Source organism: Zonotrichia leucophrys, chromosome 20 (genome assembly GCF_028769735.1).
Source record: "Zonotrichia leucophrys gambelii isolate GWCS_2022_RI chromosome 20, RI_Zleu_2.0, whole genome shotgun sequence".
Lineage (NCBI taxonomy): Eukaryota > Metazoa > Chordata > Aves > Passeriformes > Passerellidae > Zonotrichia > Zonotrichia leucophrys.
The window spans coordinates 15,038,314-15,106,561 of NC_088189.1; the positions used below are offsets into that span (position 1 = coordinate 15,038,314).

Consider the following 68,248-nt stretch of genomic DNA (forward strand, 5'->3'; position numbering starts at 1 on the left):
TTTTTTGGGGTATTTTGGGGTTTTTTTCTGCATTTGGTATAATAAAAATTTGTCTTTAAAAATACAGAAGAGAAACCTGCCTTGTCATCAAATGTAGGGTGCAAGATTGACCAAATCTAAGTGTCCTGTAGCAAATTGTGAAAGAGAAATCAACACTACAGTTAAAAGTGAAACTCAGAATCTGGGACTGTATTTGCAGTCTGGTGTGACGGTGTTCACGGGAGTTTTTGGATGAGGGAAGAGATGGGGATTTGACTCCACATTTCAGAAGGCAGATTTATTATTTTATTATATATATTACATTAAAACTATAGTAAATGAATAGAAGAAAAGGTTTCACCTCAGAAGGCTAGTTAAGAATAGAAAGGGAAAATGATAACAAAGGCAGCTGCCTCAGACTCTCTGTCCGAGTCAGCTCTGCTGTGATTGGCCATTAATTATGAGCATCCAAGATGGGCCAATCACAGATGCACCTGTTGCATTCCACAGCAGCAGATAATCAATGTTTACATTTTGTTCCTGAGGCCTCTCAGCTTCTCAGGAGGAAAAAATCCTAAAGAAAGGATTTTCATGAAAAGATGTCTGCGGCACTCTGGTCCTGGCCTTTTCCTATATTTGAAAAGGCATCCTTCCATGTGTTTTGTTTTTTGACATAAATGCATGTTTTGTCCTTAAATCAGAATCCCAGACTGGTTTGGGCTGGAGGGACCTTAAAGCCATCCAGTGCCACCCCCTGCCATGGGCAGGGACACCTGCCACCAGACCAGGGTGCTCCAAGCCTGGCCTTGGACACTTACAGGGATGGGACAGCCACAACCTCTGTTTGATTCTCTTTTTATTTGAGTCTATGTCAGGAAGAGCTATGTTGCTGTAAGGAAGGGCACAACTTCTTTGTCTGATGTACACTAAAATAAGTCTCTCACCCTGCAATATCACTGCTTGGAGCAGTGCTGAGGGGCCTGAGTAAGTGACCCTCCTTTTTTCTGCTATAACATTTCTGCCTCTCCATTCTGTGGTTGCAGATTTTGTTTATAATTGAGAGATGACTCTGTCCCAATGCTGATTGGAACCACATTTAGATGAGCAATGGGGAGGAGCATTTAAAACAATTCTTGGATTTCTTCTTCACACACTTGAACTATTTCCAATTCCTACTGGTCTAGTTTAGGTTGGCACTGTAACATCCACAGAGCAATTTCATACATCAAAGAGCAAAAGTCGTGAAAGTAGGAACTTGCCTGAGGAGCCTGGAAATCCCAACAAATAGCTGAGGTGCTGGGAATGTCTTTGAGAGGTGATGCAAACCCTGGGATCATTTGAAACATTCATCATTTGGATGTGGTTGGTGATAAAGTTTTTCCTTTGAGTAAGAACTGAGTACAGTGATTTTGGTCCAAAAAACCAAAAACAGTGCAGGGAAAGCTGCAGGTGACACAAGGGCTGGAAGTGACAGCCTGTGCTGGCATGTGGATTGAGTGGGGGGTTGTAGATTTATTACTGGTGTGTGCAGCTCCTGGAACAGGCTCATCCTGCAAATGGGAATAAGAAGTTAGTGCTGTTAAGCCTTAGCAGCTCTGCTGTGTCCTGGCTTTGTCAGGGCTCTTTAAAGCAAACAGGAACATGTTAGTTTAAAAGATAAGAAGCACAACTAACACAAATAATGCTCTGTGTAGTGACAGAAGTTCAGGAATTTTATCTGTGTGTCCTTAGGACCATAATAGTCACTTTTACACCATGATCAGCCCTTTCCTTCCCCCCCCCTTTTTTGTGGTTAGGCGAAAATTATGAAATAGCAGAATATGGGCTCAACTCTCCCAGCTCCCTCACACTTTATTAGTTTGCAAAATGTGTGTGTAGGTGTCAGAGGGGAAGTTTCCGCTGTTTCATAATCCAGTAAAGATTTGCAATAAACAAACTGCTCTGGAGTGGCTCATAAACTTGCACCCTTTTAGCAACATCTGTCTTTACCAGGCTGGGCTGGAAGCACATGGGTGTGTTCTGTGGGAGAAGGAATGGCAGAGCTGTTGGTATCATCCACACCACAGAAAAAAGCGCTGACCACAGGAGATGTCTGCAGCTCATGCATGACTCAGTGCAGTTCACACCAGCTCCTACTAGGACTCAACTTTTGGGCATGATTCTGGGTGATTCTCTGACTCAAGGGCAACTTGATTCTAGTTCATAGAAAGAGGCTTTGACAGGGTTGTCTACTTTAGAGTATCTTAAATACTCTTTTTATTCATTTTAAAAGCAGACACTTAAGTCTTTCTCCAGTGTTTTTCCTTTGGGAAAGAAGTAAGTACAGTGATTTCAGTCCAAAATACCAAAAACAATGGAGGGAAAGCTGCAGGTGGCACAAGGGTTGGAAGTGACAGCCTGTGCTGGCATGTGGATGGAGTGGGGAGGGTGGGGAGGTGGTAGATTTATTACTGGTGTGTGCAGCTCCTGGAACAGGCTCATCCTGCCAATGGGAATAAGAAGTTAGTGCTGTTAAGCCAGGAGGCGTTCAGTGGGTCACAGCTCATGGTGTGACCTGTGTGACCACAGTGCACAACTGCACCCAGGGAGCTGCTGGGGCAGGATGGGCTAAGGTGCAAAGTGCTTTCACAGCTCTTGTGCTCCTTGTTCTGCTCAGCATCAGCACGAGAGGAAAACAGCAGAGTCTCTTGAGATCACAATGGTGACAGGGATGCTGTACAATTCACCTGGGGGTGCCACAGCAGCTTCTGTTCTGCTCAGCTCTGGTTCCAGCATGGAGCACGTGCTGACAGTAACGGGAGACACAAGAAAAGTGTTTCTGAAAGAGCCTCTCCAATTACCTTATCTGAGTCTATCTGCTGACAATTAAAACCAGTTGTTCTGTGACACTGAAAGTGTAATCCACCACTTGCCATAATTCAGGTGTCAGCTGTGTACATGTGGCAGCCCAGACCACAATTGCTTCTTCACACACAACACCCTCCTAGAAAGCATGAAACTGATACACAGCATTGCAGCGACCTTCCCAGTGGGAATGAGAGCTGTGGATGGCAGCAGCTTCCTGGTGCTTCATGTTTTAGGCTTTGGGAGATGACTGGGCGAGGACAGGAGCGACAGGCACTACTCCATGTGTGCTGCCATCCTGTGAATAGCAGGATGTTGTGGGGATGAATGCCAGCAAAACAAGTCCCAGAGCAGCACAGCCCTACACACATTGGGTCTTGTGGGACTAATGGACAAGCAGAGTTGAAAAATCTCCAGATCAGAATAAATTAAGTCATAAAAGCATTACAAAGAGATAGGTTTAAGTAAACAAAAGTTCACAAAAACCCAGAATAGCTCCAGCTGGAGGGGAACTATAGGGATCATTGAGTCCAAAACCCCAGTCCTGGCAGGAGCACCTACAATGAAACCATAGGGACTGAGTGTTGTCCACACACTCCCTGAACTTGGTGCTTCCCTGGGAGCCTCTTCCAGGCACTGAGCAGCCTCGGGGTGAGGAACCTTTTCCTAATGTCCCACCTGAACCTGCCCTGAGGCAGCTTTGCTCCATTTCCTCGGGTCATTGCTGGTCCCAGAAGGGGGAGATCAGCCCCTGCCCAGGAGGAAGGTGCAGACAGCAATGGGGTCACCCCTCAGCTTCTCCCCTTCCAGCTGGACGGGCCAGGTGGCCTCAGCTGCTCCTGCCAAGTCCTGCCCTTGCACCTTTCACCATCCTGGTCCCCTCCTCTGGACACAGCTCCAGCCTTCATCTGTCCTTGGTGTGTTGAGGGGCCCAAACTGTCCCCAGGAGTGCAGGTGAGGCTGCCCCTGAGCAGGACAGTCACCCCCTGATGTCCTCTGGGGCAGGGCTGGCCCTTGGGGCTGCCAGGGCTCCTCTTCCGCTTGCCCTCAGCCCAAAGCCCCTGAGCCCCTTCCCCAGGAGAGCTCCCCAGGCTGTCAGTTCAGTTCCCTTCCAACAGAGGTCACAGAAGTGGAAGTTGAGGCACAGAGAGGGACAGATGTTACATCAGCCAGAGGGCTCACTGGGAAACCAAAGCTGTTTCCTCTTTTTTACCTAATGTAGCTGTTCCCTAGGAATTCATCATTCTGAATTCCTGATTTTGCAGCAAGCTTACCCAGGAACAGGGAACTGATGGGTTGCTTTTCAAGTAACTGAGTTTCATTCTGCTCCTGATTCAAATCTGTTTGACCTTCCCTCTGCAGCATAAAAGGATTGATATGGGAAAATCTTTTTCTACACTGTACCACTGGAGTTTGATTTGAAAATGGGAAAGACAGTAACAGCAAAGAAATATATTGTTACTTCCCTCCTGATTTGCAGGATCTGTTGCTTTATCAGAGTCTGACTTAATATTTTTAATGTGGTAAAATTTTGGAGCACAAAACTCAAGGTGGCAAGGAACTTGCAGATACACTGAAGCTGTGGGGTTGTTCCTACAGTCTCCAAAGTGAGCAGGAACACTCTGTGCCTGGGTTTGGGCAGCCAGAGCTGGCTGCCAGCGTGAGCAGGCAGACACCTCTCCCCAGTCCGTCCAAAACACAGCGAGGGCTCCTCTCAGAAGCTTTTTGTACATCTGGCCCTTATGCTTCCAGCCTTGGTTCCTTCCACTCCTGCTTTGTGCAGGTAAGTGGGACAGACCTTGTGTGTCTGAACACACTCCTTGTGTGGCCACAGAATACTGAAGGGTGGCCAGGTGAGCAGCCCTGGGTTTGGGCAGAGTTGTTTGTTTGGAAGTGCTGCTGGAGTGTGTCCATCCTGCATTTCCACCTCAGGACCAGTCAGAGAGATCCTTTCACTTCCCAGGGATCTTGGGGATGTCACCTTAACATCCCCAGGTCCCTCTCTGGGGCTGGGGAAGGGATTCTGCCCTGGCACCAGAGCCAGACAAGGCCTGGGGAGCTGCTATGGTCTTCTTGGCTGCTGTGGAGGACACATCCCCTCTGGTTTTGTCTGATTCCTTTCAGAGGGGTGTTTGGTTAATCACACAGTCTTAGAATTGTTTGGACTGGAAGAGACCTTAAAGCTCATCTCATCCCACCCCCTGCCATGGCAGGGACACCTTCCACTGTCCCAGGCTGCTCTGAGTCCCATCCAGCCTGGCTTTGGGCACTGCCAGGGACGCAGGGGCAGTCACAGCTGCTCTGGGCACCCTGTGCCAGGGCCTGCCCACCCTCATTCCTTGCCAGTATCCCATCGGCAGTGGGAGCCATTCCCTGTGTCCTGTCCCTCCATCCCGTGTCCCCAGTCCCTCTCCATCTCTCCTGGAGCCCCTGTAGGCCCTGGCAGGGCTCTGAGCTCTCCCTGGAGGCCTCTCCTCTCCAGCTGAGCACTCCCAGCCTGTCCCAGAGCAGAGGGCTCCAGCCCACTCACAGCCCCGGTGCCTCAGCGAAGCATCACCCCGTGGCTCCGCGCTCCCCGTCCCGTCACACCGCGGCCCCGGTGCTGCCCGGCCGGTCGGGGGGGCCCCGCTTGTTGCCATGACGACGCCCCCCTTTCCCGCATCCCCCCGAAAAGCTGCGGCGGGGCTGAGCGCGGCCCTGCGGATGCGGCCCCGCGCGTTTCCACGGCGACGCCGCGGCTGAGCCGCCCCCTCCCCGCGCTCCCCGCGCACACTCGGACCGGCCCCGCGCCCCTCCCGCTCCGCGCCCCCCGCACCCCGGGCCGGGCCGGGCCGGGCCGGGCAGCGCCGCCGGGGCTCGCAGCAGCGCCCGCCCGGGTGCAGGTAAGGAGCGCGGCCGGGCAGAGCCGGCCCGGGCTCGCCGCGTCCCCGCCCGGCCCCGCCGCAGCCCCGTGCCCGCACGGGCGAGGCCCCGGCCGGGCCAGCGGGGCCGGGCCCGGCGCCGGGGGGGAAAGCGCGACATCCCCCGAGCTGGAGCCGCGCCGAGGGGCTGGAGGGGCCGGGGCTGCCCCGGAGGGGGGCGGCGGGGCCGGGACGGCAGGAGCGGCTCTCTGGCTCCGGCCGGGCCGCCGCCGTGCCCCGGACACCGCCGCGCTGAGGGCGCGGGCCGGGCTGCGAGGTGTGAGGTGTGAGGCGCTGCCCAGCCCAGCCCTGCCCTGCCCTGCCCGCGGGGACCGCGCTGCCCCGGGGGAGCCTCGCCGGGCCGGGCCGGGCTGGGAGCGCCTCGCACGGGGCACGCCCGGCCGCGCTCCTTCGGGTGTTTGTGGAACAGCGGGCAAGCAGCGCTGTCCCGGAGCCCGCAGTGACAGCACTGCAGCCCTGGACAGGGCCCTGCGGCGCGCACGGCTTTGGTCCAGCCTAGCAGTGCACCAACAGCCCAGTGCACAGCTCTTGGATTGATTTTATTAGTTTTAACCTGGATTTTTTTACTAGTTATAAAAGAAAATAAAACACGGGACAGTTAAAAATATTTTGAGGTCAGGTATCCATCCTGTTTAGATGTTTCCATCTGTGTGTGGAAAAACATCCAGACTGTGCAGGTGTGGGTGGTGAGCGGGGCTGGTGCCCTCAGGGGCAGTGGGAGGTGGTGGTGACAGTTCCCGTTGTGCCCCTCAGAAGTGCCCGGGCTTCAGGCTGCCTGCTGGCCTTGGATGGTGTCACCTCGACCCCTTTGGAGTGGCACATGGGATTGCTGGTGATTGCTGATCCTCCCCACCTGTGGGTCTGAGCAGATCCACAAGCCTGAAAGCTGATCCTGGTGCCAGCAAAACTCCTGGGGACAGCAAGTGACAGCCAGCCTGAGTGTCTCTGCTTTGTCGCCCATGTCTGAACCTAAAGCTTGCTGCTTTTTTGCACTTCTCCCTCTGATCTCTATTTCCACAGAATCTGTTTTCTCTTTTGAAATGTGTAACATGAACAGCCTCTTACTGCACAGAAGGACATTTCATCTGGTTTTGAGATGTTGATAAATACCGTGGCCCACTCCAAACCTCACCATGCTGCTCAAGAACCCAGGAGCAGAACTTTGTGGCCCCTGGTTTGTTCCACAGCAGGCATTTGCTCCTGGCTTTGGAGCAGCAGTCAAATTTCGAAGGGAAGAAGTGTTTGATTGTCTTTCTCCACTGGGCCACCTGCCTGTGCCAAGGGTGTTCCTGAGTGCTCCTGTGTGTATACAAAGCAAATATTTTCTGCAGTGCCATTAGTCTCCTAAACACTGCCCTGGGCAATGCCAGAAGTCAGGGGAAGGTCCAAGTGAGCAGCTCTCAGCCCTGCAGGTCTCTGTAGTGCTCTGGTGTGCCACTTGCAGTTTTAGCATGATCCCAGCTGGTGGTCTTTCTTAAAGGCTGAATTTTGCCACTGGAGGTAAATAAAAATCCATATCTCAGCTGATGGCAAGGATGGGGAAGTTCTCTGTTATGGCTGAGGAAATTCCTGAAAAAAGTAATGTACAGAATCTCAGGCTGGGGGAGGCTGGAGGCACCTCTGGAGGTCACCTTGCCCAGCCCCTGCTCCACCAGGGCCAGCCAGAGCCGGCTGCCCAGGATGTGTCCAGGTGGCTTTTGAGTCTCTGCAGGGATGGAGACTCCCCCAGCTCCCCGGGCACCTGCGGCAGTGCTCGGCCACCCTCCCAGTGCAGCAGTGTCTCCTGAGCTCGGAGGGCCCCTCCTCTGGGTCACTTTGTGCCCGAGGCCCCCGGGCTGTCCCTGGCCCTGTCCCCTCTGCAGCCTCCCCCTGGCTTTTCATGCCCAGGGATGAGATGCCCTGAGCCTGCTCTGCTCCAGGCTGGGCAGTGCCAGCTCTCTCAGCCTCTCCTCATGGCAGAGACGCTGCAGTCCCTCCATCAGCTTCATGGCCCTGTGCTGGACTCTGTCCAGTCTGTCCCTGTGTCCCGTCCTGGGCAGCCCAGCTCTGGGCCCAGCACTCCAGGGCTGCCTCACTGCTGTGGAGCAGAGGGAAAGGATCCCCTCCCTCTGCCAGCTGTGGCACAGCTCCCAGTGCAGCCCAGGACGCTGTTCTGCATTGCTGCAGGAGCACATTGCTGCCCTATGGGCATCCTGGTGTCCAGCAGGACCTTTCCTCCCAGCTGAGCAGCCCCCAGCACGTACCAGTGCAGGTTCTAGGAATATTTAAAATTCTGAGAAGCCAGTAAGTGAATACCTGTCAATATTGTTTGAATTAGAGTACTTCAAGCCAATTTTGTGATGAACAGGAGCACCTCTCTCGAGCAGATCCTGCTTTATAAGCACTGTCAGGGCTGTGCAGCAGCTCCGTGCCGGGAGCTGCTCTCTCCATGCTCCTCCGCGCCCTGTTGCACACAGCATGTCCCTCCTCTTCCCAAGGAATGGATCACTCCCTGGTTCTGCTGTGCTTTGGTGAGAGGGTGAGGCTGTGGCAGGGCTGCAGACTCCTGTGTGCAGCAGCCTTGGAGATGCTCTGCCAGCCCCAGGGTCACTGCTCTGGAGCGTGGCTGTGCCAACACCCAGCGATCCCTGCTGGATGAGCTAAACCTCTGTGAGCAGCAGGGCCAGGGATCCTGGTTGCCTTTAAGTGTGTGTTTTGTGACCTGTGTCCCTGTCTGTGTGGCTGTGTGCACAGGCTGGTGTCCCCAGCTCTCTCAGGGTGGTCAGACTCAGGGGCCCTGTGCTGATGCCCTTCCCTGCTGGGCAATGCAGGGACCCATTCTCTGTGCTGGTGCTTTGTTTCCTGAACCTGAGGGTTTGTGTCTGACAGAGACAAACTGTTCAGAGGCACTGGTCCTGCTGTCAGAACTGGTTGGAGTAGGCTGGTGGGGTCTGGCTGCAGACAGGCTCCATGTGCACAGCCCTACCCTTACACAGGGCACAGGATTCCAGGAGCAAAGCAGGAGGGAGCAAAGCACTCCCATGAGAATTGTCTTGAAAAATTCCACCCTCCAGCAGCACATTGGGGTGTTCTCTGGAGGGACCATGTGTCTGTGTGTGGGGGTTTCTTGGGGTGGCTTTCCTCCTCCCTGGCTTTTCCAGCCAGGGATCCTTGGCTGTCCCTCAGCAGAAGGCAGAAGTGAGGAGTGGATGTGAGGAGTCCTTGTGTCTTGGATGGGCAGCTGGCTGAGGAGTGGGGCTCACCTGCACCTTCTGTAAGATGTGGAGTTACACCCAATACCAGGAAAAATGGAGAGAGCTCAGGGCCTCACTGTTTGGGCCAAAACAGCTGCAGCTCCACTGTTGCTCTTTTAAAAGCTGGTTTGGGGAGTGGGGGGTTTCAAGGCTGCTGAGCAGCCTGATTCTGGTTTGTCTGGGTGGGCACAGCTTTATCAGATGCCACTGGGACATGTGTAAGCCAGAAGCTTTTTAAGACAACAGCTAAAAAAAAAAAGATAAAGCTTTTGTTCAATACCTAGGGCAATCAGCAGAACAAATCATAGAATATCCTGAGCACAAGGATCCTGGTCCAACTCCTGGCCCTGCACAGACACCCCAGCAATCCCCTCCCGTGCCTGAGAGCTTTGTGCAAATGCTCCTGGAGCTCTCCTGGGGAGCCTGTTCAATGCCTGACCACCCTCTGGGGTTAAAACCCTTTCCTAACACCCAAGGAAAAGTGTGAGTTTGGTTTGCTCATTGTTGTGCTAATTTACAGATTTGCATCCTGGTAGGCTGAGTAAAGACCAGGCTGGGTAAAGCCCTGAGCAGCCTGGTGTGATCCCACCCTGCTGGGAGCAGAAGGTTGAATTACAGACCCTGGGGGTTTCTGAATTACCCTGTGATGATCTGGGTCGCTCCAGAGCTTGCAGGATCCCCTGAAGGCATCTCTGGGGCAGTGGTGCCTGCCTGGACTCTGGCACCAGAGCTGTCTGAGCTCTGGGTCCCCCTCCATGGCCTTTTCTCTGCCCCCAGAAGGAACAAGGTTATCAAAGTGCCTTTGTCCTGCTGTGGCAGTGGTGCTGGGGCAGGTCCTTGCTGTGGCTGAGCCCCTTTTCCTTGTGTAGCACTCCTGACCTGGGATACTTCACAGCAGGTTGTTTTTATTACAAAAATTCGTGAATTTACATTATATAATTGATATATTAGTAGTAAGTGTTTGAAGGGGTTAATATTTTTTAAACATTTTTGTAATATTAACAACAGTTACTATTTATTGGTATTACTTATAGAAAGCAGAAACAATAGATGTTATGAATTTATTACTAACAATTTCTAAAACTTTGAATCATTGGGGAATCAGCTGATGACTTTGTAGATAAAATTTGATCGACTTTTTTAAATGTTTTGTTTCTAGAGAGATTTTTGGTAGTTGAATTATTACTAGTATCTTTATATGGTGATTTCATTCCTTGGGAAACACTTTTTACAGTAAAAGATTTGTGTTTATATTTGGGATAGTACTGATTTGTATAGTGTCCTTCCAGAATATATATTTATACCAGAATTTAAAAAACTGTGAGCTGCAAACAACTGTGAGCTCCAATCCTGATTCTCTCTCAGTCCTCCAGGGGATGGAGCTCTGCAGCCCAGGTATTGTGCCATGCCCACACATGTGGGGTTACCCCAGGAATGCTGAGTTACAAGTTTACCAGTGTGTGCTATGGCTGATGGGAGCAGTGTTGGTGGGAAATTCTTGTCTGACACCATGGAAGCCCCTGACAAGAGGTGGGAGAGCCCTGGGAGCTGCTGAGTTTCAGCTGTGGCAAGAGCGTGCTTGCAAGTTCACACCAACTGTGTTCTTGCTGCTCATGTGTGGCCTTGGAACAGTTTTGGGCTTGGAATAGAATTTGTGCTCCATGTGTGCTCAGAGGGCAGGAGTTGGGACAAGGAGTTAGGGAGAGGTTTCCACCAGCAGCACAGAAGTTGCTCCAGCCAGGGGTGCTGGGGAAAGCACTCACACTGCTGCTGAGGGACAGGTGAGGGGAACAGGAGGCTCAGTTGGTGGGAGAATGGTGGCATTGCTCAGATTGTAGAGGACCTGTAAGATCACTGAGTCCAACAGCAGGGCAGGGCCGTGGGCTGGATGGGCTCCTCTGCCTCTTGGGTGGCTCCCAGCCCTCTGAGCTGGGCTCCCTCAGTGCTGGGATGTGCCCTTGGCTGCAGAGAGGCCTTTCCCAGGAGGCTGCTGGAGGAGGGCTTGTCTGGAGTTAAGGTCTAAATCTCAGTTGTTTAGCTTTTCCAGTTTGAAGAGCAGCACCACAGTCTGTAATCCAAATTCATTCTGTTCACCCTGAGCTCACAGTGTCCACAGCATCAGCCTAGACCTGTAAGGATTTGGAGAGTGACCCACAATCACAGAATATGTCAAGCTAGAAGGGACACCTAAGGACCATCAAGTCCAACTCCCCGCTCCTGGCACCCAAAATGAAACCATAATGTTGACTACTGCTTCACATTTCCTGTGCAAATATTTGCTTTTGTGTTCACATCAGAGACTGTGAGAAAATCAGGTGGAGCATCATAAACCTGAGCGCTGGGCCTCGTTATTTCTCTTCATTTCTAGGCATTTCCAGTCCCAAGTTTGGTTTGAATTTTTAAAAAGGGCAAAAGTTCCCACAAAATGAAGAGTTGTCCTTGAAATATTCAACCCAATGATGAATCAAGGATTGACTGGATTTAAGTGCCAAAAAAAGCAGATAGATTCCTACTGGGTATTAGAAAGCACTGAAACAGGCTGGCTGCTAAATCCATTTTGACTTTCACTTGGAGTCTGTTGTCCAGATTAGTTTTTCAGTTCCTTCAGCTGTTTTGACACTTAACAGTGCTTTTCTGCACCTTGAGAGCCAGACAGATCTGTGCTGTTTGCCAGTTGAGCATCAGGTGTTTCTGGTCACAAACCTGACAGAACCAGGAGAAGTAGATCCTCCCCTCAATGTGATTGCACCTTCCCACTCTGTGCCCTCTGATTGTAACACCTTTATCTGAATGTCTCAGGTTTTAAAATTCCAGACTTTGTCCTTTGTAGCCCAATTCTTAGCTAACCCTGCTTCACTGAAATGAGTATGCTCTTTTCCACATGGATGTCTTTCCTTTCAAATTCAAATTGCATCAGGAGGGGCCAGGCCATGGCTGTGGTCCTCTGTGTGGCCCTGCCTCCATGCTGGCAGCAGGTGCTGTGGAGAGGGTGCTGCTGACACTGGAGCCCCTGGGCCCATGGCTGGGGGCTGCTCACAGCCAGCCAGGGCCAGTGGTGCCCTCGAGGCCCTGACACTTTGCTTCCTCCTTGACATTCATGGCTAGACAGTCTTGGTTTGGAAAGACAGGTGCCTGCTGAGGAAGGCAGGAGCCTCCCCTGAAGTGAAGAATGTGAATCCCCCCCCACCATCTCTGAATTGTTGTCACTTTTAAATTCAGGGGCTCTCGGGCAAAAAATACGGGAGCAGGAAATAACAGTTCGTTAATAGAGAAGAAAATAAAAGGATAAAATAAACAATGCAGTACACTAGAACAACACTGACGGAGTCAGAACTAAACCTGACAACCTGTTGGTCAGGGTGTTGGTGGCAGTCCAACTGGAAATGTGGCTGCAGCCCTCCTGCAGTGTCAGGTGTAGTTCTGCTGGAGCAGGGATCCTGTGGAGAAGGATGGATTCTTCCTCTGAAGATCCAGTGGGAGAGGCAGCTGCTCTTCCTCTGGGGAATCCAATGGAGATGCCGTGCTGGTATTCCAGAATCTCCAGATTGTATCTGGGTAGCAATGCTTGGCTCCTCCCTCTGGGTAGGGCATCTCCCAGTGGGATGCTGTAGTTCTTATCAGCATGCAGTGACATTCAGTAGCTGTTATCAGCAGATGTTCCCCCCCCAGGGTGGAGTGGGTGTGGAAGAGATAAGGAAAACTAAAACTGCCCAGTTAATAGAAGACAACTGCCATCCAGATGGCAAATAGAATACATCTTGCCTTGCAGTCTGGGACAGACAGGTTGAGCATCACCAGTCCTGTGAGAAACTCAGGTGGAGTACAGGGACATCAAGTTCCCCCCAGTAACTCACACCCCCAGTAACTGCTGTCACTTGTGAAATTCTCTTGCAGCTGCTTGGAAGATCAAGGGTGACACTCGGACGGGAGAACGGGAAGGGGCCTGCAGGGAGCTCTGCCTGCTCCAGGGTGGGATTTGGCAGCCCTCAGTCACAATCTGTCATTGTGGGCCCCCGTGGGAGCCAGCAGCAGCTTGTGGTGGACCTGTGCTCGTGCCATCTTATGGTGGTGCCAGGTGAGAAAAAACCCTCAGCATTTGCAGGCTCCAAGCTGGCACCTCACAACAAGGGTTGCATGGGGCATGCTGTGACATTCATGTGGGTTCAGTGGACCTTGAATGCATCTTGCAGGGGTTTCTGCTGGGAAAGACCATCCTGTGCAGTCACTTTCTCCTTCCTTTGTTGTGTTTATACTGGTACCTAACTTATCTTCTCCCTGCTGCCCTGCAGGGCCTTGCTGTGTGCCCAGGCAAGGTGATGGAGAGCAGGGGGGAGATGGAGGTGGTGAGGAGCTCCAAGGGCAGTGCTGCTGGGGAGGTCAGTGTCCACGTGGTCACCACCGAGAGCACGGTGCAGAGCACCCACCTGCCCACCACTGCCTTCATCATTCCAGGTATGTGGAGCAGCCCCCTCCACCTGCTGCCTCCCCAGCCTGGACAGCCCACACTCCTTGTGGAGCTGTGCTCCTCCCAAACCTTGGGAGGCAAAGCCAAGCTGCTGTTGCCATCTTGGATGTTTTCTGTGGCTATCCCACATCACTTGGACTGTTTGTGGTCAATCAGATCTTCCTGAGCTTTAAACTGAGGCCCTGATGGGAGGGGCCCTGAGCCAGGGCAGCACAGTGTGCTGGTGCCTGCTCTGTAGGGCTGTGGGCTCCTGGGCTGCTGCATTAGCAGGGAATCCCAGAATAGCTCAAGCTGGAGAGGATCCATAGGGATCATTGAGTCCAAAACCCCAGTCCTGGCAGGAGCACCTACAATGAAACCATAGGGACTGAGTGTTGTTCACACACTCCCTGAACTTGGTGCTTCCCTGGGAGCCTCTTCCAGGCACTGAGCAGCCTCGGGGTGAGGAACCTTTTCCTAATGTCCCACCTGAACCTGCCCTGAGGCAGCTTTGCTCCATTTCCTCGGGTCATTGCTGGTCCCAGAAGGGGGAGATCAGCCCCTGCCCAGGAGGAAGGTGCAGACAGCAATGGGGTCACCCCTCAGCTTCTCCCCTCCCAGCTGGACGGGCCAGGTGGCCTCAGCTGCTCCTGCCAAGTCCTGCCCTTGCACCTTTCACCATCCTGGTCCCCTCCTCTGGGCACAGCTCCAGCCCTCATCTGTCCTTGGTGTGCTGAGGGGCCCAAACTGTCCCCAGGACTGCAGGTGAGGCTGTCCCAGAGCAGAGCAGGACAGTCATCCCCCTGATGTCTCCCTTCGATTGGCCAGGGCACTGCTGGCTCCTGTCCCACTTGCCCTCAGCCCAAAGCCCCTGAGCCCCTTCTCCAGGTAGCTCCCCAGTCTTGCTCCCCAAGTCATACAATTTTCAGGATTATCCCATCCTAGGAGCAGAATCCAGGTGTTACTCTGGTTTCATGCACATGGTGATTGCATTGCCCAGCTGTCTGGTCTATCCAGATCTCTGTGTAAGGCCTCTCTACCCTCAAGGGTGTCCACAGCTTCTCCTAATTTAGTGTCATTGATAAAATTACTTAATGGACATTCTGCATCCAGATAATTTATAAAAAGAAAATATAAAAAAATTAGGAGCACTGGCCCTAAACCCTGGGGAACCCCACTGGTGATGGCCACCAGCCTGATGTGCACCCAGTTCCTATAAGGCTTTGAGCCCAGCTGCAGGAGAGCCATCATCCTGTTGTTCACCCAATGGACAGCGGACTGGATGAGCTCTGCACTGGACTCTTTGTCCAGAAGGCCACTGTGAGAGGCAGCATCAAGGCTTTGCTAAAATCCTAAAAACCACATCTATTGCCTTTGCTTAGTGGGATGACCTTTCCATAAAGGGAAACTCAGTTGGTTAACCAGGACTTCCCCTTGTGAACCTGTGTTGGCTGTGACCAAGGACTGCCTTGCCTCTCCAGTGTTTTTCAGTAACTCCCAGAAAAACCCTCTCCCTAATTTTACCAAGCATTGTAGTGAGACTGACAGGCCTGTAATTATCAGTCATCCTTCTTACCTTTCTTGAAAACTGGGACAATTTTGAGTGCAGCTGACCAGTGTCTTTTAGGAGGTGTTTGAGCAAAGCATGGTTGTGTGTTAGGTGAGATCAGGGGTGTTCTCTAGAAGCAGATCTCCCAGTTTTTCCAGGTGCCTCAGTTCTCATTGCAGAGAGGTCCTGGGTTGCACAGTATATTCCTTTGAAACATAACTAAACTGAAAATTGCAGTCCAGGAGCAAACTCCAGTCACATCAGGGCACTCTGTCACATCAGGCACAGAGACAGTGTGAGATCAGGCTGAAGTGGAAACCCCTGAATGTGGACAGTGTTGGTGCCACCCCACAGCATGAGCCATTACTGGCTGCAGATTTTTTTGCGTCACTCTGCTTCCTTTGTGCTTTGGCCCACAGCAGAGCCCTCACCTGGGAGGCCATGTCCTCTGGGATCCTGGGCTGCCTTTGAGCCTTGTTTGCATCAGTGAATTGTTCTGTGTATGCCTCTGGTTGTTTGTCTCCTTTCTTCCCCTCTCAAGCAAACGCCACTGCCATCAACCTTCCCACGAGCACCTTAGAAATCCAGCGATTCCCCCGGGAGCCCCAGAGGAGCACAGGGGCCGAGAGGCCAGACAGGGGAGCAGGGAATGAGCCTATCACTGCTGCTGTCATTCCCCAGATCAGTGGGGTGCAGACCTGCAGCACAGTCCGTGTGCTGGAGTGGAAAGATGGGGTGGCAACTTTGCCTGGGAGTAACCTGCGGGTAAGTGTAGCCCTGGGCCGCTGGGTTTGAGCCCTCTGCCTCTCCCCACAGCTGCTTGTGCTTTTAAATCCCTCAGGATGTGCCCTGGCCCCCCTGCACCCCAGCTGGAGGATCCCTCAGCTGCCCCAGCTCTTCTCCTTCCCCATCCCTGTGGCCCTGCCATCCTGGGGGCTTAGCACAGAGCTCACAGAGGTGCCTGGGGGGCTGCAGCAGTTCTGCCCTGAACAAGGAGGCACAGGGGTGCTACGTGCTGTGCAGGACATCTTTCCTTCCAAGCTGTGCTGTGCCCCAGCTCCTGCCCTCACGCTGGGAGCAGCAGCCTTGTGCTCATCTGGCATTGGGTGCCTTAGGGGTACCCTCAAGTGCATGATAGCTTGCAGAAAATGCACCCATTTCTCAGCTGTGGCTCAGCCTCAGGACACCTCATCCTGCAGCCCCCCACCTGCCAGCTCCAGCTGAGTGCCCAGCATGGCAGGGCACCTTCACAGGGCCTGGGGTGCTGTGCTCAGAAGAGTTGTCCTCTTGTCAGACACACCGATGACCATCCCTGTCCCTCATTTGCAGAACAACCACCAGTTGTATGTCTGTCCTGCTGAACTCTTTCCTTGCTTTTGGTTCACTGCCAGTTCCGGATCAATGAGTATGGCACGCTGAAGGTGGTGAGTGCTGATAAGCTGCCTCCTGTGGAAGCTGTGAAGGAGGCTCACACAGACAAAGATGGGGACTCCGAGGTGGCACCCCCCAGCAGAGACAATCCTACTGTGGCTCAGGGTAAGGGCACCGTGGTGGCACTTGCGGGGTAGGTACCAGCATCCAGCAGATGCTGCCTGGTGTCTGTCTGTCTGTCTGTGTCCCTCGGCGTGGCTCAGTGCTGCTCCTGCTGTCGCAGACGTGCCGGAGCAGCCCGCGGCAGAGGGGCTGTGCCACTGCGATACCTGCGGCCGCAGACACGTGTGGGACGGCGCCCGCGAGGGCAGGGGCTTCTGCAGCGAGCACTGCCACCAGCAGTTCAAAGAGAGGTAAAGGAAGGGGCTCTGGGCCCTGCCCATCCCTCTGCCCTGCCCCACGTGCTCCAGGGAGGGATGGGAGCACCTCTGGTAGGTGCTGGGGGTCCTGTGTGTTCTGCTTGTTCCTGGAGCCAGGCTGGGGGAGGAAAACTTCCCAAGGAAGCCACATTTTCTCCTGCTGCATGTGTGGCCTTGTAAACACATATCTGCTGCAGCAGGAGGTTGCTGCAGTGTCTTCCAGGCTGAGCAGCAGTGGAAGGCCACAGGTCATGGGGGCATTTCCAGCCCTACTCCTGACCAGTGTGTGACTCTCAGGATTTGTTTTCCAGCATCTCTGGTGCAGCTTAGAGCCCTAATACTAAACTAGATTCCTTTTGATTCATCCCTGGGTTCAGGATTCTAACACCCAAGTGTGTGAGGGTGACTCTGGCCTGTTCCTGGCTCTAACTCTTGGCAACTGGTGTGCATACATCCCTTCACAGGAGGGTAGGGTCATGTGTGAGTAAGAAATGGGGGCAGAGTGATTGTCCAGCAGCCCCTCCCTTGCTGACACCCCAGGCAGTGTCACTGTGCTGCACTGGCTGCAGTGCTTGGCCCTCCCTCCCTCTGTGCAGGTCTGTCATTGTGGAAAACTCTGCCAGCAGCACCAATGCCACTGAAATCCTCAAGCCTGTGAAGAAACGAAAGAGGAAGGACTATCAGAGCCCCTCGGAGGAAGAATATGAGTCTGAGCAAATGGTAGGACAAAGACAGGGAGGGGGTGGGTGCAGCCAGTGTCCAGGGGGATGGAGGCCAGCCCTGTGTGCACAGATCTCATCATCCTGCTCAGGGCTCTGGCAGCTGCAGGTCAAAAGGGAAACAGGTTGGCCAAAATGCCAAAAAGACTTGAATGTGTGGAGATGAGGGCTGGTTGTTTGGCATGTGGAGCACTGAGGCCTGGGCAGTGCCACATTCTCCAGGCCAGGCTGTAGGCACTGACCCCTCTCAGGTGCTCTCTTGAGTCCAGGCCACCACAGTAAGGGTTGCAGTAGGAGGGTGTCTGTCTGTGTGCTGAGTGTCCTGGGGAGGGGAGGGACTTTGACAAGGTAAGGAAGCTCTGCTTGCCAGCCCTGCCTGGAGCAGGTCCAGTCCAGGTGTGATTGCTGCCAGTGAGCCCTGAAGTCCCTGCAGGCTCCCACCACCAGATTCTCTGGCACTCTGTCTCTGGGCCAGGCATTGGTCACATTGTGGACCTTGTGGGGATGCACTATGGCCCTGGGCACCAGTGTGAGGATACAACACACAGCCAAAAACCTCTGGGTTCTGTTCTGTCTGTTCTCATGTCAGGAGGAAAAGCAGGAAGAGAGGAAAAGCTCTGTGGAAGACTCTGCCATGAGCAATGTGGAGGCCGAGGCGTGGAACGGGAGCCAGCACGGTACGGAGGGCAGGGTGGCTGTGGGGTGAGCACTGCTGCTGGGGCTGGGGTCCCCCTGCAGGGCTGGGCCCTTCTGGTGCTCCTGCAGGGTCACACACCCACTGCAATGCGCTGGCACGTGGTCCTGAAGGCTTGTGAGCTCCTCTGCTTGCTTGATCCTGCTCTCTCTGTCTCTTTCCGTTTCTCTCCTTTCCTTTCTCTCTCTCCATGGGAAGGGGGCACCCCACGGACACGGCACTGGCCCCTGCTGGACAGAGCTTCCTGTCCCTCCCCTCGGGCGCTCAGTTTGTTACTGGCTCCTGGGCACTGTGTTTGCTCCCAGAGATGCTGTCCTGAGCACAAACAGGACTGCACCACGTGTGGCTTTGCCCTCCTTTGGGATGGGCTCACAGGGAGCTTCCCTCCTGGCATCAGGAGCTCACAAGTTTGGGAGCTGCTCATGTAGGTGCAGTGCTGCTGAGGCCATGTGATTTGGGGTTGTCTCATCCTGTGGGATCTATTCTGTATCAGAGATCTCAAAAGCAGAGCTGTCAGCATGGAAGGAAAGGAGACAAGCTGAGGGATGCAGTGTGTGCTTGGCTGGTTTTTTTCCCTGTAGTGTCAAGGAAAACTTTGGGAAACATGAAAATAAACATTTATGGAAAATAGACATTTATTTGTCTTTGAGTACTGAAAATCATGGTCAAAATAATTTTAAAATTAAACTGCTCCAACTTCATACTCTTCTCCATAACCAAGTGCAGGGACAGTGGCAGGGGCCAGGTGTCATTTACCCCTGATGTTACAGTCAAAAAGGAATCTCAGATATCATACCTGCTTCTCACTGAGTCCTGAGCATGTAACCTTCCCTGCCTGCATACAAGTAAGCAGTGATGAGCTTTGTTACTTCAGCATTTTATTTTCTCTTATTTTAGAAGTACTTCAGCAAACAAAATACACACCTGGATGCCTCAGTGCAGCAGTCAGTGTATGCTCTGACTCTTGGTGTATTTGTCATTCCCCAGAAGTGCAGAGCTTGTACTCATGGATTCCTCAGCCATGCCTGGCACATTTTTTATGTCCTAAGGAATAGTAAAAGTATTTTTCACTCTGAACATGTCAGCAAAGCAAGGTCAGTCACCTTGCTCACTGAAGTCCACCTTTAATTTCTTCCCTAAGTTTCTGGGTTTTTTCCATCTCCTCTTCCCCTAAGCCCAAAGGAGGGAGGAGTTGGTCTGTTTTTCCCCTGCATTTCTAGCCAGCCTGCCCTACCTGAGGCCGGCTGCCATGGCTAATCTGTGTCTGAAAATTCCTCAGCATTGGAGTAGGCACAGCACCCCTGGAGTCCCTTCAGCTGCTGCAAATTAGGGAGACAAAGAAGCTGGAGAGCAAGAGACTTGGGTCGTGTTTCACAGGTCTTGGGCAAGCCTTTGTGGCCTTCCCAAAGGCATGAAGGGTCACCTCCCTGCCTGTGAAGAGACAATGCTGTCTTCTCTGTTACATGGGCAGGCACGTCTCTAGGGCATCAGAGTGGCCTTGCTGTGCCATGGGGCTCAGGTGGCTGTCTCAGAGCAGGGGATGGCAGAGCTGGGATGTGAACCTGCTGCTGCTTTGACTGTCTAGGAGCCCCTTGCAGCTTGGAATGATTCCCAGACCTGTGCATGGATCTTGCTGGCTGCCACAAATCCATCCTGTGTGGGCATAGCAGAAGTTCTGGCTGGAAGAGAGTGTGGTCAGGTCTGGTGTTCTGCTAGCTCGTCCCTCACGCTCCCTGGAGTCCCAGACTCGTTGGAAGGGACCTTAAAGCCCATCTGGTCCCACCCCCTGTCATGGGCAGGGACACCTTCCAGCAGCCCAGGTGCCTGCCTAGGACATGGTGAGGACATTTGGGTCACGGGGGGCTCCTGGCTCTGCCCCTCGTGGTGCAGCCAGTCAGGTTTGCTGCAGAAGGGGCTCTGGCAGGATGGTGCTGAGCTGAGCAGGGATGCAGGACCCTGTGTGAGAGTGGGGCAGGGCTGGAGCAGCCCCTCAGCAGCGTTTGTGTGCGTTTGTGCTGCGCTCAGGTGCCAGTGAGGAGAAGAAAGAAGGCTGGTCTTGGGCGTCCTACTTGGAGGAGCAGAAAGCTGTCGCTGCCCCTTTAGATCTCTTCCAGGATGTGAGTTGGGATTTTCCTGTCTTTTTCCCTCTTTCATCTTCTCTTTTCTTTCCCTTTTTTTCCCCACACCTCCTCCTTCTCCTCTCTTCCTTGCTTCCCTGTTTTGTGGGGACTCTGAGCAATAGCCAAGCTCCCGTTGTCAGCTGGAAGTGCCAGGGCAGCCTCCAGTTTTGATTTGCCCAGAGTCCCTCTCCCCAGCAGGTGCTGGCCCCATCCCAATCACCCCACCTTTGCCTAGGACACTGCTGTGACTCTGGCAGGGTGATGGAGCCTTTCCAGCCCTTCCTGGAGCCAGGTGGGCTCTCCTGAGGCTGTGCTGCAAACAAGTCAGGCCTGTGTCCTGCTCCCCCTGCTGCAGCTTTTACCCCAGGGACACCTTGCCCTGTCAATAGTAAGAGATGTAAATCCATAAGGAGGTGTAACACTGGGGTTTTTTTGCTATGGGAAAAAATAAAATTTGGATGCCAACATAACCTGTGGCCCACAGTCTCTTGGTCCCAGCAGCTCCCATTGCCTGGTGGTTGCTCCCCAGGTGGGTTCTAGACCCAACTCCCTGTGTTGGTTTTACATTGTAGTTTAATTTTTGTTTCCAGTACCAAGTAGCTTCCCAGCACAAGAATGGCTTTAAAGTGGGGATGAAGCTGGAGGGGATCGACCCACAGCACCCATCCATGTACTTCATCCTGACAGTGGCTGAGGTAAGGAGCCTCCAGTGCCCCTGTTCCTTGGTTCCTCCTGGCTCAGACACAGGCTCTGGGGCAGGGGAGGTGCTGCCAGCTGGCCCCTGGAGGAGACAGGCCCTGTCACTACAGGAGATGAGCTGCTGCTGCAGCAGCTCAGGCAAACAAGCAGGGAGTTCCCTGCCAGCTTGGAGGGACTGGACACAGCACTGTGGAGCTGTGTTGGTCTCTGTCACGCTGACACAGCACAGTGGGAGGGATTGTGGTGATGGCAGCAGCTTGTGTCCCTAAGACAGGTGCTCAGGCACTTGAGATGCAGGGTGTGGAGGCATCCCACTGCTCTTCTTGTGTCCATGCAGATCCACTTTCCGCTCAGCCTTGTGGCAGCTGGACCAGCCTTGCCTTGCAGAGCTCCCCGGGCAGCCAGTGTGGCATTTAGCCAAAATCCCTGCACCAGCAGCTTCACAGGCTGCAGAAAAGGGAGTCTTTGCACTTGCTGGATCCAGCAAGGTGCTCCACCATGGCATATAAAGCACCAGCCTGATCATCTCTCCTTTAGGCTGGCTTGTGGTGCCTTTGGGCTTATGGTGCCTTTGCACTGACCTTGTTCCGTGCTGGTCACCCTTTGAGTCTGGTTTGTGCCTCCCAGTTTGGGCACCGGTCTGTGGTTGACTTTTGGCTTCCCAAAGTGGCCCATGCCGAGCTGGTGTGTGGGAGGGGGTGTGATGCTCAGCCAGGGACAGCAGCAGGTCTCCATGGCCCTTTCCTTCTCCTCCCTCCCTGCTGGCAGGTCTGTGGCTACCGGATGCGTCTCCACTTCGATGGCTACTCCGAGTGCCACGACTTCTGGCTGAATGCTGACTCCCCTGACATCCACCCTGCTGGCTGGTTTGAGGAGACAGGGCACAAACTCCAGCCCCCCAAAGGTAAGGAGTTCATTCAGCTCGGGTGCTGGGTCCTGCTGAAGGAGGGGGATGAAGAGTGGGCCAGATGTAGAGCTTGAGGTGGGGACAGGGTGGCTCCATGGGGCCATGGAGGGATGCTGCTGTACTGGTGGAGTTCCACAGGACAACATTTCAGGCACCCATCTCTGCTTGCTCACATTTTGCTGCAAAGCCCTGTTGCTCTGGACCTCCCAGTGCCACCAGCTGTGCCCCAGGGCAGGCAGGACTGGAGGAGGAGCTGTGCTCTGGATTTCCACTCCACTGCTCATGTTTCCTAACACCCCTTCAAAAGCACCCATCAGCCCTCAGCCATGGGCTTTGGGCACCCCAGGGCTGCTGCAGGTCCTGTCTGCCCACAGCAGGATATGCTGGCAGGGTGACAGTGGCTCAGGGATGGCCAGGCTCACCCTCACATCCTCCTGGCTGTGAGCTCACTGCTCTCATTTCTCTTCCTGAGGGGTTGTAGGTTATAAGGAAGAGGAATTCAGCTGGACAAACTACCTGAAGTTAACAAAGGCTCAGGCAGCTCCTAAGCACCTCTTCATGGTCCGAAACACTGTGAGTAGCAGCATCTCCTTCCTGCCAGAGCCTACAGGTTCAGGTGTGATTCTTCCCCTCCAGCTGAGCAAAATGCTTCCACCAGCATTGGGCTTTGCTTTGTCCATCCCACACCCCTCAAGCCCACAGTGCTCAAGAGCCAGGAGTATGTGGCACACTTTGTTGCTCAGGATCTGTAGCTTGGGCACTCATTTGATATGCCCAGAATTGGTGCTGGTCTGATTCTATTTCTTCCAGGTTATCTCCTGGACAATTTAAAATGAAGTATTGATGAGAAGTAACTACTATTATCAACAATTACTTGGATAAAATATATCACCTAATGTTTCATAAGTATAGTTCCTTTGCCTCTTTGTATCTTTGTTGTTTCTGTGTCTGCCTATTTTTTTTCACATGGAAGCTTGGGTAAGGAAAGTGGGAATATAGGAGAATGACAATGCTGATTATTCCTTTATCAGTTGCAGAGGAAACTCACCCTACTGACAAATCAGCCTCTCCAAGTTATTTATTGTGTCTAAACCCTGCTGTTCATTGCTGCAACAACCCCACCAGTGTGTGTGATTGTCCTAGGGTGACATGTGGGTTTGCTTTCTGGAGGGGCCCCCTTTTGGAAGTTTTCTCCCAAATTTGCCCTAAACCAGGACAGTGATGCAGTGTTTTGTACAGAATTTGGATCTAAGAAATAAAGGCAAGGAAGGAAGAAGTGCCCCATCCCAGCTCCTCCTGCCATGCCTGAGGCATTGGTCACTGCTGACTGTCACCACAAACAAGTGTTCTGGGACAAAGCAGAATTAGTGTCAGTTTTCTTGGAATTTACTGGTTATAGAAGATCCTGAGGGTCTGAAGATCACTTTTCCTCTTTCTTTTTGTGGCCCAGCTGAGTTGCTCACCCACTTCCTCTTTCCTTGCACGGCAGCACACTGCCCATGCGGGAGCCTGAGTGGCCCCAGGCTGTCTGGAGGCCAGACAGGGTCTGGTTTTGGGAGGGCTTGGGCAGGTGCCTCCTTGCAGCAGGCGTGGGCAGTGGTGAGGAAGGAGCCGGGGCTGCAGCTCTGAAAAAGCTCTGCCCCTCTCTCCTGCCAGCACGAGGCTTCTCCAGGCTTCAAGGTGGGCATGAAGCTCGAGGCCGTGGACCGCATGAACCCCTCCCTGATCTGCGTGGCCACAGTGACTGACGTGGTGGACAATCGCTTCCTGGTGCACTTTGACAACTGGGATGATACTTATGACTACTGGTAAGGCCACAGAGGCCCTTGGAGGGCCAGTGCTGGGGAGACACCCACAGAGGGCCCTGTGTAAGAGCGTGGGTATGTTTTCTAGGTGTGATCCCAGCAGTCCATACATCCACCCGGTTGGATGGTGTCATGAGCACGGCAAACCCCTCACACCTCCTCAAGGTGAGTCAATGATCAGTCAGGTGCAGCCTGGGAGTGCATCCCCTTGGGAACAGGCTCCCCAGGGTGGCATGGGGGTCCTGGGGACACAAACTTCCTGCCAAGGCTCCTGTACACATGTTCAGGTGCAGCATGGTGCTTGTGTTAGGCCAAGTCTCCACTCAGAGATACGAGGAGACCCCAGCTGTGTGTGCACACCCAGCTGTTTCTGCTTCCTTGCACTGTGGGTTTCATGGGCCATGAGAAAATAGCAGCACTTCTTGGTGTCTCTCAGGTTCCTGTGTGCCCAGCAGACTTGGGTGGCCCTCAAAGGCAATGAGGCATTCTGGGGCACTTTCTCACTTTCTACAGGCCTGTCTCACCTCCTGCATCTTCCCCCTTCCAGATTATCCTGATCCTGACAACTTCACCTGGGAAAAGTACTTGAAAGAAACTGGAGCATCTGCTGTCCCAGCTTGGGCCTTTAAAGTGGTGAGTGTCACATCATCTGCTCCACCCCACCTGGGCAGGAATTTGGGCTTGTTTCTTTGTCAAATCTTTGCTTTTGTGACAAGTCCAGTGATGTTCTGTGTTCTCCTGCCACAGGCCTAGGCCAGGGTTCAGAAGTCAGGGCTATCCTGGGCAAAGAGTTCAAAATTGGGAAAAATGAGGAGTATGACTGTGCCCTCAGCTAAGCAGGAGCTGAGTGATGGAAAATAATTTAGGTTTGCTTGATTAGTTTTTGTCTCAAACTCCACCACCAGTGGCCACGTCCAGCCAAGCATGGTTGCAATACAGATCCCCAAAATGTGTCTCTTAGAGACCTTCTTCCCTGGGGCACATCTGTTAAAGGCAGCTCAAATGCAGGGAGGCTGTTTCTGCTTTCTCCTGTTGCCACTGTGAGCTGGGATGGCTCTTCCCTGGCCAGACCAGGGCTGGGAGCTGGGCTCGAGGAGGACACAGTGCTGGGAAAGCTGCTGAGGGGGCAGGAGTCTGAAGCTCCCTGCTCCCCCTGACTGGGCCCTTCCAGCGCCCGCCCCACGGCTTCCTGGTCAACATGAAGCTGGAGGCAGTGGACAGGAGGACTCCTTCCTTCATCCGAGTGGCCAGTGTGGAGGACGTGGAAGATCACAGGATAAAGGTGGGTGCTGGAGCACGGTGAGCCTGTGTGCAGGCACTGTGCTGGCTCACTCTGCCCTCCCCTCACTGGGAGTGTGCAAATGTGGGCAGGTCCCAGTGCCTGGCTCCAGGAGTGCCTTGTGAGCCTTGTGCTGCCCTCCAGCTCTACCCTGCTCCTTGCACTCAGCTAGGAGGGCTCCAGAGCTCCTCAGAGATGTGTGCTGGCATTTGAAGGGTAACCCCTCTCCGTGCTTCCCCAGGTGCATTTTGATGGCTGGAGCCACGTGTATGATTTCTGGATTGATGCAGATCATCCGGACATCCATCCCATGGGCTGGTGCTCAAAAACAGGACACCCACTGCAGCCTCCTCTCAGTAAGTGCTGCACCTGTGTCAGCTCCTCCCCACAGGGTAAAAGCACGCCAGACAACTCTGTCACTGCCACCTGCCCATGCAGAAACAGGAGGGCAGGTTCTGCTGAGAATGGGCAGGGAGGAGAGGCCACTCCATGGATGTGTCAGTAGGAAAAGCCCTCCCTGTTTGGTGCAGGCAGGGAGCGCAGAGCCCTGGCTCTGCCTGCCTCTGCTTGCAGCCTTGACAGCCTTTCTGCTGTTCCTCTCCTCTGCCTGCAGGGCCAAAGGAACCAGCCTCCTCTGCCCATGGGGGCTGCCCAAGCCTGGGCTGCAAGAGCATCCCTCACTCCAAGAGCTCCAAGTACAGCTTTCACCACAGGTGAGCTCCCTGGCACAGCCTGCAGGGGCACAGCTGCTTCCCTGCCAGGCTGGGCCAGCTCTGCCTCTGCTCCTCCTCACCTGCCCCCACCCACCAGCACCCAGCCTTTTCCTGCACTCACCCACACCTGGCTCTGCCCCCTGCTGCCCTGGGCCCCAGCTGGAGTAACCCCTGCGAGCCCCTCCCGTGCCTGTCCTGCAGCCCCAGAGCCCCTGGAGGTGTCCTGTGTGCCCACCTACCACGGGCACCTGTGGGCTGTGCAGAGGACAGTGCAGATGCTGTTCACTGGCACCAGCTGTGAGAATGCTGTTCCCTCCACCCCTCCTGGATGCCTTTCCCTGTCATGCTTTGAGCTGGCACGCCCCAAGAAGGAGCAGTGCATGGTTCCAGCTCAGGCAGTCACTTGAGGGACCTTTTCCAAGGGAAGCCAGGCTGGGTCTAGAGCCAACCCAGTACTAGGCTGGTGTCAGGAAGAGCCAGTGTGGTGGAGGATGTGTGAGGATGGGGAGGGCAGGTGTGCCTTCTGGGGGTTTCTCTGCTGGCCACACTCCTGGCACACACTCACTGCTCGCTCTGAGGCTGGTCTGGATGCCTGTGGGGGCCAGGGAAGATGGAGACTCTGGAAGCCCCAATGAGCTGCTCAATCAGCACACAGGTTCCTTGCCCAGGGTTGCAGGGATGGCAGAGGGCCAAGGTTTGTAGCTGGAGGGGCTGTGCCCTGCTCCTGCCCCCAGCAGCCTGGCCATGGGAATGGGCTCAACACATCATTTCTCTGCCTTCCATGGCCAGGGCAATGGCTGCCCGTGCTCGGGGGCAGAGGCGTGGCCCTGCTGGCTCGTCCCCAGTGCTGCTCCAAGCTGGGCCCAACGCTTGTGTCCCCTCTGTTCTCCAGGAAGTGCCCCACGCCGGGCTGCGATGGCTCAGGCCACGTGACGGGGAGGTTCACAGCCCATTACTGCCTCTCAGGGTGCCCGCTGGCAGAGAAGAACCAGGGCAGGCTCAAGGCCGACCTGTCTGACACCGAGGCCTCAACGCGCAAGAGGAGCCCCATGGGTTTCCCTCAGCGAAAGAAATCTCGGCACCACGGCAGGTAGGGGCACAGCCAGCGTGCGGGGAGGGCCCTGTGCCACCACTGCCCACCCTGCAGGGCTCACCAGCCCCCAGAGGCTCCTTGGCCCTGCTCCTGCCTGCTCTGCCGCTGTCGCTTTCTCTTCCCACGGCTTTGGCCGTCAGCCCTTTGGGTCAGGGCCCTTTGGGTCCCTGCTCCCACTGCCAAGGTGTTCTCTGGGCACTGGGGACAAGGGCCCTGGGCCAGGCCCAGCCCAGGACATCAGTGTTCCTGTCTCTTTAGAGGGAGACCTCCAAAGTACCGGAAGATCCAGCAGGAAGACTTCCAGAGTAAGTGCCATCCTCTGCCATGGTGTCACTGCAGAGCAGGGCTGCAGGTGCTGGGGTGGCTGGGGGTGCTGGGTGCTCCCTTGGCTCCCACAGGTCTGCCCCAGTGAGGGGCTTGTGGTCAGCTGCCAGAGTTGACCATGGGTAAGGGACGTCCCCACCTTGTGCCAGGGCTCACAAAGCTCCCTTGATTTGACTCTGGGGTTATGACTTGGAGTCTTTGAGTGCTTTAGGGCATAGAATTAGGATCCTCTCTATGGCATGTATTTTCTGTGGTGCTTTGACATGTTCAGACAGAGATAGTAGGAAGTTGTGCCCCAAAATTTCAGTGTGGTTGTGAACTGCCAAATTATTGCTGCCACACAGAAACCGGTGCTGGACAGCTGACTTGGCATTTGGTTCTGATGCAGACAAGCAGATGCCTGATGTATATTCCATCCAACATCCCTTTCTCCATGGGCTGTCCTGCCACCTACCCCACCACTGGGCGTGAGTGGAAAATGAATGATTAAAAGTCATAAGAACAAGGCAAAGCCAAGCTTGTCTCAACTTCTTTTCCCAGGATCCCCAATCCCATCTAAGCGAGCACTTGGATACACTGACACCCTGTTAACTCACAGGACAGCCACTAGCTCTTGATCCCTGCATGGAATGTTCTCATCTCTTACCTCGTGTCACACGTTGTGCTTTGTCCCCAGCTATTTCCTCAGACAACGTGCACCAGTCGCTCTTCATGTCCGCCCTGTCCGCCCACCCCGACCGCTCCCTGTCCCTGTGCTGGGAGCAGCACTGCAAGCTGCTGCCCGGGGTGGCTGGCATCACAGCAGCCACGGTGGCCAAGTGGACCATTGATGAGGTGAGGTGCTTTGGATGGCTCTGATGTGCCAGCGTGGCTGGGAGTGCCCTGCCTGGCTGCAGCACCATGGCACAGGCACCAGGCACTTCAGTGGCCATGTCCCTGGGTTAGTGAGGAGGGGTCTGCTGGAGACACTGTTACCTTTGTTCACTTTCTTGGCAGCCATGGTGACCCCTGTTGAGGCCTGAGTTGGTAGAGGAGCTCAGGCACCATCCCCAGCAGCCCCTGCCTGCTCTCAGGCACTGGCACAGCTGCCCATGGCAGTGATGGAGTGACCATCCCTGGAAGTGTTCAAAAGCTGTGTGGATGTGGCACCTGGGGACATGGTTTAGTGGTGGCCTTGGCAGTGCTGGTCAGTGGTGGCCTCGATGATCACAGAGGGCTCAGCCAATCTTAGTGATCCCCTGATGTCCCCATGACCCCTCTGGGTGCCCCTCTCAGGCCCGTGCCTGTGCCTGGGGCCAAGGGTAGGCTCTGGCATGGGAGGGCAGAGCAACTGCAGCCTCTGCCCCAAGAGCCCTGTGGCACCCTGCAGGGCTCAGAATGTGAGGATGTGGGCTCAGGAGGGGTCTCCAGCCAGAATCATTGCTCTGTCTTGACATTTCTCTCATTTATTCCAAGGTTTTTAGCTTTGTGCAGACTCTGACGGGTTGTGAGGACCAAGCCAAGCTCTTCAAGGATGAGGTGAGAAGGGCTGGCAGATGAGAGCAGGTGGTCAAGGACAGCTGTTTGCCACCAGGGCTGGGAGGAATTGGCCACTGGCCTTCCTGCAGTGGCTTGCTGCTGGGTGCTGAGGGCACATCCAGCACCTGGCAGTGCTCCTGCCCTGCAGCCCCACTGCATGGGAGGGTGCAGCTGTCTGGCTGTGTCCCCACGGAGCAGGAGGGAGCTGCTGGGGCCCAGGGAGCTGTGCTGCCCTGTTTTCCCAGCATGGGGGGATCCCCTCTGAGGGGATGTGAATGGGGGGCAGGAGGAGGATGGTGCTGCAGCCTGAAGAGCATCATCACCTCCTGCAGGGAGCTGCTCCTCCTCACCCCTTCATCCTTCCCCCTCTGCCCCTCTCACCAGCACTGCTGCCTGTCAGGGTTGGTGTTTTTGGGCCCTCTGTGGGCAGATGTGGTGAGGGTGGCTCTGACACCCGGGACTGATCCTGGGCACCCTGGCCACAGCCACTGTCACAGCCTGTCTGGGAATGGCCCCAGTGCCTTAAGGGTGCTCAGGCAGGCAAAGCTGAACCAGGGCAGTGTCCACAAGGGCTGGTCCCTGGAGCAGGAAATGGATGGCTGCTTGCTCAGAGCAGGTTGTGGTGGCTCTGTGCTGTGCCGTGGGGCTCCAGCACAGAATCCCAACCTGGCTGCAGTGTGGGCTCCTGGGATGGCCCCTGAAGAGCTTCTCCCCCTCTGCCCTTTGCACATCAGCTGCCAGCTGGGATTTCCCTGGGGAAGTGCTGTGGATGGGCCCTGCCCTGGTCTCTGGGGTCACCCGTGGCTTCTGCCCAGGTCATGCTGGTGCTGGCTGTCCCCAGGAGTGCCAGCCCAGGTGTGCAGTAGTGCCTTTGTCCCTGCTCTCCTTCCCAGATGATCGATGGCGAGGCGTTCCTCCTGCTGACGCAGGCTGACATCGTCAAGATTATGAGTGTCAAGCTGGGCCCGGCACTCAAGATCTACAATGCCATCCTCATGTTCAAGAACGCTGATGACACCTTAAAGTGACTTCTCTTGGCCCACCTGGGACCCTCCCTCATCACTGGTGCTGCCAAACTGTCCGCTCAGGACAGAGATCCCCCAGCCGACCGCAGCTTGTCCCGTCCCGCTCGTGTCCTCCCGGTGCCACACATCCCCTCCCAGCCCCCTGTCCCATCCCGTTCCCTGCCCGCTGCCCTTCTGCAGCGCTGGGCCCACCCTTGGGGGCAGGGAGGGAGGGTGCAGGTGGCACTGGCCCAGCTTGGTGCCCCAGCTGCCCCACTGTGTCCTGCCGTGGGTCAGGGGTGCTGAGGGCCGGGGGAGCCCTGTGGAGGTGTCACAGCGGGGACTGGCACCCAACTGGAGTCCCCCAGGCAGGGAAGGGACTGCCTGCCTGCAGCCATGCTCACACCCACTCCAAGGCTGCTCTTGCCTTTGCTCAGCAGCTGAGAGAGATTTGGGGTTTTTCCCTCTGTGTGATCATCTGGGGCTACTTGTGCTAACACCGTTTCCAAGGAACATTCTTGAGGAGCTTCTGCTCATTTTGCCTTTTTCTCTGAATTCTTTTGACTTCCCCTTTTTGAGGCCAGTTGATGACTGCTTTGCCCCTACACTGCACTGCAAACCAGTGGCCACCTCTTGTCCCTTCGGGGAGCAGCTGTCTTGGCAGCTGCTCTGCCCATGACCAGCGCCTGTGCTTTCTTCCTCTTTCCTGGAATTCAGCAGCCTCAGGGCCCTTCCAGGTCAGGGCTGGCTGGATGCAGAAAAGGCTCCACTTCTTGCACCTCAGACTGTTTTGTCCAGCTCTTCTCTGGGAGAAAGGATGCTTGGATAACTTGTTCCACTCACACCTATTAAAGAGTCCTCTAGAAAGGAAGTTGGGCCCTCTTTGGTCGTGGTATTAGGATCAGGGCCCTCTCTAGGTTGGGGACAGGTGCCAAGGACAAAAAGCATCCATTGCTCCAATAGGCAGATCCACAGTCGCTTCTGAAGGCATTCCTGAGTTGGCTGAGTCAATTCTGCCAAGCTGCCTTCTCCCCACTCTTTACCCTCACAAGGCACCCAGGTTTTGCTGCCTGAAGAGCAGGATCTTCTGCTGTCCCTGGATCCCTTACCTGCAGAGCTGAAAGAAATCAAGCACTTAGCTGGTTTGTTTCTGTCCTTTTACATAGCACCTTTCCAACAGGGCCACAGGCAGTTTGGGAATGCTCATGTAGCACTGTCCTTTGTGATGGAGGAGGGACCAAGGGGCTGCAGAGCCAGAAAAGCCAACATTGCTGGGGGTGCTGGCCGAGTCCCAGCAGCTTCTGAGAAGCCCCTGTGCCTCCTGGCAGGCCCCACACTGCTCTCCATGGTCCATCACCTGGCACACCTGTGGGAGCTGTTGGAGCAGGGGCTGGCCATGCAGTGCTGGAGGATGGCTCAGATGGCACCTGCCCAGGGCCCAGCCCAGGTCTGCTTCATTCTCCATTCCCAACAATGGCATTCCAGTAATCAAACAACCCCCCCCTTTGCCAGTGCCCAATGACAGGGATGCAGAGGTGTGAGCAAGTGCACCAGCAATGTGTCCTGGAGCTGTGCTGCCTTGGGAGCTGCTGTCACATCTGGGTCAACCTGTTTGAGGCTTCCCATGGAAATGTAGCATTTTGTCTCTGTTACTGAGTATTTGGGGTCATGTTTGACCTGCTCTTGAAACGTCTGCTGCTTGCTCTTCCCGCAGGACTTGCAACTTGTCCATGCCTTTGTTTTGTCATTGCTTGGGTTTGATTTAGGCAGCTTTCCTTCTCCTTTCCTTTTTTATGTCCTTGCATCTTTTCAAGCGCTGCAGTGTGGCCAGCTGTGGAGAGAGGGAGTGGGAAGGAGCAGCTGTGTCCCTGGGTCCCAGAGTCAGTCCCCCAGCCACCCTTCCTCTGTGGGAAGTGGAGGTTGGTCTCTTCAGCTGATGGAGAGTCTCTTTCTGGGCAACTGTGTGCGGGGGCAGAAGAGGAGGAGGCCTGGGACCTTCAGCCCAGGCTGTGAATGGTGCTGAGACTTTTCCAGGTGGGATCTGGAATGAAAAAGCTCCCTCACACTGGACACAGCCCTTGAGCTTGCAAGGACCCATTTCAGGAAAGCATCCTATTCTCATCTGCTGTATTCCCATGTGTGAAGTCATTCCTCCTGCTGTGGAAGGGACTGAGCACCATCCCAGGGACAGGAGCTGCTACCCAGGCACCAGATCTGAAACTGCTGTGAAGGAGGGAGAGCCTGTGTCTCACAGGGCAGCCTGGGAGAGCAGAGGTGGTGAGGAGCTCAGAAGATCCTGCTGAGGGGCAGAGGAGCCATGAGCCAAGCCCTGGCTGCCTCCAGGGCTGGCTACAACCAGCACCACTGGCTCTTGCTCTGCTGCTGGCTGCAGCCAAGCCCTGCTCTGCCTGGCAGAGGTGCATCCCCACGCTGTGCCAGCACAGCACTTCCTGCACGGGGCTCTCCTCACCTCCCTCTTAGAAGCAGACGTGACCTGGGCCGGTCTGCCAGGGTGCTGCCCCTCCTCTGGCTGCAGGGCTGGAGCCCAGGGGTGAGCTCTGTGCTGGGAGCAGCTGTCAGGAGCACCAGTCCCACTGAAGGGTGGGGGGAGCTGTGTCACACTCCTGCTGCATTGAGCATCCTCAGCCTCTCAGGCTGATGTACCTCTTGGGGTACAGAGCTGCTGGGTTTGTCTGGGTGAGGGAGTTACAGGCTTTGTAGGTGGTCAAGGGCTATTTACTGTTAAAACTTATAACCTTCTGTGTCCTTTAAACCAAACCCAAAGCATTGTGTACATGTGGATGGGTGATTGTGGGAGTACCATGACACCATTCCCCTGCTGTTGGTGTGTTGCTGTTTTAGGGTGGGGGTCTCTGGGGCTGTGGAGGCAGCAGACACCCACCCCAGGGTCTCATGTGATGTGTCCTCTGTGAGCAGTTGTCCCTGGTCCCAGCAGGGAGGAAGGTTTGCTGCACCCCTGGCCTTGGTAGGTTCTCCAACCCCACAGAGCATGGAGTGGGAGTCCCCCCTCAGGGACTGTTAAGGACAGCTGTGACCAAGGCAGAAGCACCAAAGTTTTCTGTCCTTCCCCTGCTGCCTGACCAAATTCCTCACAGGGACATTTACTGCCGTGTCACTAGGAATCCAGAGAGGACAGTGGGCTGTCCTGACCCACAGGTTGTCCTCTGGGGCCTTTCTGAGGGTTGTGACTGCAGCCAGCATTTCTGAGTCAATGAAGAATTCTTCAAGTGGAATGTTTTTCTGAGTGGAGGTCCCCAAGTCTCTGTTTCTGCCATTGCTGCCCCTGCACTGGTGTTGGCAGGGCTCAGCTGGAGCCATGGGGGGGTCCCACTGTGCTCCAGCCCCAGCTGTGGGTGTCTCCTGGGGGCTCACTCTGGCTGCGGGGGAGCAGTTGGAGCCTCTTGGGAAACTTTTCCTGCTCCCAGTGGAAATGGGCGGCTCTGGGACAGTGCGAGCCAAGGTCTCCATTTCCATGAGAGCAGCCAGCCTGGAGCTCAGCAGGGAGGGTGGCTGTGCCTGCCCTCGCCCTCCTCTGCTGCTCTCCGTGGTGATCACAAGCACTTTCAGAAGAGAAAAGCGCCCTGCAATGGTCTGGGAGGGCAGGGGGCTTGGGGCAGCTGCTGCCTGCAGGGGCACATCTGGGCCCTGGGTGTGGTGAGGTTGTTGGAAGAGGGAGCCAGGAGAGGGGTGTGACTTTGCCACTCGGGTTCCTCACTCCTCATCCGCCAGGAGAGCTCCTCGGTGCAGAGAGGGAAGGACAGGAGGGCTGCAGCCTGGCTCCCTTCTTCCAGCCTAGCCCTTCCCTCTGGGGCCTGTGGCTCACTGGTACTTGGAGGGGGGAATGGGGACCATATTGTGGAGGGAGTGTGATTATGATAACAAAAGCTTTTTTGCACTTTCATTCATTTTGCACTCTTTCTTAATTTCTTTTTTTCTGTGTTTTTGATATTGGCGCCTCCTCTCTGTGTTTTCATAATGAAAATCCTTCTGTTGTAGCCAGTGCAGCTATTCTGGAACTGTGTGTCCTGAATGTACAGAGATTTAAAGGCTCTATATATATAAATTTATAGTGGTACAAAGGTAAATTTATATATATAGATGATGGTGTGATGTGTTTTGTCAGTGTTTTAAAATAATAAACGAATGTGAGCAACAGAGGCCTGTGAAGCAGGAGTGGTCACTGTGCTGTGGGAGCGGTCACTGCAGGGCTGGAGCTGTCACTGTGCTGCAGGGCAGTGGTGCAGCAGGAGCAGTCCCTGCGCAGTGGGGTAGCAGGGGCGGTCACTGCGTGGGTGCCACTCTGCATGGCCAGCAGGGTCACTGTGCAGCACGGGAGGTCACTGCAGTGGTCACTGCAGCAAGAGCAGTCAGTGCAGGGGTCACTGTGTGCCCAGGGGTCAGTGCAGGGGTCAGTGCAGGGGTCAGTGCAGGGGTCAGTGCAGCGGGCAGTGCAGGGGTCACTGCAGGGGTCAGTGCAGCGGTCGGTGCAGGGGTCAGTGCAGCGGTCGGTGCAGGGGTCAGTGCAGCGGTCAGTCCAGGGGGCAGTGCAGCGGTCAGTGCAGGGGTGAGAGCAGCAGTCAGTGCAGGGGTCAGGGCACTGGTCAGTGCAGCAGCCAATGCAGCAGTCAGTGCAGCGGTCGGTGCAGGGGGCAGTGCAGGGATCAGAGCAGGGATTAGTGCAGCGGTCGGTGCAGCAGCCAACGCAGCGGTCAGTGCAGCAGCCAATTCAGCGGTCAGTGCAGCGGTCCCCGCTCCGCCCGGGGCGAACCCCCCGCCCCTCTCCGCATTCCCGGGGGTTCCAGCGCCCGCCCGCCCGCGGGACCCCCGCGGCAGCCAGGACAGGACAGGGACAGGGACCGCGAGTGGGACAAGAAGCAGGCCGGGATGGCGGCAGGGCCGGGCCGGTTTATTGATCCCAGCGCGGGGTCCGCAGGGCGATGAGCGCGGCGGGGCCCGGGCGGCTCCCCCAGCCCCGGCAGCGGCCCCGCGCCGCCTCGGCCGCGATCAGCCCCAGCAGGAGCAGCAGCGCGGCCGCCAGCGCCAGGCGCACGGCGTTGCACAGCGTGTAATCTGCAGGGACAGAAGGGACCGTCACTGCCCAGGAACCCACTGCGACACCCCAGTCCTCCCACGGGGGCAGCAGGGGATCCAAGGGGACGCACAGGGCAAGGGGACACCCCAGGCAGGTCCTCGGCCAAAGAGAGACAAAGCGAAGTTCCTAAGGAGCAAAGAGAGCCCCGAGGGGGCCCCCTATGTACCTCCCACATCCCTGTCCCCTGGGACACCCTCTGCTCACAGCCTCTCACCTGTGACCCCACCAAGTGGCACCAAAGATGGAAAGGAGGGAAGAAACATGAAGCTGGCCCACTGCCAGCGAGATGGTGACACTGAGCTGTGACAAGATGTTATGACTGTTCCTGGGGCTGGGAGGTGCAGGGAGAGGTGTCCTTTGACATTTATCCTCACCTATCAGCCCAGCAACCTTGGTCTCCAGGTCATCTATAGGGTCTCTGAGGAGCTGGCCAGGCTCAAACGCAGGTGAAGGAAGCTGGAACCCTCTCCTTGGTCCCTTCATACAGCTGCTTTCCTGCCCTAAACTCTTTCTAGTTCCCCCAGGATGTGACAGATTGCAGGGAGGAAGAGTGGAGCAGGATGTGGCTGGGGCGATGTCTCACCTCTCACCACCAAGTCCAGGGTGTTGCTGACAGCAGACCATTCTTTCCAACCCTTCATGCACTGGCAGCTGTAGCGGCCGCTGTGACCTTTCTGCACGAGGGAGAAGTTGTGGTTCCCTTGTTCCCTGAGGAACAGCAGCACTTCCATCTGGCCCTCCAGGTACAGGTAACAGCTGGTGCTGGGCTGTGTGGTGGTGCAGCGGAACATCACCTCAGCTCCCACATCCACCTCGTGCCCAGGGAGGACAGAGAGGTCGGGTCGGGGCAGACGGAGCTCTGGGAGGACAGGAGAGGGAGTGAGAAGGTGCAGAGGGCTCTGACGTGGTGCCAGGAGCACCAGGATCTCTGTGAAGCCACCAACTGCCTCAGGCAGAGGTGAAGGTGGTCCCCACCTCCCCAAGCCAGGGAAGAGGAGAAAAACCTTGTCCATCATGGAAATGGCCACAGGCATCCTGGTGTGCCCTGGGGCGTGTGACCCCACAAGGGGGGAAACAGCACATCCCTCACCTTCCACAAAGACTTCCAGTCCAGTGCTTCGAGCCAGCTCAGTGTCTCCCTCCAGGTAATGGCAGACGTAGCTACCTCTGTCCTCGTAGGTGGCATTAGAGATGGAGAACTCGGCCTTGCCACCACTCTGCTCCAGGGTGGGGAGCTGGTGGCCGCCCTTGTACATCCTAAAGCTCCCACTGCTGCACTGGCAAATGCAGTAGATGGTGGTGGAGCCTCCAGGTGGGATCACCCCTGGTGGCTTCTGGAAGATGGAAATTGTGGGGGCACCTGCACAGGGAGAGAGATGCTGCCAGCCAGACAGGGACCCCCAAGCAGCTGCCCTGCTGTGAGCCCGGGGCTGCCACCAGGCCCCATCTCCACACAAGGGTGAGTTTTATTCCAGGGGGCTGTGGAAGAGCCCTGGGAGTTGGGTAGGCCCAGAAATGTGTCCAAACTCCCCATCTACCTTCTACCTCAAGATACTCACTTGGTGTAGCCTCGCCCAGTGACACCAGCCAAGCGCCTGCAAGAGAAGCAGCCGTGTAACACCTCCATGGAGTGTCTGGGCAACACCTCCCGTCGCCCTCTGGGAATCCCCACAGCCTCTGGCACTCACCCAAGGCCAGCACACGGGTCACAGGTGGCATCACGTCCCTCTTGGCTCCCTCAGTATTCGGCTCAAGCAGGGCTTCTGCAGAGGGAAGCGTTGGCCAGAGGCACCGAGCAGCTGCGGGGCTCCTTGTGGCTCCTGACACAAGCTCGCTGTCACAAGCTGCCTCCTGTCCCACGGCTTGGCTTTCTGCAGCACGACTGCAGGGCTGGGGTGGCTGAACGGGAACCACAGTGTCCAGTCACATGCCCAGGGCAGGGCCCCTGTGACAACTTAAGACCCGGCAGACTTTGGGAGAAAGGCTATCAGGACTTTTTGTTTCTCTTTCTTAGGTCCGGTCACTTGATGGTGAAATGGCTTCTTCTCTGCCTTATGAAATAGGGGTTTGTTTTGCAACCACAAACCCACAAGTTTGGTGGCTCAGCAGATTGAAATAGAAGGGAAGGAACTTGACTTCCTTTTTGGTCCTTTCCTGGCCTACAGGGTCCATCTTTGCAGGAGGGACAGCAACACCTCCTACCCGTAGGTCTGGGTGCATCCCACAGCATTGGTCCCACTCCTCATCCATCCAAACCCCCTCAGTCCCACACCGGAGCAACCCATGGTCCTTACTGCAGACAGCTGCTGCCTTCCACCCACTCCTGGAGCCAGGTGCACCTCAGCTGCATCTTCCCTGGGTTGCCAGTGATGTAGACAGAGCTCCCTTTGACAATAGTGAGGGGCTAATGAAACAGGGACAGTCGCTTGCACCCCTGGATGTGGGAGAAGGGAAGGGATGAGTCCTGGCACTGGGGCTGTGTGGGACACGTGCAGCTTGGCCAGGAGTCCTGCTCTGAAGGTGTTTGTAGCTCCCTGCCCTCCTGTGAGCTGCAGGCAGCACATCCTGTCCCCTCTGCATCTGCAGCCTCTGCCACAACCGGCCCCTGCAGGAAAAACAGGGAAGGCTCAGGGCTGGGAGGGTGGGGGTTATATGGGTGTAAACCAGGGGGAAAAGGCAAAGCTGTACTTCTTCCAGACCCTTTCCTACCCTTTTCCTTTTTCCCCCTTCAGCCGTTTTGGTCTCCCTTGGAGATTCCATGGGCAAGGAGAAGTTTGGGCAGCAGGGTGCCCTATGGCCTCTTCCTGTTCTGGGCACCTCCTCTGGCCCTCTCTCCTGTCTAACCACCCTTTGCCTCCCCCAGCCGCAACTAATTCTTGGCATTGATGACTTAGTATTTGAGCTTTTATATTTTTCATATATTTGTAATCTTGCAATTCTTTAGTGTATAACTCTAAACTCCATATTCAGTGTGAGCTGCTGCTTTCCCATTTTGGTCAGACACAACAATTCCTCTCCAGGCCTGGCAATCAAGGACTCCTCACCGTCTCAGGCCCCAAGAAATGCAAACAAGTGAGTTGGGGGGAGCAAACTAGGGGTAATGACTTCATTACCTGAAGCTGTAATTGGAAGATTAACCCCCAAAAGGCAAATGGACCAATCTTATAAAAGTTATTAAACTATGAAAACCTGTGGACCATTGTCCATTTTGGGTGTAGCCCCTGAGGGGCTTTGTCTATCTGAAATAAACAAAGCCTGAAGGCCCTTCAATAAATAGAACTGCTTATTATTCCCTTAATTTTATCTGGCCTCTGTTTTTAGGTACCCCCAAAAAGGCATCAGCATCTCCTTGGGGAGCTCCTTTCAGCCCCACAGCCCCCACTGGCCACACCAAACTGCTCTGGGCTCACCAGTGCCCAGTAGAGAACAAGCCCTGGCCATTCCATGGCTCTGGCCTGGCTCCCACTGTCCAGGATGATGTTGGTGGCACTGCTGTGGGCCCATCCATGGGCACACTGGAATCCTTGCTCCCCTCTCCAGAGCCTTTTCTCACATCCCTCACCCTGAGACTGACCTTGGGGTGCACATCCAGAGCATGGGACTGTGGAAAGAGCTTTCCCCCTCCATCCCCACTGCTGGGAGTTGCCTGATCCAGCAGCCTGAGAGAGAGGAGGCTGCCACAGCTCCAAGGCCCCAGGTCCAAGCAGTTGTGAGTCCCCAGAGGACAGAGGGGGTCACACACACAGAGCCAGTACCACAGGTGTGGGCAGGCACACAGGGCCTCCCACAAACAGCACCAACAGGATGTGCCCCTCACTGTATCCCTCCAAGCACATTTGAGCTTAAAATTCAAAAGCTTTAATGAACAATGCACTGTCAGAGTCTCACCACCATAAACGGTTCTACAGGCAGTATGGAAAGATGTGGCTGGAGACGATTCCTCATATCCACTTCAGCAACTCCAAAGAACTGCCCTGTGATCTGGGCTTCACCCCCAGCTGCAGCTACACCTCCCTCTACTGCCCAAAGCTGGCACCTCAGCAGCTGCATTGCCAACAAGACAAGGATGCCACCCTCTGACAGGAGTCAATGTCCCCAGCGTTCCTGAACCCAGCCAGTTTAGCCCTTTCTGCCACTGGACATTCTCAGCTCAGAAGCACAGAATATGCTGCCTTGGAAGGGAGCCATCAGGATCATTGAGGCAAACTCCTGGCTACAGTGCAAATATGTAAATCAGTAGGTTCTTCTTTTTTTGGCTCTGAAGGAAAACATTATCACCTGACGTTTTCCTTTCAGTTATCTTCCTTCCCCAGTTCAATTCTGCAGCCTCAAGTCACTGGCTAGAGCAGAAGTATGCCCATACTAGAAAAAAAAAAAAAAAAAAACAAAAAACCAACAGGGAAGGATAAAGAAATACAAGCTGTTTCCAAACCATGCAAACATCACAAGAAACCACCCCTGCTGCCAAAATCCAGCAACTGCTGCAGTGCTCCCGCTCAGCAAAGCAGACTCCAGCAATGATTTGGTGGGACCATCATGTTTGTAACACCTGAGCCATGTCTCCCCGTAGCCCCGCTGGCCTTGGCTGTCTCTTCCCACCTGGATTCTCCGTGGCTGTTGGTGGAGGCCCTCATCACAAACTCTCAACAACGCAGAAGCATCTTCAGACAAGCTAAGCATGAAGTAATCTCTGTCTGCTGTTCCCACAGCACCAGGTGAGCGTGCAGCCGTGCTCCCAGCCTGCAGCAGGAACCAGCCTGCAGCAGCTTTCCCAGGAAAGGGCTGCACAATTGTCAGGGCAGACTGCACAGCCTTCTAACCTGCCTCTGCTGAAGGGAGGCAGCACACTCGGGCTCCCAAGGCAAGCAGCAGCAACCCACAGTTCACTGAAGTACACCCAAAATGCTACACGGTGCAACCTTGACTACAAGTTGTGCCACAGACATTTTTAGATTTTAACCATTAAGCTAAGCTGTCGCAGACATCCTTTCACTAAAAATCCTTTCTTTAGGATTTTCCTTTCTGGGAAGCTGAGGCCCCAGAAAAAGAATGTAAACAATGGTTATCTGCTGCTGCGGAATGCAACAGGTGCACCTGTGATTGGCCCATGTTGGATGTTTACAATTAATGGCCAATCAAGGACCGAGCTCTCGGACAGAGTCGGAGAGAGCTCCTTTGTTATCATTCTTTTCTTTTCTATTCTTAGCTTAGCGAGCCTTCTGAGAACTTTTCCTTCTATTCTTTTTAGTATAGTTATAATGTAGTATATGTATCATAAAATAATAAATCAAGCCTTCTGATCATGGAATCAACATTCTCATCTCTCTCTCATCCTGAAAACCCTTGTGACCACGGTCACACTAAGCCACAAATGGTTTTTTACCTGTCACAGAAAGTTTAGGACTGTGATTTAAAAAAAGCCAAAAGCTTAGGAAATAATGCTGCTAAAGAAGACAAAAGAAAGCACATTCCTAAGATTAAATTTTAAAAATATTTTATTTAAATGATATTTTTATCTTCTTTTTTGTTTAATTTTTCACACTTGAAACTATGCATTAATTCAAATACTGTGATAAAAGCGTCATCTTGAATTGTAAAATAGTAACATATTCTTCTTGAAAATATCAACAGGAAAATGTTTTTTCCACCTGAGTTGTTTCAGATTAGTTCAAAATAATAAGAACTGATTCTTACAAGCAGCTTTTATTGGTTTTTTAGTGAACCTGCATTTTCCAAAAGAGAAAAAAAATTATAATGTCAGACTACTTTCTTTTCTTATTATCTACCTAGTTTTGCCTTTCATTTTCAGTTTCAATTCTGAGAGCCGAGACGCTGGAGAATAAATGTCTCATTAGATCCCTCCCTGTCCCTCCTCTCTGAATGCTGGTGTTTGTTCTGGCTGTGCTACATCCAGAGAGAACTACAAGGAAGGCTTTGGTCCAGACATGCAAAACTGCTCCAAACAGCCCAGGAGGTGCCTCAGCTTGCTCTGTCCACCTCTCAGACTAGCAAATGAGAAAAAGCAGGCAAGAGAAGGGTCAGTTTTATTGCACCTATCAAGGGAAGGACTCATTTTACTTACCTTCTGTCATGGCATAATCCCAGACACAACTGAGCTTCACACATGATCCTCGGTGGGGCACTGGAGAGAATCAAATGGTCAAAGTGAAAAACCCCCTTGTGTTTGAGGTAAAGGTGTTTGATAAGGGAAGGAAAAGCTGCACATGGAAGAAAAGCAAACCAAGGGATTCATTGCCCACCTCCCACGGGCAGGTTCAGCCATCCCCGGGATAGCCTGGCTCCAGCATGGTTACAATGACGGCAGGACAAATGCCACCACCCAAACACCCCCTTCTCTCTTCCCCAGCCTGCCCTGGGAGCACAACGCTGCTGTGTCCCTCTGTCCCCGGCTGGCCAGGGCTCCTGGCAGCGCTGCAGGACCCATCCCCACCCCTGCAGAGGCCCATGGCTATCTGCAGTCCCACCACAGCTCTGAGAGTCACAGGGATGAGGGCCTGGAGGAATGGGAATCTGCCTGGAGAGGGGTCAAAGCCGTGGAGCACTGACCTGCACACCATCATCACAATCAGCAGCAAGGTGAAAGGAGGAAGAGGTGAGGAGGCTTCCCTGCAGAGGTGCCTCACTGCATCCCTTGAGATTTCTCCTTCATTTGCCCCGAGTCACCGTGTCCTGCAGGTTCATTCTTCACACATTCCAAGTGGTCTCATGTCTCTGTGGTCTTTGTGCCTGCACTCTGCAGTCCAGGCAGGCTCAGTGTGGTGTCGTGTGGTCCCCACATGGTCTGTAACAGTCCATGGGGCTGAAATTTGTCGTATGTGATCTCTGCAGTGCAAGTGATCTCCATATGGCCCCACGACCCATTAGATAGAGCCCCTTCACCCAGGACAGTTTGGGTGATTCTGCAGGCTAGTCTGGGACAGGAGACCAGGCCCTGATGGCCCTGGGCCCACAGCAGTGTCCCCACACAGTCACGCCCCACACCCCTGCAGCCATATCCCCACACATGCCCATATCACATCCCTCTAGGTGCATCCCTACATATTTCCACATCCATGTAGCCACATCCCCACGTGAGGGAAATGGATTTGTAGAGAGTTCTCAGGGCCTGACAGAAGGCCCACACAGTATACATCCATCCAAACTTCGAGATAAGAAATGCTGACTTAGAAATGCCATGGAACAGGACAGATATTGGTGAGAGACAAATGGAGCTAGAAACAAGTTTCAAAAGATGGCGTTGCAAATAAGACTAAATACTTTAGAGAAACAGAACCATGAAAGACGCATTGTAGTGGGACCCATGAGGGGTCATTTTAGATGATTGGCTTTAAAGCATCTACAACATGGTGTGGCTAAACCTGATAGGCCAAGAAACACTTAATAGTGTATTGTAATTAGGAAATAGTTTACTTCTGATTGTGATGATGTGAATTATAACATCTGTATTATCTCACCCTTCTTATGAGACTGAAAATAGAATAAAAGTTTTTAAAACATCTCTCAGTTACCCCATCTCTAAATCAGAAAAAAATATGATCCAACACCCACGTGTTCCCATACCCCATCCAGGTATCCACATTCCCATTTCCCTGCCGCACAGGCGAGTTCCCTCCCCGGTCCCGCGCACTGCCTTTCGTGTCGCCTTGCTCCCCGCCGCTATTTTTGCTGAAAACTTACCAAAAGCACATTTCCCCGCATGAGCGTCTGCAGCGGGGAAACGAAACTCTCGGTCCGGGAGGCGGGACCAGGGAGGCGGAGCAGGGGGCGGACCGGAGCTCCGGGCAGGGACACCGGGCAGCGGCGGCACCAGCAGCAGCAGCAGCAGCAGCATCTCCAGGAGTGGGCAGGGGTCCCCCGCAGTGCCCACCATGGCCCTCAAGCAGCCGAAGGCGTGAGTGGGTCTGGGGGCATCACTGGGGGTTTGTGGGGGCACACAGGGCATGGCTGGAGCGCTCTGGGGGTCACGGGGGGCTGTTGGTGGGGCAGGGGCTCGGGGGGTGCTGGGGAGAACTGAAGGGTGACTGGGGGAGGTGGGGACTGCAGCGGTCAGGGCTCACAGGGAGGGGTTTTCAGGGGCTGCTGGATGTCTTGGTTTTGACTGAGAGAGAGAATTTTCTCCCAGAAGCTGCTCCAGCGCTGTTTTTGGTATTCAAAGTGAGAACAATGCTGGTAACATGCTGAATCGGAGCCCTGTTGAGCTCACTCCAAAGCAAGGACTTTTCAGGGTCCCATGCTCTGCCAGCAAGGGGAGCATGGCCAGGAGACCCGACCCCAGCTGGCCAGGGGGATATTCCGGACCCCAGAACCTCCTGCCCAGTACAGAAACTGGGAGGGGGTTGGGAGCCAGCGATTGCTACTGGGGAACGGGCTGGGCATTGGTCAGTGGTGATGAGCAGCTACTGGGCACTGCTGGTTTCTATTGTGTTTTATTCTGTTCTCTCTCCTTCCCATTACTATTCTTAATAGTAGTAGCAGCAGTAATATCAATTTATTTAGTCTTGTTTCAGTTTTTTAACTATTCTTATCTCCACTCATGGGTTTTACCTTTTCTGGATTCGCTCCTCCGTCTCACCAGAGCAGCGAGTGGCTGTGTGGGACTGAGTTCCTGGCTGGGGTTAAACCACAACGGTCCTCTCTTTGGGGCACAAAGAGTTGAGATCTGAGCAGAGTGTGTTAAAACACAGTTGTAAGCATTTCTCATATTTATTTAATAGCTGTGGGTCACAGTTTGCTCTCGTAGTTCCTGCCCGTGCGCTCACAGGTGCATTTTATAAAACCCTTCCTGGTGTGCGTGGTCCCATGGGAATGTTCATCCTCCCTGGCTCTGGGCTAAGGTTATCACTGTTGTGGTTGATAACACGGGGCTGTGGTACGAGAGGACGGCTGGATCAAAGCTGCCGGCTGTGCTCGGCATTGCCGTCCCCGCTGGGTTCGGGAGCCATCCAGTGGGAACTACCAATAATTACACCTTTAGGCTTTTCTGCGAGAGCCAAGCCATGAGACAAATCTCCCAGCTCAGCCTTCCCTTCCCCTTCCCCTTCCTCTTCCTCTTCCCCTTCCCCTTCCCCTTCCCCTTCCCAATACTCTCTGCTTACCCAGACCCTCAGGACAGTTTAACCCCTGCCCAGAGCTCATCTCATAAAGCCACTCACTGTTCCCAGTGGGGGAGAATCAAAAAGAAAAGGTAAAAACCTCTGAACTGACACAAGAACAGTTCAATAATTGAAACAAAACTAAATATATTGATGTTACTGCTGCTACTAATAGTAATGAAAAGGAGAGAGAATGGAATAAAACCCAAGAGAAACCAGCAATGCCCAATAGTTGCTCATGCCCCACTGCCCAATGCCCCACCCATCCCACAGCAGGGATTGGTGACTCCTGGCCAACCCCCTCCCAGTTTCTGTACTGGGCAGGAGGTTCTGGGGTCCGGAATATCCCTCTGGCCAGTCGGGGTTGGGTCTCCTGGCTGTGCCTCCCCTTGCTGGCAGAGCATGGGGCACTGAAAAGTCCTTGACTGGGCTCCAACTCAAACATCTGTGTGCAACTGACACTGTCATGCTAAATCCTGAACATAGCCCTGTACACACTTCTGGCAAGAAAATTAACTCTATCCCAGCCAAAACCAGTGCTCTGTGGTATCCCAGGCAGAGATAAGGGTTTGGGGAAGTGTAGTTGTTGTCGTTGAAGGTGATTGTTTCAGTGGATCCTGGAAGGAGATGGGGTCCTTGACCCTTTCCAAGCAGAGGCACATGCTGTGGGATCCAAGGAGGATGTGGGTGTCCTGGTTACAGAGCTTCCCCCACCTTCTCTCCCTCTCTCTGCTTTACAGGGACACCTTCTGCCAGCGGGCACCCACCTTCCTTGACTACCTGCACAGCATCCTGCAGAAGTACCCAGATGGAGGGCAGATCCTCAAGGTCAGACCCCCAGGGAACCCCATCTGGGATCTCCTGCCCAGCAGGGCAGGCACTGCAGGCAGTGGGGCTGGTCCCACCAGCCCCAGGACCTTGGTGCCCAGCTGGGAGAGGGGGTCAATGCTCTTCTCAGGGCCTGGAGGGCCCAGGTGAATGAGCCCTGATCTGTAATTCCAGGAGCTGGTGCAGAACGCGGACGATGCCGGCGCTAATGAGGTTGTGTTTGTGTCTGACGAGCGGGAGTTCGACATCACTGGAGGGGGACTGGAGGGCACCCAGGGTGAGAGGCACTGTGGGCACTGGGAGAAAAACTGGATGAAGCCCTGGAGTGGCCCTGGCTGGTTCTGGGATGTGCTGGGGGCACTGAGGGTACTGGTAGGACTCAGTGCTGCTGAGGGGGGTTTTGTGGGACTGGAGCTTGTGGGGACAGTGAGTGTGAATGACAATTCCCACTCCATGTCCCAATTGCCCCTAACCCATGGATGGTGCTGACCGCCAGGCCCAGCTCTCTTGGCCTACAACGACGCCGTGATGTCGGCCCGGGACTGGACAGGGATTCAGCGCCCAGGGGTGTCACACAAGCGGGAGGATCCCCGCAGCGTGGGGCGCTTCGGCTTGGGCTTCATCTCTGTCTACCACCTCACCGGTGAGTGGCACTGAGAGCCTCAGCTGGGACTGAACTGGGTGTGGGTGTGGGTTTTACTGGGTGTGGGTTTTACTGGAGGCACTGAAATACAGGTGCTGGGGAGAACTGGGAGCACTGGGGGTGTGCAAAACAGAGGGCTGTGTCCAAAGTGAGGAAACCTGGAGCATCGGGAGGCTGGCTGGAAATGGAGAGCAGGGCTAGGGGGACAAACAGAGGGAGGACTGGTGAATTGGGATTAAGCTTTGGATAATGGGAGGCACCATGGGGATAAACTTGAGGCCATTGTGTGGGCATTGATGAGTTGGGATGATCTGGGAAGGCAGTGGTGTCCATGTCATCTCTGTGGCCTCATGGTTCCCATGTCTCCAGACCTGCCAGGTGTGCTGAGCCCCCCGTACCTGGGGGTGCTGGACCCCGAATGCCAGGTGCTGCCTGGTGGTGGCAAGCGCTGGGACATCTCTGAGGCCCAGGACCTTCCTGGCCTTTTCGAGCCCTTCTGGGCTGGGCTGGAAGCTGTAGGACAACACCGTGCCTCAGCCCAGGGCACCCTCTTCCGCTTCCCCCTTCGCCGGCAACCCTCAGAAATTGCTGCAGGGGTCTCCGATCCTGAGCGCATCTGCAACCTCATCCAGACCTTCCTCACAGAGGCCCCTCTTGCCCTCCTCTTCCTCCGCCATGTCCGCCGTGTGGCCCTGCACCGTGTGGCCCCTGACGGGGTCCAGACACTCATGGGAACACTTGAGGCATCCCCTCAGCCTCTCCCTGTCCCGGTGCCATCAGGGGCTGAGGGGCTGAGTCTGGAGTGGTGCCTGGTGGCCCTGCGCGGGGATGAGGTGGGTGCTGGGAGCGAGTGGCTGGTGGCCACAGGCAGGGCCACTGAGGAGCCAGCCGTGGCTCTGGGCACACGGCTGGGGTGCTGCCCTGAGCTGAGCCTGGCACACCCCCTCCGCGGGGCCTGCCAAGGGCGGCTCTGCTGCTTCCTGCCACTGCCAGCCACCGACGAGACGGCCACGGGGCTGCCCGTCCATGCCAGCGCTCCCTTTGCCCTCTCCGATGATCGCCGCCACCTGCGCTGGCCCCAGGAGGGCGAGGAGGGTGAGGAAGATGCCCGCTGGAATGCTCTGCTACTGCTCGACCTCCTGCCCCGTGTCTACAGCCCCTTGGCCGCCGTGGCCGTGGCCCTGCCCGGTGCAGATGCCTACAGCCTGTGGCCGGACCCTGAGCGCACGCCCAGCTGCGGCCGGATGCACAGCCTGGTGAGCCGTGTGTGCCGGGAGCTGGCGGCCGCCCCCGTCCTGCTGCCGGCCGGGGGGCAGGGGCGGCTGCGGGCCCTCGAGGCTGTGCTGCTGCCGGCGGCCGCGGGCGATGAGGCCGCACGGCGGGCGGTGCAGGCCTTGCTGGTGGCGGCCGGGGAGCCCGTGGTCGAGGTCCCACCCCACGTGTGGAGGGCGCTGGCTTTGGGGATGCCGAAGGGTCTGCGGGAGGCCACAGCGGGACACGTGCGGGAGGTGCTGCGGCGCCACGGGGCCGCAGCGCTCCCGGCTGCCGGCCGCCTCTCCCTGCTGCGCTACGTGGCTGGGGATGGGTGCCATGCTGGGCTCCGCGACCTCCCCCTCCTGCCCCGCGCCGACGGAACCTTCGTGGCCTTCGGAACTGCATCGGCCATTGTCTACGTGGACACATCCGACTGCCCCAGGTGAGCCCGCGGCCCCCGGCGGCTCCGTTCCTTGCAGAGTAGGCAGGACTGCCAGCTGCCCACAGTCACAGCTCTCGCTCTTGAATTGGGAAGGGGGGGCATGGCCAAACCTGAATATTTGGCCCTGGATATTTGGGCTGCTCACTGCCCTCCTTCTCTAGTGTCACCAAGTGGGAACTAAGGCAGGTGTCCAGAAAACTGCTCCCCATTACCCCTCTGGTCCCCCAGCACCTCTGTTTGTCACCACAGGGAGCTCCTGCCTGGCTTGGCTGGGTCCTTCCTGCCCTCAGACCTGGAGCCAGGCTTGGACAGCCTCCTGCGAGGCATTGCCAAGAAGGGTAAGAGATGGGGGTCCCTGGATCACCTTTAGGTCCCTGCTTGCCCCCCCCTAAGCCCCAACATGCCCAGGCAGCCTTATACACCTTGGGGTTCCTCTGCAGCCCCAGTATCTCCCTGTACGTCCCTGTCTCTCTGGGGATCCATGTCCTTGCTGTTCTTCCCACATTCCCCTGTCCCCTTTGTGCTCCCTCAGGTGCTGAGTCTCACTGTATTCCTCCTCTGAAGACCTCTGTGCTCCCCAGTGCTGGTCCCCCTAACACCTTTTTACCTCCCATATCTTTCTTATATCCCCACCCACCCTGAGGTTTCTGGGTTCTCTGTGCTCCTATTGAAGGTATCCACCATCCCTCCAGAGCCCAGGTCCTCCCAAATTCCATATGGGGGCCACCCATCCACTGCAGGTTCTTTCTCCCCCATCCTGTGTCCCCCTGCCAGGTCTCAGGTCCCACGTGTTTCTGGTGCAGCCTCTGCCTCTTGTACACAGGTCTCTTCTCCAACCTGGTTCTGCTGGATCCAGCCGTGACTGTACAGACCCTGCGCTTGGCTCTGCCCCCCACCTGGACATCCCAGTCTTCAACCCCAGTGACGTGGTGCCCAGCCCAAGGCCTCCCCCAGCCCCCAGCCTCCTGGTTCCCAGCCCTGTGGCAATTCCTGGCCCACCACATGGAAGACCTGGGCCCTCTGGAGGGGCTTCCTCTCATAGCCCTGTCCTCACTGGATGCCCCCACGGTCCGTCTGGCTCCACTGATACCTGAGTCCAGTCTTATCTTCCAGGCATGGGAGGGGCAGCTCCTGCCACTTGAGGTGGCCTCTGTGCTGGAGATCCTGGGTTGCCCTGTGGTGCCACCAAGCACGTGGCACCACTCGCTGCCCCGCTATGTCCTGCCTCCATCCCCCCTCAATGCCCTGCGGGCCCTGGGCAGGCAGGAGGCTGCCGCAGTGGCCTCCCGCATGGCCTCACTGCCTGATGCAGATGTGGTCACCCTCCGGCACTACCTGTCAGACGTCCCATCCCTGACAGAGCAGGACATGGCCACTCTGGCTGCTCTGCCCCTCTTTCTGCCCCTGCCCTGCTTGGCCACCCCACAGCCCACGGAGCTGGTGCCAGCCGCTGCCACCCCGGCACTGGAGCCAGAGCTGGAGCTGCCCCAAGGTGTGGTGCTGCCGGAGGCTGTGTTGCGGTGCCGGGATGAAGTTGACCGGCGGCTCCTCGGGAGGCTGCAGAGGCTTCCCATCAGTGCAGCCTGTGTGATGCTGAAGGCCGTCAGAGCCGTGGCCCAAGGGGCGTATGCGGGGCGAGCAGCTGAGACGCAGGCTCTGCTGCTCTGGGTGCTGCAGCACGGGGACACTGTCTTTGCACAGAGCCCCTCGCTCCAGCAGGCCTGCAGCACGCTGGCCTTCCTGGAGACCCCTGATGGCCCGGCATGCCCGCAAGACCTCTATGACCCCTGTGACAGCACCTTGCAGGCGCTGCTGGGACCCGAGCGCTTTCCTCCTGCTGCCTTCCACAATCCGTCTGTCCTCCGTGCCTTGAGGGCCGTGGGCTTGCGGCACGGTGAGGGGTGCGTGCTGCCCTCAGACATCCTAGCAGCTGCAGCAAAAGTCAGTCAGGGTGGCATGGCAGCTCTGGACCGGGCTGAGGCACTGATCACAGTCTGCAACCACCCCAAGGCACTGCATGGCTTCAGTGCTGCAGAGCTCGGGCAGCTTCAGGCCCTGCCCTGGGTGCCTCGCTCCAAGTGCACAGGAGAGACTGGGCAGCCCTTCCTGCCCCCTAAGGAGCTGAGGTCCATGCAGTACCAATCCCTGGTGGGGCTTGCCATGCCCCTGACTGACGCCTTTGTGCCAGAGGCAGAGAAGAAGCTGGGGCTGAGCCAGACCCCACCGCCGGAGAGAGTGTGGGAGCAGCTGAGAAAGCTGGCAGGGCGCAGGAACATGGATGAGGTGGGTCGTGCTCTCCAGCCCATCTACTGGCACATGCAGGAAAACCTGAAGGCCTTTGGGACTGCCCCGGATAGTGCTGTTGTGTGGACTGGGTCTGGGCTTGTCGTGCCACGTGATGCTGTGCTGGGCTATCCTGAGAAGCTGGAGCTGGGGATGCTGGTGCCCCGGGTGCCCCCTGACTTCCTGTCCTACAGCTGCCTCTTCAGGGCTTGGGGAGTGGCAGATGGGGTGAGTGAGGAGAGGGCAGTGTCAGCCCTGCGCGCCCTGGGGCAGGACATAGACAGGCGCAGCTCCAGAGCGGGCACTGCCGCAGAGTTGCAGGTGGTTGTAGCTGTCCTGGAGTGGCTGCAGAGGCGAGGCCACCACAGTGAGGGCACTGTGCCGGTTCCTGTGAGGATCCCTCAGGGCTCAGGCTTTGCCCTCCGTCCAGCTGCCTCTGCCGTGTACCTGGACATGGAGCTGGAGGAAGAGGAGGATGTTCAAGAGGTGGTGCACGAGGCAGTGCCTTCCAGCACAGCCATGTTCCTGGGCACGGAGCGTCTCAGTACGCGGGTGCTGGGCCCAGAGCCGTTCACAGCCTGTGGCCCCTCAGAGCCCATCACCCGACGCCTCCGCAACATCCTCCAGGAGTACGGCGAGGAGGGCGACCTCTTCACAGAGATGGTCCAGAACGCAGAGGATGCCAGTGCTACCGTGTGCCGCTTCCTCCTGGACCTGCGGTGCCGCAGAAAGGCCACCTCTGGGCTGCTAGACCCAGGCATGGCTGCCTGCCACGGCCCAGCCCTTTGGGCCTACAACGATGCCCTGTTCACAGAGGATGACCTCCAGAACATCACCCGGATTGGGGCTGCCACAAAGGAAGGCCAGGCAGGCCGGATTGGGCGCTTTGGGCTGGGCTTCAGCTCTGTGTACCGTGTCACGGATGTGCCAGCAGTGCTGAGTGGGGAGACACTGCTCATCTTTGATCCCAATGGCACACATCTGGGCAAGCACATCCCCAGGGCCGGCTCCCCTGGCATCCGCCTGGACTTCTCCAGCCGACCACGCATCCTCCGTGTGTTTGCTGAGCAGTTCCAGCCCTACCACGGTATCTTTGGGTGCTGCCTGCCTGAGCCAGGACCCTTTCCAGGGAGCCTTTTCCGCTTGCCTTTTCGCACTGAAGAGGAAGCTGTGACATCACAGATTTGCTCTGAGGCCTTTGGTACAGAGCGCATCCAGTCCCTTGGAACTGCTTTCCTTGGCTCTAACCGGCTCCTGCTGCTCTTCCTGAAGAAGGTGAGGGAGCTGTCCCTGGAGATGCTGCCAGACACGGCCACTTCTGCAGAGGATACCATGCCTCTGGTCACGCTGCAGAGAAAGGAGATCCGAGACTTGGGGGCCCCTGGGGATCCCCCAAGTTGGGCAGCCATCGAGCAGCTCTCAGCCTGTGAGGAGGAATCCAGGACCACGTGGCACTACCTGGCTCTGGTGTGTCAGGGTGATGGGGAGTTGTTGGAACTGTTTCACCAGAACACACAGGCAGGACTCCATCCTCCCCTTCCCATGGCTGGTGTGGCCCTTCCCCTTGCCCCTACTGAAGATGGTAAGTGGGTGCCACGTTTGGACGCTGAGAAGGGGCAAGTTTTCTGCCACCTTCCCATGCCAATCATGTCAGGGCTGCCAATTCACCTGCATGGGGCCTTCAGCATCCTCTCAAATCGCAAGGGGCTGTGGAGCACAGCGGAGCGGGGCAAGTGGAACCAGGTGCTGCTCCACAATGCCGTGCCACTGGCCTGGCTCCGGGCACTGGACCATCTCCGTGCCATGCACGAGGCAGGCGAGTTAAAGAACTATGAGTATCATCTCTTCTGGCCAGACATTAGCACTGCCCATTACCCCTTTACAGAGGCTGTGACTGGTTTCTACCAGGCTGTGGCAGCCAGGAGTGGCCCAAGGCTCTTTTCCGATGGCCACTCCTGGTGCTCGCTGCAGGACGCCCGCTTCCTGCACCAGGCTGTGGAGAGACACCCTGAGCTGGGAACTGTGGCACAGCGAGTCTTTGCCATCACCGTGCCCCGTCCCCTGTTGGCTGTGGCCTTGCCTGGGAAGGTGCAGGAGGGCCTCGGGAAGGCGCTGGATGCTGGAACCTATGACTGGAGCCGCTTTCTCTGTGAGCTTGTGCTTCCCAACTTGGAAAATCTCCCTGATGTTGACCGGAACCTGCTGGTGCTCCATGCGCTGGATATGTCTCATGAGGGTGTGGACAAAGTACTGCAGACAGTGCGCTGCATCCCTGTCACCCCTCATGGCCACCTGCAGTTCATCAATTACCTGGTGCATCCCAGAGGCCGTGCTGCCCCTTTATACAACCCTGAGGATGGGCGCTTCCCCACTGGGAATGCCTTCCTGGAGAGACTAAACCAACTAGAGAGACTGGGCATGGTGAAGAACACCGTGGCTCTGCCAGAGCTGCTGGAGAGGGCAAAGACTGTGCAGCTAGTCTGGACCAAGAATCATGCCCAGGGCTGCCAGAGGGCTGCCTGCATCCTTGAGTTACTTCGGGATGCAGTGAAGAAGGGAACAAATGACACCCTGCAGGCCGCTTTCCAGAGTGTGCCCTTCCTCCCTGCTGCACAGCACACCAGTGACCCTGTGCTGCTGCCAGCTGCCCAGCTGTACCATCACCTCCATGAGCCACTAGTGGGACTCATCCAGCCTATCTTGGCTACTAAAATGCTGGGGGAAAACTTCAGCCTCTCCAAGGATGTAGCGTCCTTCTTGGGGCTGGACCGGCAGGTACCATCAGCTCAGGTCCTTGAGCAGCTGCGAGCACTCTGTCGTTTCTCCAACACCCTCCCTTTGGAGACCCTGCAGAACAACACCAACTGCTGCTATAAGCACCTGAACATGCTGCTCCAGGAACATCCCTCCAGCCGGGATGAGGTGGCATCTGCAGTGGCCCCAGGGGAGCCCTTCATCTTGGTGGGCTCCCGTTTTGTGCCAGTCACAGCTGTGGCTGAGACACTGTTATTTGAGGCTGCCCCATACCTTCATCAACTTCAAGACCAGTACAAGCCCTACAGAGAGCTCTGGGAGTGTGTGGGGCTGCGCCACACATTCACCTGGGATGATTATGCCCGAGTGCTCTGCACCCTGGCAGAGACACATGCTGGAAAGCCACTGCCTGCTGCGGAGCTGAATCTGGCCCTGCGGCTTGTGTCTTGTGGCTTGATGGAAGATGGCAACCAGCCTGATGCCTGCCAGACCCAGCAACTCTTTCTACCTGATGAGGAGGGCATTTTACACCCACGGGACAAGCTCTACTTCAATGATGCACCATGGATGCCGTTGGACAGAGATGTCCTGCTGTGCCATAAACAGCTGTCCCGAGAGGCAGCCCTGCACTGTGGGGTGACCACCACACGCCACCGAGCAGTGGAGAGGTGTGTAGTCAACACTGATCACCTGAGCCTCTGGGCACAGCCATTTGGTCCCCATGAAGATTTGCCAACGCGACTGAAGAACATCTTGAAGGAGTACCCCACTCCTGATCTGGTGAAGGAGGTGCTCCAGAACGCGGATGATGCTGGTGCGGGGCTTTTGCACTTTGTGTGGGACCGCCGGCAGCACCCAGCAAAGGCCACTTTTAGTGAGGAATGGAAGACCCTGCAGGGCCCTGCCCTCTGCATCTACAATGATCGCCCCTTCCAGGAGCAGGACATTAAAGGCATTCAGCATCTGGGGGTCGGTAGCAAGCAAGACCGTCAGGATGTCACAGGCAAATATGGCCTTGGCTTCAACACTGTCTACCACTTTACTGACTGCCCAGCCTTCCTGACCGGAGACAGTACCCTGTGTGTCTCTGATCCCCATCTCTTCTATCTGCCCACAGCCACAACTGAGAAGCCTGGTAGCATGTTTGCTGTCAACACTGACTTCAAGAAGAATTTTCCAGACATTTATGACACCTTCCTACCATCCTTCTTCAACCTGAAACAGGGCGTCCTTTTCCGGCTGCCGCTCCGCACTGCAGATGAGGCTGCCAAGTCCAGGGTGTCTGACATTGTCGTGCGAGACCAAGACCTCAAGAACATGGAAGAAACACTGGCTAAGGAAGGTGAGGACTTGGTGCTCTTCCTCCGGCATGTCCACACCATCATCTTCTCTGAGATCCCCCCAGATGGGAAAGAGTTGGTGGAGAAACTGCGGGTAACCACGGAGCTCACAGAGGATGATGCAAAGTTGAGACGGGATTTTCAAGCAAGATTAAGCCAAGCCTTGGATGGGAACAGCCCCACCCCTCTCTCCTATACCATGAAAGTCAAAAATAACAGGACCAAGACCACAAGTTTGTGGCAGGTGATCTCCCAAATTGGGGTGGAGGATGGGGCTGAGGAGTCTCCAGAGCTTAAATGGCTGCCCTATGGGGCTGTGGCTGCCCGCCTGGAGCCTCTGAACCGGGTCAGGGGCAGAGCCTTCTGCACCCTCCCACTGCCCTTAGTCACTGAGCTGCCTTTGCACATCAATGCAAACTTCTCTGTGGATGCAGCCAGGTGCAGTCTCCACTGGGACAAAGGCGGCACAGGGGCAACCTGGAATGGCTTCTTGCTCCGGCGCTTGGTGGTTCCACTATACTGTTACTTTCTCACCAGGCAGTGGAAAGCCCTGGAGCCAGAAAAGCTCTGGAATCAGTCCCTGGGACTCTGCCAGCTGCACCTGGACTCCCACTTCCTCCAGTTTTTCCCTCTTATGAAAAGTGTGTTACCTATGTTCCAGGACATGGTGAGAGAGGTCTACAAGTACCTCAGTCATAAACGCCTGCCCCTTGTGCCTGTGTACAGGGAGTCATCTGACAGGGTGACAATAACCTGGGCATCTCCAGGTGGAGGGGACATACTAACAGAGCCATACTTCCTCAAGGAGATGCCTCAGCCAGAAATCCAGAAAGTGCTGGAGCAACTGAACATGAAACTGGTTCCCCCATTCCCCCGCCTGCAGCAGATCCGCGAGGAGTTCATTGAAGCCCAAGTGAACACTGTTGTCTTAGGGCCAGACTCTCTCCGGTGCTTCCTCAAGGCCCTGGCTCTGCCTGTGCCCTGCAAGCTGGCTGACACACCCCTGAGGACCCCAAAGAGCTGCGCCTACCTGCTGCGATACTTAACAGGACGGAACAGCCGCTCCCAAGGTACTCACGAGGATGGGGACAAGGCAATCCTGGAAGGCCTGCCCTTGCTGGCCACAGAAGATGGTCTTCTGCATGCTTGCAGTAGCCACCACCCTGTCTTCAAGAACTCCTTTGCCGACCTCTTCCCCAAGCACAGCCACCGTTTTGCCCAAAAGTGTGTTTCTGCATGGATCCCACCTTGCTTTGTGAAGGAACTTGACCTCCCACAGGCCATACCACTCATCCAGGAGGTGTTGGGTCAGTGGAAGTGGACCGAAGAGGGAGAAAAGTGGCTCGGGGGGCTGTGGACCTTCTTTGAGAAGGTGGTCCGCTCCGATACCTCAGATTCCGCCATGGAGTCATTCATGAATCATCTCCAGAATATGGCAGTGCTGCCTGTTCAGGGGAATAAGAAAGACTCAAAGCACCTACTGCCACTATCCTCCCTCTCCAAGGTTCTTTATGAGTGTTACTCTGAAGTGGGAAAAGTGCTGCATAAAATGGGCATCCCTGTGCTCCATGAGTCCCTGCTGCCCTGGAGTTTTGCCTACCATTTCCTGAAGCCAAGGGCACTGCAGGTCACAGATCCTGGGGTTATAGTGGCCCATCTGGCAGACACAAGAGCTGATCTCTGCTGGGGGGATTTAGAGGAGGAGGATTTGTCAGCCCTGCTAAGGTTTGTCCTGCAGGGAAAGGAAAAGCTGGATTCACGTGCACTGGAGCAGCTCCAGCACCTGCCTCTCTTCCAGAAGTTTGGGGGGGGCTATGTAGATGTGGCTCCCTACCGCAAGGTGCTGTTACTCCCCAAAATGGTGTCCTTGAATGCCCAAGCCCTGTATGACTTGGACAAAGACATGGTGCTTCTCACACTAAGCTCGTTCCACGAATGGCTGGCTGAGTGTTTGAAGTGGGAGGTCACAGATGACCAAAAGCTCTTCATGACTGTGGTACTTCCCCGGCTGTCCCAGCTCACATGGCAAAACCTCATGGAAGCTGTACGATTGTTCTTTGTCCTGAAATCTTTCTGTGATGCTGAGAGCGTGGAGGCCATTGTGGCAGCTTTTCAAAAAGTGGCCTTTATACCAGATGCCCACGGAACACTGCGCCTGGCCTCCTACTTCTACTGTGACATGCCCTCCTTCCACACCCTGCGGCTCCAAAACCGCTTTGTGCCTGAATCTTTCTTTAAAGAGCTACGTTTGAACCAGAAAGAAATTGTGCAGTTCTTACTTGAGGCAGGTGTCCGCACCAGCCTCTCTGTAGAGGATTTTGTGGCACTGGCTGAGGAGATAGAGCGTGAAGCCACTCAGGCTACATGCCATGCTGCAGAACTGCTGGAGCGACAGCAGGAGATGGCCAAGCAACTTCCAATCCTGTTGAAAAATCCTGAGTCACAGGGTTTCCTGAGTAAAATTGCCTCAATCCAATTCCTGCCTCCTCTGGATATCCCCCCAGACTTAATGAACCTTCATCCTCCTTTTGCAGACTGCACTAAGGCCGTGGCTCTGAAAGGCAGCGTTTCCTACTGCAAAAATGTGGCTGAACTCCTGTGGACATCAGCCACCATGCTGCAAAAATCCCTTGAACTTGAGGAGACGTCCCTGAAGGCCATGGGAGTCCTTGTAGAGATACCCACTGCCCTGGTGGTGGCCAACCTGGAACATGTGTGCAGGGCAGCTTGCTCGACACAAGGACAGCTAAGCACACGGGCCAAGGTGCTCCACAGCATCTACAGCTTCCTGCAGGACCATCTGGAGGAGGTGGATGCAGAGCACCTCGCTGAGCTGGCCGTGGTGCTGGCCAAGCCATGCGACATGGCCAGGCCATGGCAGGTGGTGGCAGCACTCCCAGATGAGGCTGACTTTTACCCCTACCTCCTCACGCCTCATCCCCAAATGGCTGTCTTTGGAGATCTCCTGCAACACCTTGGCGTTGTCCTTGTCCCCACACTAACTCACTACAGCCGTGTCCTGGCCCAAATCTACCAGGAGAGCCATGGCAGTGGGACCCTTTCCAGTAGCCAGAAGAAGACGGTCCTGGTGGCCACACAGCATTTCTTCCAGCTGCTGCGGGAGGAACCAGAGCCCCCTGATTGCTCTGCTGTGGCTGAGCTGTACCTGCTGAGCACTGCTGACTGCCTGGAACTGTCCCACAAACTCTGCTTCAACGACTGTGTGCCCTCAGAGACTGCTCGGGCCCTGGAGAAGACCTTTGTGTTCATGGCTGCACTGCCAGTGTCTGGGTGTAATGCCAGGTGGCTGCTGCAAAGGCTGCCACCACACCTGCAGCCACGGATGCTTTCAGAGGTGACAGAGAAGCAGCTGGAGGAGGGTGGTCCACAGCCGTGTCAGTATGGCTCTCAGTGTCCTGCGCAGAGGCGTCTGCAGACCCTGCTGGTATCCCCGTGGTTTAGGCTGGGGCTGGCGTCCCTGCTGCAGTGGCAGACCCCCAATGCTATGATGGGAATGGAGGGGGATGGTGGCTTTGCAGTGGAGCAGGTGAAAGTGCAGTGCTGCAAGGACATCCGCACGGTGTTGGTGCACAGCAGGGCAAAGGTGGAGGGCAGCTCCCAGTCGCAGGTTATCCACGTGTGCCTGTCTGGTGGTGCCCAGCGGCTCTTCTACATCCAGCACGCAGAGATGGCGCTGAACCGGCAGCAGCTGAGGGTGGTGGAGACGCTGGTGCAGGAGATCAATAACATCCTGGGTGGGCAGCTGGAGACACATGCTTTGTCTGTGCTGCGTGAAATGCTGGTCTGCCAGGAGCCGCAGGAAATTGCCTTGGTTCTGGAGGAGAACAATGTGGCACTGGTGGGTGTGGCACCAGAGCCAGAGAAGAGGCTGCAGGAGGGGGCTGAAGCTGTGGCAGAAGAGGGGCCATGGAAGGATCCCAGCCTGGCAATGAGGCCTCTGCATGGTGTCAGGGGGCCAAAGGTGCGGGGCCAATACAAACCTGTGAGCGCGCCCTGGCACCATGGGCAGGGAGGCAGTGGCTCCTTGCTGAGCAGTGAGGAGCTCATGGTCCTGACTCCGTCCATCCCTGAGGCCCTGCGTTGGTTGTGTCAGGCCACGAGTGACCTGCAGGCAGCCAGCAATGACATCTTGCACAGCTGCCCCAACTGGGTGCTCTTCAAAGTGCACCAGGCCCTGGAGAAGGCGCTGGTGGCGGCCGTGCTTTGCCACGGGGGAGCCTTTGCGGGCCATAGGGGGCTGATGGGCATGGCCCGAAGCCTGGAGGCCGAGGAGCCGGAGCTGAGGGGCCTCGTCCTGGATGTGCAGTGGTTGTGTGACTGCGGTGTGGACGGCAAAGCCACACAGTACCCGAGTTACCATCCCTTTCCCATGACCCCCAGTGAGGCCTTCCCCAGTGTGGATGAGGAGGAGGTCCTGAAGCGGGCACAGGAAGTGCTGGTGACACTGAAGAACCATGTGGGCAGAAAGTGAGAGGTCCCTACCAAGGGGCATGGCACCTGGGGCAAAGGACCACCAGGCGCCCATCAGAGACCCACCATGGACCTGTTGTGGACTCACCATGGACTTGCCACAGGCAATTCCAGACTGTCCAGCCCTGGTAGGGGAGTTTTGGTGGCAGATGAAGGCCTAGACCACTGGACATCACAGAGTAGCCTGAGCCATTGGCATGTCTTGAGTGTGCAGTAAATAAAGTGCAAAATAAATGTTGCAGTGCTGGTAGATATCCTTCACTGACAGTGGAGTCAGGGACATGAAGAAGTCATGGGCAATGGGTGTTGAAGGTGGAGGTGGTGATGAAGGCATTTGGAGAGCTGTGGTGGGTCAATTTTGTCTAGCCAGGTGCCCACTGAGCCACTCCATTACTTCCCCTCTTTGACTGAAAAGGAGAAGAAAATGTGATAAAAATCCCATGGGTCAGGGGGATCACTGACCAATTACTGTCACAGTCAAAACAGACTCACCTTGGGGAAATTAATTTATTTTATAACCAATTAAACAGAGTAGGAAAATGAGAAATAAGAATAAACCTTAAAACACCTCCCCCTACCCTCCCTTCTTCCCAGACTCAGCTTCACTCCCAACTCTTTTACCTCCTCCCCCTGAGCAGTGCGCAAGATGGGGAATGTGGATTGCTGTCAGCTCATAACACTTGTCTCTGCTGCACCTTTCTCCACTCAGATTCCCCTCTCCATGGGAGACAGTCCTGCACCAACTTTTCCAATGTGGGTCCTTCCCATGGGCTGCAGTTCTCTAAGAACTGCCCCAGCAAGGTCCCTTTCCATGGGGTACAGTCCTTCAGGAACAGACTGCTCTCGTGTTCTGCCAGCTCCTGCATGGACTCCTCTCCACAGAGCACAGCCTCTGCCAGGAGCCCGCTCGAGCGTGGGCTCCTCCCAGGCTGCAGCTCCCTTCAGGGCATCCCCACCTGCTGTGCTGTGGCGTCCTTACATGGGGTGCAGTGGGGATCTGTTCCTCTACTCACCTACATGGGCCATGGGTCAAAATTGTCCCTATGGGCTGCACCACGGGCTGCAGGGGAATCTGCTCCATCACCTCCTCCTTCCTCAGCCTTGGTGCCTGCAGGGCTGTTGCTCTCACATCATCTCCTTCCTCCCTGCTAGCTGCTGTTGCACAGCAGTGTTTACCCCTTTTTTAGTATCTAATCACAGAGGCCCTCCTGGCATCACTGGTTGGCTCAGCCTTAGCCAGTGGCAAGTCCATCCTGGAGCCCTCTGGAGCTGGCTCTGCCCAACATGGGGGCAGCTTCTGGTGTCTCCTCATAGAGGGTCACCCTGCAGGCCCCTGCCACCCAGACCTGGCCATGCAAACCTGTGACAAGGATCATGAGGTAGTACCAAGGGGAGCATGAGGGTCTCAAGAAAGGCATGAGGTAGGGGAAGCAACAAGAGGAGCTCAAATGTCAATGAGCTGGAGTCATTGCCATAGGCCCAGAGACCACCACCAAAGTCCCAGTGTGACTCTGCTGTGTGAGGCCAGGTACACAGCCTGGCCCTGGGTCAGGGCAATCCCAAGCACAGACTTGGGCTGGGCAGAGCAGGGGTTAAGAGCAGCCCTGAGGAGGACTTGGGCATGTTGGTGGACAAAAATCTCAGTGTGCCTCAGCCTCTTGTGCTGTTACAAGAAAACCCCATGTCCTGGGCTGGCACCACAGCATGGGCAGCAGGGGACAAGGGGGATTCTGCACCTCTGCCCTGCTCAGGTGAGACCCCACATGCAGAGCTGTCTCCAGCCCTCGGGTCCAGCATCAGAAGGATGTGGAGTGAGTCCAGAGAGGCCAAAGAGATGCTCCAAGGGCTGGAGCCCCTCTGCTCTGAGCCGGGCTGGGAGAGCTGGGGCTGTTCAGCCTGGAGAAGAGAAGGCTTCAGGGAGAGCTTAGAGACATTTCCAATGCCTAAAGAGGCTCTAAGAGAGCTGAGGGGTGACCTTGGACAAGGGCCTGGAATGCCAGGACAAGGGGAATGGCTTTCCACTGGCAGAGGGCAGGGTTAGAAGAAACTCTTCCCTGTGGGGATTGTAAGACCCTGGCACAGGTTGGCCAGAGCAGCTGTGGCTGCCCCATCCTTTCAAGTGTCTGAGGCCAGGTTGGAGGGGACTTGGAGCAGCCTGGTCTGGTGGCAGGTGTCCCTGCCCATGGCAGAGGGTGGAATAGGATGACCTTTGAGGTCCCTCCAGCCCAAACCAGTCTGGGATTCTGTGCTGAGGTGAAACATCACCACAGTGATGACAAATCCAGGGGTTGCCAAGCTGCCATGGCATCATGTCCGTTGGGTGGCCCCTGACCAGGCCAAAGGGCATCTCCTGAGGAGACCTGGTCATCTGATTGGGCCAAGGCTGCAGAAGTGGGATGCCATCACTCAGTGCTGAAGGCTCAATGTCAGGTGCCCTGATCCTTGACCAGTAGAAGGTGGAGGTTTTTGTGCCTTCAAGGCAGGGCAGCCCAGGCACAGGGCTTCTGCCTCTCCTGCCTGCGTTTCTCCCCGTCTGGGCAAGGGATGTGAGCTGAGCTGAGGCTGGACATGACATCAGTGTGTGGCATGTCTGCCAGCCTCAGGGACCATAGATAAGGGGTGGGGGGGCTTCAGCCACCAGGAAGATGCATTGCTGCCACTCACTGTGACAGAGAACATAGAAAAGAGAAAGTTTTGGTTGCAAAATACAGCTTAAAGACTAACTAGAAAATTAGATAAAAGAATGTAAAAGTAGACACATAGGATGTTGAGCAGAGCTGGAAGCAGTGGAAAAATAAATTATAAAGCACCTAAGTGAGGTTTTTGGCAAAGTTATGTAACAAGAAACAACAGTGCATGCCCTAAGAGAAGTTCAAGGCAAGGGCGCTTCCAAATTTGGGGGCTCACAGTGAATATGACCACCAGAGACCCCTTTAAATGGCCCTCGAAGACCATAAAAGGAGTTCCAGCAAGGGACAGAGGTGGGTAAAGTAGTTCAAGGAAAAGTAATGTTTGTGTATGAGCTAGGAACTACCTTGTGATACGTATGATCATGGTGGAATAAATCCCTGTTGTAAAGTTTCTTCACTTAGAGGAGACATCCTCTGCATATAAATATTAGTCATTAATCAAGACTAATACTAGATCCAGGGGTGATCTGAAATGAGTGGTGTCACCACAGCCTGGCCACTTCATACACCTGATCCAGCAGCACTGAGCCTGCTGGTTTGGGAGATTTTCCCTCAGCCATTCACTTGGTCCATATCTCACCAGTCCAGCTGTAAGGAGACTGTGTGGCTGTTGAATGTTTTGCAATGTCCAGCAACACCATCCCTGGTCTGCCATTATTTGCAGAGTCAATCAGGTTGGCCAGGCACCACGTCACCCTGGTAAATCTCTGCTGGCTGTTCCCAATGCCCTTCTCTCTCAGTTGCATGAAAGGGTGTCCAGGAGAATTTGCTGCATCCATTTCCCAGGGATTCCAAAGCAGCTGATTAGCCTGTAGTTCTTCAGACCCTCTGTGCCCATCTTTAAAACTGGTGTAGTGCTCTCTGAAGTTCTCAGGAACTATCTCCACTGGCCAGCCTCCTCTGAAGACAATGGACAGCTGCTGTAGCTTCCTCCAGTCAAGACCTGGCGTATGCCTGGCTCAAGAGCTCCCTAACTGCTCTCCCCCTCCTCTACTGCTGTGGCATATGAATGTGAGAGACACAAGCTAGAAGCAAGTGAACCTGCTTTACTGCAAAGTTAGGACATTATTTATACATTTTAGTGTGAGTAAGTGTTCAGCAGTTTGCTCAAAAGCAGTTGCAGGCCGGTAATAAATCCATTGTTTTGACAGCTTGTAATTCTTCTCTCAAGGTTTACAGGCTTGACAAACAGGACCTTTACAGTTTTCAGATCGTGTGTAATCAGCTTTCTTCCCGATTTCTCACCATTCTTGTTTGCATAATGCAGGGCAGGCTTCCTGTGTAACTCCATAAGTGCTTCCACAGGAATGTCTGTACACTCCTCCTGGATGGCTTGGTTCTTCTTCCACATTTTTTCTTCCACATTCCTCTTTTCTGAGCTGAAGTTGATCAGAAATTTCTGGTTCACTTGATCTCCTGTCACCCAGGGTTGTGATTCTGCTTTTCACCTTGATAAGTTATTTGAAATTATGCCCTCAACCCTTGACCTTCTCATCCTCAGCCAGTTCTTGAGTATTTTCAGGATCAGGAATTCCTCCATCCTATCAAAGGTCATAGAAAGATGAGTGAACACTGGGCAAGTTTCAACTTTGATCTGTCATCATTAATGGAGAAATTGACCTAGGAGGTAAAGGAACTCACAGATATGCAGCTTCAGCCCTTGCCTAGGAATTGTTCCTGATCTTCACAAAACACGGCCTTCTATGGCTTGCAGAATAGTCTTGGAATGATCTCTACAGCCCAGCTTTTACCTCCCTCAGAGTGCTCCTTCCCACAGTATGTCACACCAGTCTGACACAGTTCCTGTGCAGGTGACATCCACTGCCACCTGGACCACTTTACCCACCACCAGTGAGAGGGAGCGTGGATTGTTCCATTTTTTCCCCACATAAGATATGGAGCAGAAATCCTTGTTGTAAATCCTGCCAATTCTTTCTGAATAAGTACATACAAGCAAAGACATCTTGCACAGGATCTACCTTTTTGGAACCCTGGTGAACAGCGGCAAAAAGTCTAGCTGTTGACTGTTGCAGCCTGAAGAGCTGCTAGTAATGTCCAGGGTAAGGAAGCAAAAAGAGCCTTTGCATGGTCTCCAGAGATGTTTAATTCAGCCTTGCGGGGAGATGTTCCGAGTCCCCAGGAACACTCATGGGAGACTCAAGGTTTCTCCCTCCCGAGGGCCATGGGGTGAACCTGGTCTGGAGGCAGTACAAAAATGAGGGCCAGTCAGGGAATAGGGAGGGAGTGGCTCAGGGACATAGGAACAGGCATAGGAACAGGGGAAGGAGCCAGTAGGGTCTAAACAGCTTTTTGAGGGATGCTTCTTGTGTCTCCCTAAGCCAGGGGATGCCCCCCAGGGTCCCCAGAGTGCACCCCAGAGGACAATGCTGAGTCCAGTCCTTCCTGACACCTTTGTTAGTGAACAGGGTGAGGGGGCCAGGCTGTGCCCTCCCACACACCAGGAGCAGTGGCTGATCTGCCAGAGAGAAGTGCTGCCATGCAGAGGGACAGTTCAACAAGGGGGACAGTTCAATGACAAGTGCTGAGTCCTGTCTTTGGCAAGGAACAACCACAGGCAGCGGTGACTGCTGGGGGCCACCCAGTTGGAAACCTGAAGTTTGGCAGGGTTCTGCTGGACACCAGGATGCCCATGGGGCAGCAATGTGCTCCTGCAGCAATGCAGAACAGCGTCCTGGGCTGCACTGGGAGCTGTGCCACAGCTGGCAGAGGGAGGGGATCCTTTCCCTCTGCTCCACAGCAGTGAGGCAGCCCTGGAGTGCCGGGCCCAGAGCTGGGCTGCCCAGGACGGGACACAGGGACAGACTGGACAGAGTCCAGCACAGGGCCATGAAGCTGATGGAGGGACTGCAGCGTCTCTGCCATGAGGAAAGGCTGAGAGAGCTGGCACTGCCCAGCCTGGAGCAGAGCAGGCTCAGGACATCTCATCCCTGGGCATGAAAAGCCAGGGGGAGGCTGCAGAGGGGACAGGGCCAGGGACAGCCCGGGGGCCTCGGGCACAAAGTGACCCAGAGGAGGGGCCCTCCGAGCTCAGGAGACACTGCTGCACTGGGAGGGTGGCCGAGCACTGCCGCAGGTGCCCGGGGAGCTGGGGGAGTCTCCATCCCTGCAGAGACTCAAAAGCCACCTGGACACATCCTGGGCAGCCGGCTCTGGCTGGCCCTGATGGAGCAGGGGCTGGGCAAGGTGACCTCCAGAGGTGCCTCCAGCCTCCCCAGCCTGAGATTCTGTCACTCTGAGAACAAACAGGCTGCAGCTTCCTAAGGACAAATGAAAAAGCTCCACACGTGGCACATTTCTCCTGCCCTCACCAAAGTGCTTCATGGCACATGTCTCCCTCCTGCAGATTCCTCCCTGGAGTGAGGATGTTCCTCAAGGTCACGCCTTGAGCCTGAGAGAAATGTTTGCTCGTGGTCATTGGTTTGGGTGAGTAGCAACTATCTTTTAATTAAGACTTGGCTTTTGCTGGCTGGACTAGAATTGCTTCAATGTTGCTTCAGACATAATGCACTATACTGGAAGATATAAGTCTCTGCACTGGGGAGTAAATAATCCTGATAAAGATCTTTCATTTTAATCATGATCATAATAAACTCTTTATTTTTCTATAAATATATCCTTAATCCTATGGAACAGAGTTGTATAAAGGTTCAATTACACCTATACTATCCTTTAAACATAAACTACTGACTAAGTCTAAGAAGGCATCCAGCTGCAGACTGGCTCCTCTCTGAGACGTTCAGGAAGCAAGGAGGTCCCTTCTGCAGCTTGTGTCTCCTGCCTGCTCCCTGCACAGCTCTCCAGGTGGTGCTGTCGCTCTTGGGCCAGCTGTGACTGCAGCAGGGACACCTGAAAGAGGCACAAGGCCCCGCTCAGACAAGCCCACGCTGGCAGGAGCACCTGCAGCCCCACGGTACCGGCTCTCGGGGCACACACAGCCTCCAACTCCAGCCCTCACCAACACTCTGCCCTTGGGCAAGGGGAAAGGAACAGGCTCCCACACACAACAGAGCTCAGAGCATCAACAAGTCCAGCTCAAGGCTGCCAAACCCTTCCCACCTACATCCCTCAGCCACCACAGGTCCATTACTGAGACTTCCAATGGGATTTAGGAACCCAGCTCTGATTTCCAGAGCACACATTTGGGCCACTGACCCCCTTCTCCACAGGCTGTGCCTCAACACGAGGGCTGCTGCTCCCCTGAGCTCCTGGAGGACTCATAATTTCAAAAGTTGACAGATTTTGATGGGCAGACTTGGGGACAGGCAAGGGAAAGTAATCTGGGGGAAACATTCTCCTAAAAGTTCTGATTCTTCTCCTTTCAGGGTCCACCTGCACATTGGATGGGAGAGAGGGTCACAGAAACCTGTCAGCAAACATGGAGCAAAACGACCTCTGGACATCAAGGCAAGGAGAGACCAACTCTGAGACCCTGAACTGCACCAGACCACACTGGGGGCAAAAAGCTCTCGCTGGAGGCTGTGCAAGAGAGGCCAGTGTGTGTGTGCAGGGACACGGGGCCAGGGAGGGAGGCAGCGCAGTGAAGGTGCCCTTGTGAAAGCCATGGGCTGCCACAAGAGAGAGAACAAACAAAGGGCTGGGCCACAGCAGGGACAGGGAGAGGCAAGGGGACAAGCAGAGGTCTCCAAAGCACTGCCAGGCCTAAGGTGCCAAGTTCCAGATGAGCCTGAGGCTGTGCAGAGGCAGTCAAAGCCCAATTTACCTGCTCTCCACTTCTCCTGGCCACGGTGGGTGATTGACACTTCTCCATCTTGTCTTCTGCTGATGCTGCAACCAGATCCCGCACACATTCCATGCCTTTCCTGGAGTCCTCTGACACCTGCTTCCCTTCTACTCCAACAGCCTGCTGGGTGTTCAGAGAGGAGATGATTCCCATATTTCAAACACCACAGAAGCTGTCCCTCAGAAATCTCCATCTCTCCAAAAAGCATCCTCGAAGCACCAGCAGTGCAGCTGCTGTTCAGCCCTCAGAACACAATTCTGCTCACTTAAGTCCATTCCTCAGCTCAGCTGCTCCTTCCTTTGGCATGCCAGAGCTTGACCAGCCCATGTTGCCTCCCCTTGCATGGGCACAGGAGAAGCAGCTCCGCATGTCCAGCTTTTGGCCTGGAGCTGGTTTGAACAGCAAGCTCCAGAGCTGGATCAGTCATTCTGGGTGCGCCAGGAAACAATCTGGCAGTCAGTGGCCTCTGGCTGGAGCCAGGCAGACAGACAAGGCTGCCTGCTGCAGCCCAGGCTGCTTTACCCAATGGGATTGACAGGGATAGAGACCCACCTCTTCATGGGAAACATCGCTGGAATAATTCAGGACACTGGAGTGGACATGAATGTCCATGCCAGTGCCTGCCTGAATAGAAGACGTTCCCTTCAGGATGTTCAAGTCTTTCTTCAGAGACCCTTTGGCAAGTTCACTCTTGCTCCTTGCAGCACCAAGTACTTGAGCACTTTCTCTACACTTCTTCAGGGCAGCATGGAGGATTTGGGTATTCTCTCTCCATTTCCTCAAAGCACCAACCCCATGCTCCAACTCTTCCTTCATGCCTGCCGTCTCCTCTTCCAGTTCTGGAGTATTTTCTTTATGATTTCTCATCTCAGGTGCATGCACATCATTCTCCTTTTCCAGATCTCTCATCTGCTGCTGGTACCATTTCTGTTCATGCTGCCAAAACAGGGAGAAAAAGGGTCACTCATTCCCTCTCTCTCTTTGCTTTTCATACCAGATCTGGACTCCAGGGCAGGGGCTTTCCAGCTTCCCTTCTGCCCTTCCCTGAATTCCTGCAGCTCCACTCCAGTGCTCCTTTGGGCAGGAGCTGCCAGAACTGCAGCCAGGATTGCAAGTGCACCCTAAGCAGGATTCAGGCAGTGCCATGAGGATGTGCTCTCCATCAGGGAGGAAGGGAAGAGCAAACAGCCCCAGCCTTTCATTCCCTGCCCTTGGGCTGACAGCAGTGGTTTCCCACCTCTCCTGTGTAGAGTTTCCATGGCTCCATCCCCCAGAGCCCCACTGCCCTCTCTGGCAGCAGCAATGGCCACATCAGTCTGTCATTCTCTGCTGCCACTCAGGACGAGTTCTCCCCTTGCAGGCACACGTCCTGCTGGGGATCAGCACTTGCCTTTCCTCTCCTCTCTCCCCACTGGCTGCTCTCCGATGGCCAAGGCCAAACACCTTTCTATTAACAGCAAACTTGGGACTCTCCCCCTTCCTTCCAGATCCAGATATTTAGAAATCTGAACATGGGTTTCGACACCGGGAATTCCCCAAACTATGCAATGTCAATAGGGACACTGAGGACATGGAGAACTACAGCTTCTAGGGCACAGAAGCCCAGCATGGAGGAAAATCAGCAGCCTCAGCATTAACTGGCTTTGCCCATGACTACAACATCTTCTCCTCCTTATCATTCAGAAGGAAGGGCAAGAACAATGAAAATTAAACTGGAAAGAGGTTCTCCTTAGAAGTATGAACATGAAGTCCAAACATAGGTAGGAAATGGCACTTTGTGGCATCTGCCAATCTCACCAGCACATCTTTCCTTTTCTTCTCCACATCCACCAATTTCCTCTGCAGAGCATGACCAAGAGTCACATCATCTTCCTTTAGGCCAGTGGTGTCTTTCTTCTGGGAACTTTCAAGAGAGATTTTCTGGTGTTCTGCCCTCAACATTGCTAGAGGAGGGAAGAGGAAGGAGGAGGGGAAAAGTCAAGTTAAACTGATGTGCATCCTGCAGCAACAACAGCACTGTCTTCTCTACCTGACTGTGTTTGCTAGGCCCTAAGCCCACAAAGGCTCCAAACTGACAGAAATGAAGGAAAATTCCAGGCAGAGAAAAAGGCGGGAATCAAAGGGTCAAGGTTCAGAGGAACAGGAACCTGTGTTTGCTCTTGGCCTTGTGCAGAGTGAGCAATTCAAGAGAGACAAAGGAGAGGGATGCCTGTGCAGGCCTGCTCCAGAGAGGCCAATAGCCTGGAGGCTCTGGCAGGGCCTGGAGTTTGGGGGAATGGAGCTGAGGCATCCAGCTACAGCTCCTTAGCACAGACACGGCACCTGAGAGGCACCAGCTGTGCACGTGATCAGCCCTAGCAGAGCCAGATGGATCTACCAGCTACAGCATGTTTCTCAGGAGAATGCTTTCACTGCCACTTGGATGGAGAAATCTCCTGCTGGTTTTCTCCTTAGCCATCTCTGGGCACTTTCCTTTGCGAGGCATCAGTGAGACCCCCATGGGTGAGACAGCATGGGACAGTGGGTGGGAGAAGAGAAGCTGTACCTTGCTCACTTTGCTCCAGCTGTTTCAGCAGTTCCTGATTACAAGCCCTGAGATTGTCTCTCTGAGCCTGTGTCTTCCTCAGCTCCAGCTCCATGGCCTTGCACTGTGTGGCCATGGCCTCTGCTCTTTCCTCAGAGCTCTGCAGCCTCACATACACCTCAGACTCCTCAGTTTCCAGCTGCTTCTGTCGAGTTTCCAAGAAAGCTGCCTTCTCCTTCACAGCCTCCAGCAGGGCCCAGGCCTGGAAAATGGATGCACAGGGCCTCAGGGACATGGTTCTCCTGAGGCCGCAGAGTGGAAACAGGGAGAGCAACAAAGGAGAAATGACTTCAAGCCAAACCCAGAAGGCACAGAA

At 55.1% G+C, this 68,248-nt stretch overlaps 3 protein-coding genes across 4 annotated transcripts; 2 read left to right on the forward strand and 1 right to left on the reverse strand.

Annotated features, from left to right (window-relative positions):
- The first annotated feature begins 5,639 nt into the window (after nt 1-5,639).
- On the forward strand, nt 5,640-33,811 carry L3MBTL1 (L3MBTL histone methyl-lysine binding protein 1). 2 transcript variants are annotated; one of them, XM_064730248.1, is made up of 23 exons: nt 5,640-5,705; nt 12,872-13,052; nt 13,267-13,429; nt 15,512-15,735; nt 16,362-16,506; nt 16,625-16,754; nt 17,357-17,480; nt 18,069-18,156; nt 20,199-20,290; nt 20,884-20,988; nt 21,761-21,896; nt 22,372-22,472; nt 23,556-23,707; nt 23,793-23,869; nt 24,252-24,337; nt 24,876-24,986; nt 25,225-25,339; nt 25,597-25,696; nt 26,589-26,786; nt 27,048-27,094; nt 27,790-27,947; nt 28,569-28,631; nt 29,525-33,811. In XM_064730248.1, exons 3-23 carry the CDS (start codon nt 13,294-13,296, stop codon nt 29,657-29,659), a joined length of 2,523 nt encoding a protein of 840 aa, XP_064586318.1. In that variant the 5' UTR covers nt 5,640-5,705; nt 12,872-13,052; nt 13,267-13,293; the 3' UTR covers nt 29,660-33,811. The 2 variants fall into 2 exon arrangements, with proteins under 2 accessions (XP_064586318.1, XP_064586319.1); XM_064730249.1 differs by having other exon boundaries at nt 22,381-22,472.
- Nucleotides 33,812-34,508: 697 nt separating this feature from the next.
- LOC135456323 (leukocyte immunoglobulin-like receptor subfamily A member 1) lies at nt 34,509-42,463 on the reverse strand. Its single transcript, XM_064730106.1, has 8 exons — nt 42,447-42,463; nt 41,316-41,568; nt 40,831-40,890; nt 36,437-36,647; nt 36,308-36,343; nt 35,839-36,108; nt 35,332-35,607; nt 34,509-34,726 (listed from the first exon to the last, which is right to left on the reverse strand). Exons 4-8 carry the CDS (start codon nt 36,465-36,467, stop codon nt 34,563-34,565), a joined length of 777 nt encoding a protein of 258 aa, XP_064586176.1. The 5' UTR covers nt 36,468-36,647; nt 40,831-40,890; nt 41,316-41,568; nt 42,447-42,463; the 3' UTR covers nt 34,509-34,562.
- Nucleotides 42,464-42,593: 130 nt separating this feature from the next.
- On the forward strand, nt 42,594-58,120 carry LOC135456231 (sacsin-like). Its single transcript, XM_064729974.1, has 7 exons — nt 42,594-42,660; nt 44,602-44,689; nt 44,864-44,966; nt 45,186-45,332; nt 45,702-47,028; nt 47,278-47,366; nt 47,852-58,120. Exons 1-7 carry the CDS (start codon nt 42,638-42,640, stop codon nt 57,895-57,897), a joined length of 11,823 nt encoding a protein of 3,940 aa, XP_064586044.1. The 5' UTR covers nt 42,594-42,637; the 3' UTR covers nt 57,898-58,120.
- Nucleotides 58,121-68,248: the final 10,128 nt, after the last annotated feature.

Coding starts and splice junctions, on each gene's coding strand:
- LOC135456323 (XM_064730106.1), bottom strand. CDS start 36,467: ATGCCACCTGTGACCCGTGTGCTGGCCTTGG. Junction 35,608..35,838: donor ACTGGAAGTCTTTGTGGAAG/GTGAGGGATGTG, acceptor CTGTCCTCCCAG/AGCTCCGTCTGCCCCGACCC. Junction 34,727..35,331: donor CCTGGACTTGGTGGTGAGAG/GTGAGACATCGC, acceptor CTGTCCCTGCAG/ATTACACGCTGTGCAACGCC.
- LOC135456231 (XM_064729974.1), top strand. CDS start 42,638: ATGGCCCTCAAGCAGCCGAAGGC. Junction 44,690..44,863: donor ATGGAGGGCAGATCCTCAAG/GTCAGACCCCCA, acceptor CTGTAATTCCAG/GAGCTGGTGCAGAACGCGGA. Junction 45,333..45,701: donor CTCTGTCTACCACCTCACCG/GTGAGTGGCACT, acceptor CCATGTCTCCAG/ACCTGCCAGGTGTGCTGAGC.
- L3MBTL1 (XM_064730248.1), top strand. CDS start 13,294: ATGGAGAGCAGGGGGGAGATGGAGGTGGTGAGGAGCTCCAAGGGCAGT. Junction 13,430..15,511: donor CACTGCCTTCATCATTCCAG/GTATGTGGAGCA, acceptor TCCCCTCTCAAG/CAAACGCCACTGCCATCAAC. Junction 28,632..29,524: donor CCAAGCTCTTCAAGGATGAG/GTGAGAAGGGCT, acceptor TCTCCTTCCCAG/ATGATCGATGGCGAGGCGTT.